The sequence below is a fragment of the Oncorhynchus mykiss genome, chromosome 9 (genome assembly GCF_013265735.2).
Source record: "Oncorhynchus mykiss isolate Arlee chromosome 9, USDA_OmykA_1.1, whole genome shotgun sequence".
Classification (NCBI taxonomy): domain Eukaryota; kingdom Metazoa; phylum Chordata; class Actinopteri; order Salmoniformes; family Salmonidae; genus Oncorhynchus; species Oncorhynchus mykiss.
Genome location: NC_048573.1, coordinates 31,721,947 through 31,794,035, shown reverse-complemented (window position 1 = coordinate 31,794,035; position 72,089 = coordinate 31,721,947). Strand labels below are relative to the sequence as shown.

The 72,089-nt window shown below is 40.6% G+C and overlaps 2 protein-coding genes across 2 annotated transcripts; one reads left to right on the top strand and one right to left on the bottom strand.

Moving 5' to 3' along the window:
- The first annotated feature begins 13,823 nt into the window (after positions 1-13,823).
- LOC110531916 (zinc finger protein 664) lies at positions 13,824-21,069 on the top strand. The gene is made up of 2 exons (XM_021615393.2): positions 13,824-14,492; positions 18,616-21,069. Exons 1-2 carry the CDS (start codon positions 14,090-14,092, stop codon positions 19,407-19,409), a joined length of 1,197 nt encoding a protein of 398 aa, XP_021471068.2. The 5' UTR covers positions 13,824-14,089; the 3' UTR covers positions 19,410-21,069.
- Positions 21,070-36,533: 15,464 nt separating this feature from the next.
- On the bottom strand, positions 36,534-40,854 carry LOC110531915 (zinc finger protein OZF-like). The gene is made up of 2 exons (XM_021615392.2): positions 40,269-40,854; positions 36,534-37,883 (listed from the first exon to the last, which is right to left on the bottom strand). The coding sequence occupies exons 1-2, from the start codon at positions 40,624-40,626 to the stop codon at positions 36,649-36,651; spliced, it is 1,593 nt and encodes a 530-aa protein (XP_021471067.1). The 5' UTR covers positions 40,627-40,854; the 3' UTR covers positions 36,534-36,648.
- Between the last annotated feature and the right edge of the window lie 31,235 nt (positions 40,855-72,089).

Sequence of the window (72,089 nt, the reverse complement as noted above, 5' to 3'; positions counted from 1 at the left end):
CCTAATTTGCAGTCCATTCTCTCGACACTGAGTAACATTTTCCTGGCTGATGGTTCCCTCGTGTGGACAAACAGCGGCAGAGCAAACCCTCCTAATAGTACATAAAGTTGCCATCCTCCCATCATTCCCATATTCTCACTCTCAGTGTCTTGAGTGTTAGGTGTCATTACGTTCATTAAATTATATTACATTACAGCTTCTTTCGTTAAATGCACTCATTGTAAGAAGCTCCCGATAGTATAGACTGCTCTGATAAATAACTGTTTAATTCTGACGGCAAACCTGACTGAGAAGTCATGCAGTGCTTGCAATTACTAAATCAATGTCAACTCCCTCCATCTGGGACACACTGCATTACAAATCAAACACTGTTCTTCTGAAAACCCCACCTACCTCAGGGATGGGCAACTTGAGCCCTCAAGGGCCTGTTTGGTGTTACTTTTGCCACAGCCAATGCTAACACACAACTCCAATTTCTATTCAGCCTTTATTTAACCAGGTAGGCCAGTTTAGAACAAGTTCTCATTTACAACTGCGACCTGGCCAAGATAAAGCGAAGCAGTGCGGAAAAAAACAGACTTACTCAAACAAAAGTACAGTCAATAATACAATAGAAAAATCTATATACAGTTTGTGCAAATGGAGTAAGGAGGTAAGGCAATAAATAGGCCATAGTAGCGAAGTAATTACAATTTAGCAAATTAACACTGGAGTCATAGATGTGCAGATGATGATGTGCAAGTAGAAATACTGGTGTGCAAAAGAGCAAAAAAGTAAATAAAAACAATATGGGGGTAAGTTAGGTAGTTGGGTTGGCTGTGTACAGCTGCACGATCGGTAAGCTGCTCAGATAGCTGATGCTTATTAAAGTTATTGAGGGAAATATAAGTCTCCAACTTCAGCGATTTTTGCAATTTGTTCCAGTCATTGGCAGCAGAGAACTGAATGGAAAGGTGGCCAAAGCAGGTGTTGGCTTTGGGGATGACCAGTGAGGACACTTTATCAGTATTTCCAGATACTGATAAAGATGAAAGTCCAAAGAAAACCCCTTTCCCAGTGGATTTATGAAAGATAGACTAAGAGTGTCCTTCTCTTAAAGTTCAGAAAAAAAACACAATCTTTGTAAAGAGGTATGTAGGAGAAGAAAAACCTGAACAAATTGGTAGAGAGAAACACTGTATTCATACAAATAGAACAGTTATTAACAACTTGCAATGTTTTGGGTTGTTCCTTAACTTCTCTGCGCATGGTACCCGCTAGCGGGCTGAAATTCCACAACATAGGGTGATCGCTACATAAATAGTCTTATTAAACATTCATGAAAATACAAGTGTCTCACATGTATCAAAAGCCTAGAATCTTGCTAATACAACTGCGTTGTCAGATTACGATAATACGATGCGATTATCTGAGCATAGGGCCCCATAAAAAATAAAAAAAATTAACCAGCACAGTGCCTTGCGAAAGTATTCGGCCCCCTTGAACTTTGCGACCTTTTGCCACATTTCAGGCATCAAACATAAAGATATAAAACGGTCTTTTTTTTGTGAAGAATCAACAACAAGTGGGACACAATCATGAAGTGGAACGACATTTATTGGATATTTCAAACTTTTTTAACAAATCAAAAACTGAAAAATTGGGCGTGCAAAATTATTCAGCCCCTTTACTTTCAGTGCAGCAAACTCTCTCCAGAAGTTCAGTGAGGATCTCTGAATGATCCAATGTTGACCTAAATGACTAATGATGATAAATACAATCCACCTGTGTGTAATCAAGTCTCCGTATAAATGCACCTGCACTGTGATAGTCTCAGAGGTCCGTTAAAAGCGCAGAGAACATCATGAAGAACAAGGAACACACCAGGCAGGTCCGAGATACTGTTGTGAAGAAGTTTAAAGCCGGATTTGGATACAAAAAGATTTCCCAAGCTTTAAACATCCCAAGGAGCACTGTGCAAGCGATAATATTGAAATGGAAGGCGTATCAGACCACTGCAAATCTACCAAGACCTGGCCGTCCCTCTAAACTTTCAGTTCATACAAGGAGAAAACTGATCAGAGATGCAGCCAAGAGGCCCATGATCACTCTGGATGAACTGCAGAGATCTACAGCTGAGGTGGGAGACTCTGTCCATAGGACAACAATCAGTCGTATATTGCACAAATCTGGCCTTTATGGAAGAGTGGCAAGAAGAAAGACATTTCTTAAAGATATCCATAAAAAGTGTTGTTTAAAGTTTGCCACAAGCCACCTGGGAGACAAGCCACCTGTAATCGCAGCAAAAGGTGGCGCTACAAAGTATTAACTTAAGGGGGCTGAATAATTTTGCACGCCCAATTTTTCAGTTTTTGATTTGTTAAAAAAGTTTGAAATATCCAATAAATGTCGTTCCACTTCATGATTGTGTCCCACTTGTTGTTGATTCTTCACAAAAAAATACAGTTTTATATCTTTATGTTTGAAGCCTGAAATGTGGCAAAAGGTTGCAAAGTTCAAGGGGGCCGAATACTTTCGCAAGGCACTGTAACATAATCACAAACTGCATTAAAATAAATTGTTTACCTTTGACGATCTTCGTCTGTTTGCAATTCCAATGCTCATTGTTACACAATGAATGATCTTTTGTTTGATAGGCTATAAAAACGGATTCTAACACGAAACATTTTGTGAACCGCTTGTGTCGTGAATTCCGTCTCATTCCATTTTCGACGACACATTCCAGGTAAATAACCCACACAGAACGTGACTTTTCCAGTCATGTTTGGTTTCACTGCAATCAACTGGTTTGTTTGTAACACAATCAAACCTGATGGGCCATTTCGCGGGACGTATTGACTGAAAGAAACTGATTTGAAGACAACAAGTCATGACATCATTGTGCACCAATGATTTGCCCGCTGTTTCATTGATTGACTGTATTTTAACCCAATGACCACTGATCGTCTTGAAATCTAGCTGGGTAGATAGCCAATGAGCTGAGGTAAACGACAATAGGTCATGTTTATGTGTTGCAAGACCAACCCATGTAGTAAGCTCCAGCGTAAAGAGAGTAATTCGCTATTGAAGTTTCATACCGGAAGGAGAAACACATATTATGCACTGCATTGTATGGTAAACGCGCAGATTCAGCTGTTATATCCTTCCTGTTTGGCCCTGTCCGGGGGTCTCATCGGATGGGGCCACAGTGTCTCCTGACCCCTCCTGTCTCAGCCTCCAGTATTTATGCTGCAGTAGTTTGTGTCGGGGGGCTAGGGTCAGTTTGTTATATCGGGAGTACTTCTTCTGTCTTATCCTGTGTCCTGTGTGAATTTAAGTATGCTCTCTCTAATTCTCTCTTTCTCTCTCTCGGAGGACCTGAGCCCTAGGACCATGCGCCAGGACTACCTGGCATGATGACTCCTTGCTGTCCCCAGTCCACCTGGCCTTGCTGCTGTTCCAGCTTCAACTGTTCTGCCTGCGGCTATGGAACCCTAAACTGTTCATTTTTACTCTTGAGGTGCTGTCCTGTTGCACCCTCTACAACCACTGATCTCCACCCAGCACAGCCACCCAGCACAGCACAGCCAGACTGGCCACCCCTCATAGCCTGGTTCCTCTCTAGGTTTCTTCATGGGTTTTTGCCTTTCTAGGGAGTTTTTCCTTGCCACCAGGCTTCTACACCTGCATTGCTTGCTGTTTGGGGTTTTAGGCTGGGGCTATATAAATAGATTTGATTCGATAGAGGACTGAGGGTCTTCCAAATATTGAAAGTGTGTAAATAGTTACCCTGTTATGGCTGCGATCCCTGTACAGGGATCAACATCAGGGGAAATTTCAGAGTCACAACTAAAAATACGTCGTAACATTAAACATTCTTGAAAATGCAAGTGTCTTACACCCTTCAAAAGATTGGAATCTTGGTAATCAAACTACGTTTTCCAATTTAAAATAGCCATTACAGAGAACAAATACCATGCTTTTGTTTGAGAAGAGCAATCAACAACAGAAACATTTTCCGCCATGACAGTTTTTACACATTCACATCTGAAGGTAAAATTATGACTTACATTCTGACATCTTTCTCTTATTTCTCTTCCTGAGGGTCCCAGTGATCAAATGAAGTGCCGTTTTCTTTGATAAAATCCATTTGTATGGCTTAAATCGAAACATTTGTAACCTGTTTGTGCCATGAATTCAATCTCTATCAATTTTTTACGGAGCATTCGACATAATTACACACGGTAAACCATAATTTATCTAGTCATGGTTGGTTTCAGTGCATTCCTCTGGATGTTTGCAACACAGCCAAACTTCATTGTTTTTTTTGCGGGGAGTATTGACCGATGTGAACTGATTTGAAGACAATGAGCAATGACTACCTGGTGCACAAATCATTTTAGCGAAGCTTCGTTGATGGACTGTATTTCGGCCCAATGGCCACTGATCTTCTTGAAATCTAACTGGGTAGATAGCCAATGAGCTGAGGTAAACGCCAGTATGTAATGGTTTTGGGTTGGAGCATCATTCCTTGTTTGATATCGCATTCTCGCCTTGACGATCAGAGGAGTTGCTGTGAGGCTTGTTACGCGCAGCTGTATTTTGGAAAGTTGCATTTTCAACAATTTCATTGAAGATATCATGGCGAATAAATCAGGAAGAGCGAAGTCAAAGTCTAAAGTGAAAGTGAAAAAGTGAAAGTGAGACAGATTTCTTGTTTGAGGAATCTTTGAGTGTTATGATTCAAACAGGAACTGAGGAGCTGTTTCTGTTAAGGACAGGACGTACTTCTGGACGGGTAAGTGCTAATGCCGTTTTATGAAATATAAATATATATATATACAGTGGGGCAAAAAAGTATTTAGTTAGCCACCAATTGTGCAAGTTCTCCTACTTAAACCTGTAATTTTCATCATAGGTACACTTCAACTATGACAGACAAAATGAGAAAAAAAATCCAGAAAATCACATTGTAGGATTTTTTATTAATTTATTGCTGGAGTATTGAAAACATGGGTGGCAATAATTCAGACCCCTACCTTTTGAGAATTACATGTTAAACTATATCTCTTTCTCTGCACAATTGTATCAGTATAAAATAATGTAATTTTCCTTTTTTTGTGTAACAATACATCATATAGATGTATATACTGAACAGACTAGGTCTATACTGCTCCTACATGGTGTAACAATACATAATGTAGATGTATATAATGAACAGACTAGGTTCTATACTATTCTACTGTATCTTAGTCTATGCGTTACTCATCTCATATGTACATACTGTATTCTATCCTATTCTACTGTATCTTAGTCTATGCATTACTCATCTCATATGTATATACTGTATTCTATTCTACTGTATCTTAGTCTATGCCGCTCTGACATTGCTCTGCCAAATATTTATATATTCTTAATTCCATTCCTTTCGATTGTGTGTATTGTTAGATGTTACTTGTTAGATATTACTGGACTGTTGGAGCTAGAAACACAAGCATTTTGCTACACCCGCAATAACATCAGTGTATGTGACAAATAAAATGTAATTTCATGAATATAGGTCTGGTGTTGGAGATCATTCCACACTCTGTGTTCTACTACCCAGGTCTGGTGTTGGAGATCATTCCACACTCTGTGTTCTACTACCCAGGTCTGGTGTTGGAGATCATTCTACAATCTGTGTATCTCCTGCATGTATTTTCTGATGTTTAATCAGACCACTTGAATGAGAGTATCTCTTGTCACATTGATCACAGCTATAAGGCTTCTCTCCTGTGTGGCTAAGTTCAAGTTGAGTACTGAGGTACCGTAACCTCTTAGCTGAAAGTCGAAGGCCGGAGTGTAGTAAAACAGTTTTTTTGGGGGGGGTAACGATTCTCAGCCATTTTTGCTTTTCTTTTCAGTTTTTCCTTTTTTGGAAGAGAGCGGGAGAGGAGATTGCCCAAATTTCTTCAAATAGGTCGGTCCCTGGGATCGGGCTGGCGAATATGGTTCGCTTTGCGTGGAAGGACAAGGAGATGGAGCCATTCGGACGTGAAACTTTTGGAAGGACTATCTTAATGTGGATCCTTAAACTGACATGGAAGGTTACCCGTTGGTGGGAACTTATGATGTGGCTTTACACACAGAAGAAAAACACGACGAGATCCTGAAAAAGGTGAGAGAAGTGGGAGGTGAGAGGCAGATGTGTCGCTACGAGGTAACCAGTATGGCAAAAAACAACAAAAACTATTTCAGCATTGTAACTGTGAACATTTATAACCTGTATGTCAAGGACGAGGAGGTGAGGGCCTTTCTGGGGAGATACATGGATGACATCTCCTCAGCAAGGCACCTCAAGGACTCCCTGGGTTTTTGGAACGGGAGGAGAGACTTCCAGGCCCTCCTCAGGGAGGACCCAAAGGGACTGGGCAGCTATCTTCATTCTCCAGCTATGTTCTCCCTGGGGGCTGACAGGGGGACATTGTTTTATGCACGTCAGCCCCCGTTTTTGCAGACGTTGTATGGCCTATGGCCACATCCTAGCCCCGTGCAGCACAAGAAAGTGCAGATATTGTGGATCTGGGGAGCACGAGGCGAAGGACTGTGACGAGCTCAAGGCGTGCCACAGGTGGGGCTCGTCAGCACAACTGTGGCAGGAATGCCCGGCTCGTCAGAGGTCATGTGTGTCTGCGGCTGGGAGGGGGCAGGAGAGGGGATGCGGGAAGAAGAGGAAGGGGAGGAGGTCCAGACCAAGAATCGAGCACAGGCCCAGAGGGGATGGCCTCACGGAAGGAGGAGGAGCAAAGAGCGGCAGCAGGAGGAGAGTGGGACAGAGAAGGCACGGGAGCAGCAGAACTGGGAGGAGAGGAGGGAAAAGAGGCGGAAGGAAGCAAGGGAGTGGAGGAGCCAGAGAGAGCAGCAATGGAGGGAGAGGTGGTGGAGAAGGAGTCGGTGGCAGGACCAGTGGAGGAGGGGAAGAGGGAGTGGGGGGACAGCAGAATGTTGAGCGTCCTCGTGGAAGAGATGGGGGAATGGTGGAGGAGCTTGCGGGGTGGGGGGGTGGTGTCTCCCTGTTACCGCCATCGCCAAAGAAGAGAGGGAAGAGGAAGGGGAAAGTGGAGGAGTTTGGTGGTCAACCCAGGATGCAGGGCATTCAGGAGCCAAACACCATTCCTGCATCCTGGGTTGGTGAGATGGGGAGACGTTGGGAGGAGAGACGGCGTCCCTACCGGTGGAGATGGAGCAAGGGAGCATCGGGTGAGACTCCTGATTTTTTGGGGTGGGGGGGTTTAGTTGCATGATAGTTGCTTTTGATTTGATTTTATAATGTTTTAATGGAGCCTACTATAACTGTTGTTAGTTTAAATGTAAGCCTTTAAAGGATTTTGTTAAGAGGAGAGCGGTTATTAGTTATTTAGAGGGTGTGGGTTTTGACTTTTGTTTTTTAAAGGGGGTTCACCTGAGGGATGGAGAGGATGTTAATAGATTTAGGAGGGAGTGGGACAAGGGGGAGTCGGTTTGGGGTATAGGGGGGTGCACTCATCAGGGGTAGGGATTCTGTGTGGGCACAGGGAGGTAAAGGTTGAGAGTTCATTTGTGGTTATGCAGGGGAGGGTTTTGGGGGTGGATGTCACCTTAAGGGATTGCAGATTAGTGGGGGTGTACGGGCCACAGGTGGTGGCAGACAGGAAGGAGATGGTGGACTGTATGGCGCCCCTGTGCGCCACAAAAAGGCAAGTGGTGATAGGGGGGATTTTAATATAGATTTAGGGGTAGGGGGATAGCAGTGGGCTAATGGCTTGCCATGGTCTGGTTGATGGAGGCCTGCACACTACTCCGACAATGGCTGGTTCCACTTGGCGCAACTCCAGGGGGGTTGCGAGGAGGCTTGACTATATTTTTCTGTCTAGGTCCTTGGGTTAGTTGTCTAGGCAGGTGTTGCCTGTTTTCCTTTTGAATCACGACGGGGTGCTCCTGCAGGTGAGGTCACCAGTCTGCCTCTTTGGATAGGTGGTACTGGAAATTAGATCGGGATGTTCTGGATGAGCAAGCTTTCATTGAAGCATTTACTGGTTTGTTTTGGGGGATTGAAGGCCTCCGGTCCATGTGTGAGGGGGTGGGATTTAGTTAAGGTAAGGATTAAAGTCTTTATTATAGGATATTGTAGGAGGAGAAAAAGGGAGGAAAGGAGGAAAGTGGATCATATCCAAAGGTTGCTCGAACTCAAGTACGAGGCAGACAACCTCGGCTGGTCGGTTGACTGGGAGAGATCCACAGCCCTGAAGGCACAACTCAGGGAGCTGCAGGAGCGGAAGGCTCGAGCTTTCCTGGAGCGTGCGCATAGTGGGTTTTTAGAACACAACAAGACTTGTTGCATTAAGTTGACGCAGTATGCAGATGACATCTCCTTGCTCCTTTGCAAGGACTCGTGCCTGACAAGGTCTCTTGCCATTTTTGGGTACTTCACCCGAGCATTGTGGAGCTGTGCTTAACCACGCTAAGTCTTCTGTGAAGTTTTTGTGAAGATGGCGTGGTAGGACGGATGTGCCCGGGGGGTTCTCTCTCTGTAATGGGGCCCTGAGGATTCTCTGAGTCCATTTTGGGACCTCCAGCTCAGCGACGCTGTTACTGGAACATGGGCATCGAAGTGGTATGGAATAAGCTGGCGATGTGGAGGGCCGTTGTCTTTTATACGTCCTGGTCCTCAAGGTGGATGTATTTCTGTCTCTTTTGTATCTGGCATACGTCTAACCGTTGCCTGCTTGTCTGAGGAGGATTCTAGTTAGGTTGGTGTTCCAGTTCATGTGGGGTGGCAGGTACGAGTGTGTCGCCAGGGAACGCATGCTCTGTTCCATGGGGGAGGAAGGAAGGGGCGTACCACATCTCCCCCTCAAGCTGTACACAATTTTTGTTTCCTTTTTGTTAGCTGAGATTGCTCAGCAGGTAGTACACCCGTCTGGTTACTTCCTGCGGATGTTCTACTCATATCAGACGAGAAGCGTAATGGTGTGGTCTAACACGGGTCCTCGGATGGAGTCCTCAGACAGAACAGCTGCCGTGGCACTTTGTTCATGCGCCAAGTGGCTGTGTGCTCACCCTGAGGTTGAAGTTGCCAGAGTAGGTTTAGACCACAGACACCTGTACAAGAAGGTCAGACAGGGAGGGTGTCCGGCGCCTGTCGTGGGTATCCCGGCAGTGGTCTGGGAGGGAGTGCAGGCGCAGGGTCTGGACAACAGGCTCAAGGACCTGAATTGGTTGAGTCGTCTACAAGTGCTTGCCGGTACGTTCCATCATGTACAGGCATAGCTTGGCGGGATCCCCCACCTGTCCAAGGCCATCTTGTGGCGGGGAGGAGACACCTTTTGGGACTGTGCCTTTGCCAGAGTAGTATGGGCACGGCTGTTGTTAGTTGGGTGAAAGGGTATTTTTGTTTTAACTTGGGCTAGGGTAGAGAGAGTTGTAGGGAGAGTGAGGGGGACGGTCAGGGACAGGTTTCTGCTCTGGCTTCTCATAAGCCTCTTTAAACGGGGGCTGTGGGAAGCCAGGCAGGACATGGTAAAGACAGGAAGAGATTGGGGGCTGGAGGGGATAGTAAGGAGGTTGGAAGGAAATTTGAAGGGGAGGATGAAGATGGGAGGAGAGGAGGTGGGGGCAGCATGCTGCCCGGGAGAGGGGGAAGGGAGATTTAGGGCTGGGGTTAATTTAGATGATTTAAGGGGTAGATTTGGGACGGGAGATAGGGGAAGGTAGGGCTTTAGAGATGTAGTTTGAAGGCATGAAGGGGAGGGAAGATGCTCCCTGAGATTTTTGTTATTGGGTTTTTGTTTAGTTTTGTATTTAAAAATGCCTATATTTGAGTTTGTTTGGATAATTTATGGTTTTGTTTTGTATGAATGGCATTGTACATAATAAAAACGTATATATATATATATATATATATATAAATAAATAAATATTCTTCCACTGTCAATATAGTGCATGGTATGTAAGTTTAGTATCACTTTTCAACCAACCCAGTGCATTTGTTGAAAATGAAGAATGTTGAAATCAACAATACGTCAAAGGATTCAACTACTGAAAACTGAAACAAACGATTGGATCAAACAGACCAATCCCACTGGACATTGGGTTTGATTCAGACCCTGCCAGCATGGCCAGAGATGTATCTTATAACCACAGAACCACCACAGACCTTTCATGCCTGACTAAAAACAACTAAGTATTAGATTTACTGCCATGGTCTAGTATGTCACTGCATCAGACACCATTCACAATGCTGGCTGAGGTATGAGTTAAACATGACATATTATTTCCTAACCATTCACAATGCTGGCTGAGGTACGAGTAAAACATTACATATTTTTTCCTAACCATTCACAATGCTGGCTGAGATACGAATAAAACATTACATATTTTTTCCTAACCATTCACAATGCTGGCTGAGGTACGAATAAAACATGACATATTATTTCCTAACCATTCACAATGCTGGCTAAGGTACGAGTAAAACATGACATATTATTTCCTAACCATTCACAATGCTGGCTGAGGTACGAGTAAAACATGAAATATTATTTCCTAATTGTAAAAAAATCCCCACTCCTTTTTCAACTAGTCTCTCACTGTTTAACCAGAATAACATGAGTTGTGCCCTGCAAACTGTTAGACTGTTAGTCCATAATCAAATAGTCTCTCATTGTTTAACCAGAATAACATGAGTTGTGAGAGGTTGTGTAGAGGGATAATTCCAGTCCAGTACATGTGTAAAGGGTGTAGAGGGATAATTCCAGTCCAGTACATGTGTAAAGGGTGTAGAGGGATAATTCCAGTACAGTACATGTGTAAAGGGTGTAGAGGGATAATTCCATTGCAGTACATGTGTAGAGGGATAATTCCAGTACACTACATGTGTAAAGGGTGTAGAGGGATAATTCCAGTACACTACATGTGTAGAGGGATAATTCCAGTACAGTACATGTGTAAAGGGTGTAGAGGGATAATTCCAGTACAGTACATGTGTAAAGGGTGTAGAGGGATAATTCCATTGCAGTACATGTGTAGAGGGATAATTCCAGTACAGTACATGTGTAAAGGGTGTAGAGGGATAATTCCAGTGCAGTACATGTGTAGAGGGATAATTCAAGTGCAGTACATGTGTAAAGGGTGTCGACACACAAACACCAAATGTGCTCCTGTTATCCAATAAGGACGTCTGAGAATGAGAATATAGCCTACGTAAAGTCTTAGTTACATTGTTATGTTACAGCCTTATTCTAAAATTGATTAAATAAAACATGTTCCTCATTAATCTACACACAATACCCCATAATGACAAAGTGAAAACAGGTTTTTATAAATTTTTGCAAATGTATTCAAAATAAAAAACAGATACCTTATTTATATAATTATTTAGACTCGAAATTGAGCTCAGGTTTATCATGTTTCTGTTGATCATCCTTGAGATGTTTCTACAACTTGATGGAGTCCACATGTTGTAAATTAAATTGATTGGACATGATTTGGAAATGCACACACCTGTCTTTATAAGGTCCCACAGTTGACAGTGCATGTCAGAGCAAAAACCAAGCCATGAGGTCGAAGTAATTGTCTGTAGAGCTTCGAGACAGGATTGTGTCAAAGCACAGATCTGGGGATGGGTACCAAAACATTTCTGTAGCATTGAAAGTCCCCAAGAACCCAGTGCCACAGTGTTTGGAACCACCAAGACTCTACCTAGAGTGATTGGGGGAGAAGGGCCTTGGTAAGGGTCAGATGACTCTGACACTATGACAGAGCTCCAGATGTCCTCTGTGGAGATGGGAGAACCTTCCAGAAGGACAACCATCTCTGCCGCACTCCACCAATCAGGACTTTATGGTAGAGTGGCCAAACGGAAGCAACTCCTCAGTAAAAGGCACATGACAGCCCACTTGGAGTTTGCTTAGAGTTTGCCAAAAGGCACTTAAAGGACTCTCAGTACATGAGAAACAAGATTATCTGGTCTGATGAAACCAGCATTAAACTCTTTGGCCTGCATGCCAAGCGTCACATCTGGAGGAAACGTGGCACCATCCCTATGTAACAGTTTTGCTTTCCTTCCCTCTCCTCGCCCTTATCTGGGCTCGAAACAGGGATCCTCTGCACACATCAACAACTGACACCCACAAAGCATTGTTACCCATCACGCCACAAAAGCCACGGCCCTTGCAGAGCAAGGGGAACAACTACTTCAAGGTCTTAGAGCAAGCGACGTCACCAATTGAAATGCTATTAGCGCGCACCACCGCTAACTAGCTAGCCATTTCACATCGGTTACACCTACGGTGAAGCATGGTGGTGGCAGCATCATGCTGTGGGGATGTATTTCAGTGTCAGGGACTGGGAGACTGGTCGGGATCGAGGGAAAGATGGACAGAGCAAGGTACAGAGAGATCATTGATGAAAACCTGCTCCAGAGTGCTCAGGACCTCAGACTAGGCTGATGGTTCACCTTCCAACAGGACAACAACCCTAAGCACACAGCCAAGACGAGGCAAAGGTGGCTTCGGGACAAGTCTCTGAATGTCGTTGAGTGGCCCAGCCAGAGTCCAGACTTGAACCTGATCGAACAACTTTGAAGAGACATGAAAATTCTGCCAGAAATGTATAAAAACACTTTTTGCTTTGTCATCATGGGGTATTGTGTGTAGATTGATGAGGGAAAAAATATATTTAATCAATTTTAGAATAAGGCTGTAACATAACAAAATGTGTAAAAAGGAAGGGGTCTGAATACTTTCCAAATGCACTGTATATATAGGGACAGTGACATCACTTCCTGAAACAGGAGGTACAAAAATATAACATAAATATCAACATTCAATATTAACACATTTTAAAAACTCAGACAATCTCAAACTGCGGAAAAACTTTTGGAAGTCTTGAACTGTATCAAAGTCTGTGGCCTGTGATGTTGGGACAAATGATAGTTCCTTATTATACAATTCTACAGCAACACCGCAGTCATGTCTTCAGTGTAAAACTAACATTGACTCAATAGTCCATGCCTTCTGGGAATGTTATGATGTCATAAAGTTAATGGCGGAGTTAGAAAGTTGGCTGTCAGAAGAAGTACAATGTCTGTGCATATTTCAAGACATGGAATATGAGGGTGCAGTGAGATAGCCAATGTTTGGACGAAACCTCTCATTAATACCCCAGAGTTGGATGATACTTTTCTCCTCATCATCTTAAATACTAAAAACTGGAAATCAACCAATCCTCCATTGTTAACGCAATGTAATAGCGTCCCTACTGTTATTTTTCAATGTCTTTTAACTGTTGTTTTTATTTCTTTACATATCTATTGTTCACCTAATACAGATTTTTCACTTAAAAAATTGCACTGTTGGTTAGGGCCTGTAAGTAAGCATTTCACTGTAAGGTCTACTACACCTGTTGTATTCGGCGCACCTGACAAATAAACTTTGATTTTAATAATAGACCTGGAGGTGGAATAATACCCATTTTATGCAGGAATTTAACAACGTAATTACACCGTTAAACTGGCATACAAACTCGGTAGCACAGAGCAGATACTTCATACGACTTGAGTAATATTGCATTATGGGTAGTTCAGAAGTTTCCCAAAATAAATTAATGCATATGTAATGACGCAAAAACATAACTGTTTATACTTATAGGTAAACAGATTGTGACTACAACTAGCTTACTAAGTCTTTAACCACACTGTGTTGTTACACTGGTGAGTAAAAACTAATGCTTCCTACACTTTAGCTGTCTGAAGATAACGTTTACATTTTACTCAAATGCGTTACCCACTCCAGTCAGTAGATGACGATGTGCGACTTTAAGGCAAAGCTGTTAGTGTGACGTATAATCTACTGGACGGAACGCTTCTTTCATCAGCAGCAACAGTTAGTCAGACACCTCGGTAGCTTGCTAGACAAAATAGCCGAATCAATAACGCTCTTTAGACGCTTTAGTGTATATTACCCACTGCATTTTAACCCACTTTTTTCGTCTAGTTAGTTATCCGATGTAATTTCATATTTACGGTGTTGTTGTTATTAGTCAGCTAGCGGGCTGGTTTCGTTAGCATTAGCCTAGCTAGCGAACATCTCCGACCATGAGTTCACTAAGCTACTCTCCTGATAAAGAAGAGGCTGTCTGCTGGACGGAGAAAGAAGCTCTGGTGAAAGAGGAGGAGGAAGAGGAGGCTGTTTCAATACAAAAACAAGTAGATGGTGAGGCTGTTTCCGTGAAAGAAGAAGAGCAAAACGTTAGAGTGAAAGAAGAGGAAGACGTGTTCAGAGTGAAAGAGGAGGAGGATGTTACAGTAAAAGAAGAGAAAGAGGATGATGCAGTTTTTGGAGTGAAAGAGGAGGAGGAGATGACTGTCACATCCAAAGAAGAGGAGGAAACTGGACATCTGGGCCCGGTTTCCCAAACGCATCTTAAAGCATCCAATGGTTCTAACGGTGAACTTAGCCGTAAGATGCTTTTGAGAAACCGTTCCCTGATTAACACTAGTAAGTACTGTCTTAAAAACAGAGGCACAAACTCTGCCGTTTAACTGTTATTTGGTGTTAAAGCAGAAATATGCAATTGCTACATCCATTTTTGGACTTTTAAATTATTTATATATAGCCATTGATTCTTGAAGAATATAACACATGCCTCATGAGCTTAGTTCAACTGTTGTACCCCATCACAACCCCAAATAAGCTTTTTTTACTCCAATGTAAATCAACACTGTATAGCCTCAAAACATGGTTAAAACTATGATGATATCATGGATGGTCAGTCCTTGCATCCATAGGTCTGTTTATGAATTTGAAAGTAGTTACATTTCTCCAACCCCATCATCATCTTATTACCAAAACAGATTGGTTGATTGGTGTGTTTTTTTTTTTTAACAGCAACAAAATGGCTGCCCAGAGACTTGGTTTGATAAACAGCTGAGTTTGGTAAACATCTGAGGGATGGGGCTGGAGAAATGTAACCCTCTCAAATTCAAAGAGAAAGCTATTGTAGCAACCATAACCCAACACCTAGCGACCTCGTCAAGAAGTTCAGACATCTTGGTGTAAAAGTTATAAGGTGTTGGCTTGACAGTCAGTGGACCCAGGTTTGAGTTCAGCTCAGGGCTACCCCCTGAATTCACTACACTATGAATACAAGGGCTGGTTATCCATGAGATCATAATGATAGTTTAACCAGGTTTCTAGGCTATATAGTATATTCTAGAATTCATCCATGAGGTCATAATGATAGTTTAACCAGGTTTCTAGGCTATATAGTATATTCTAGAATTCATCCATAATGTCATAATTATAGTTTAACCAGGTTTCTAGGCTATATAGTATATTCTAGAATTCATCCATAATGTCATAATTATAGTTTAACCAGGTTTCTAGGCTATATAGTATATTCTAGAATTAATCTATGATGTCATAATGATAGTTTAACCAGGTTTCTAGGATATATAGTATATTTTAGAATTCATCCATGAGGTCATAATGATAGTTTAACCAGGTTTCTAGGATATATAGTATATTCGAGAATTCATCCATGATGTCATAATGATAGTTTAACCAGGTTTCTAGGATATGCAGTATATTCTAGAATTCACCCGTGATGTCATAATGACACTTTAACCAGGTTTCTAGGCTATATAGTATATTCTAGAATTGCCAGTGATTTCCTGTGGAGGTCAAATTGTTAGAGCTGTTGGTAAGTCATTGTATAATATTCAGCCAATTTATTTTCATGCCATTACATTAAAGGCTAAACATACCGAGATTTAATTACATTCATGAATTGTTTTGAAACCTTTGTTTTAAACTCTTCTCAAACATACATTAAAATACAACACCTGTTTGGCCCCTCCCCTTCCTGGGTTGGTGAACAGCGGTATTAAATTGAATGAATGAATCTGAGCCTCACACTCATCACCTGTGGAAGGCGAGGCTTCCACCGAGGTGTGGATTTAACCTCTAGCGTCGAGCAATCGCGTATCCGGGAGCGTAATCATAGCCTCAAGCTCATTACCATAACGCAACGTTTCCTATTCATGAAAATCGCAAATGAAATAAATATATTGAAACACAAGCTTAGCCTTTTGTTAACAACACTGTCATCTCAGATTTTCAAAATATGCTTTAACCAAAGCTACACAAGCATATGTGTAAGAGTATTGATAGCCTAGCATAGCATTAAGCCTAGCATTCAGCAGGCAACATTTTCACAAAAACAAGAAAAGCATTCAAATAAAATAATTTACCTTTGAAGAACTTCGGATGTTTTCAATGACGAGACTCTCAGTTAGATAGCAAATGTTCATTTTTTCCAAAAAGATTATTTGTGTAAGAGAATAAGCTCCGTTTTGTTCATCACGTTTGGCTAAGAAAAAAAAACGAAAATGCAGTCAACACAACGGCAAACTTTTTTCCAAATTAGCTTCATAATATCGATAGAAACATGGCAAACGTTGTTTAGAATCAATCCTCAAGGTGTTTTTCACAATTCTATTCGATGAAAAATCATTCCTGACAGTTGGTTTCTCATCAAAGGCAAACGGAAAAATACTGCAGCTGGAGATTACGCAATAATTGCGACGGAGGACACCAAGCGACCACCTGGTAGATGTAGTCTCTTATGGTCAATCTTCCAATGATATGCCTACAAATACGTCACAATGCTGCAGACACCTTGGGGAAACCGTGGAAAACGTAAGCTGACTGCTAGCTCCTCCACAGCCATATAAGGAGTCATTGGCATGCAGGGCTTTCAAAAAATGGGGCACTTCCTGGTTGGATTTGTATCTGGGTTTTGCCTGTAACATCAGTTCTGTGGCACTCACAGACAATATCTTTGCAGTTTTGGAAATGTCAGAGTGTTTTCTTTCCAAAGCTGTCAATTATATGCATAGTCAAGCATCTTTTCGTGACAAAATATCTTGTTTAAAACGGGAACGTTTTTCATCCAAAAATTTAAAGAGCGCCCCCTATATCGAAGAAGTTAATGTTACGTTGTACCTAGTTTCCTTCCTTCAGGGAACAGTAGTTATAGTCATAATGTTAAGCTTGTCATATGATGAACTTCAACTTAAATACGGGATCTAGCTGTCGGACAGTTTTTTTGTATTCAGATCTCTGAAATGCACTCTAACTACATCACATTTAGTGTCTCCTTATGTTACACTGGGAAAACAGTTTTCATGGGCACAGCAATTATAAATAATTTCAGAGTTTCCTAAATCCAATGGTTCTAACCGAGAGTCACCTTAACTTTATAGAAACACCCAAATGGATACTGTCATTAACGCGGTTCTTCAATAATTACACATCATTCTTAATACTGTAGCTTTTAAGTTACAGTCACGTGTTCAACTATCCTGAGCTGATCCAGGAAATAATTTTCTGAATTCCAGTCAAATGACAAACATCACGACATGCAACAACAACCAAAGTGCTTCTTCATTCATTCATCTGGTAAAGACAGTTATGCCGTGCTCCACGTTGGATTCAACATCCCTAACAAATTGATGTTTATAATGTTATTGTCTGCTTGATTTACTGTAGGGTCTCGTTAGTCTGTTTGCACACAGAGATACTTTGCTCATAATGTGTAGAGAACTGTTCCTTGATGGATAGTCTATTGTACAACACACAGAGCTATTTTCTTATTCAGGACATTTAGAATGACAACATATTACAGAGTAGCCTAGTGGGATTATTGACAAAATTAACTGGTGATCAGGTTATGAAATGTCATGACAAAATATTTAATTATTATAGTCCTAGGTCTATGTTGTTGTTAGGTGAAGCCATGGGTCCTACAGTAGGTCTATGTTATTGTTAGGTGAAGTTATGGGTCCTACAGTAGGTCTATGTTATTGTTAGGTGAAGTTATGGGCCAATTTGGCAAGCACTTAGTGTACAAACCTTCATTGTCAGGCTGATGGAACAGCTAGCCAAAGAGCATTTTACTGGTTGAAGTGTAATAACACAAACATATTACGCAGGATAATCCAAAAGTAATGTGAAATGCACTCATAAGCAACCTGGAAATGGATGCTATTTTTTCTGTCAGCCTATGAGAACTCCCCTGAGTTTTCTCCCATGGTGGTGAATTAGTGAATAGACACCAGAGCTTAATGTGAGTTTTCTTGAGTAGCACACCTGATCTTGCGCTGTAATATTCAGAATACATTGTGAAAAACTATAATCTTTGCTCACCATTTTTGCTCCAGGCAGATATACTACATCCATAACTAGTGGTTTCCTCATTAGCAGGGAGGAGTTTCTGCAACCAAATTGCGTGTGCTTTGCCCTCATGCCGCAATTTTAGCAAACACAGAAAGGGGCCTATATTGGAGACCAGAAGTCATCTGGCACAGTGCTTGGGTTTTCAACAACTTGAATAACTTATTTCTAGCCTACAATCATCGATGTTACTACTAATGTGAAAACAAGACAAAATGACTATTCTTGGTCACTTGACTGTCTTAATTGTCAAATAATTTAACAGATGTCAATTGTTGTACAACTTCATGGGTAGGCTCTGAGCATCACCTTTTAACTCAAATAAACAGTGGATTTCTGCTGTTGTGGGCCTTTAACCATCTGTCTGACTTTGTTGTTTACACAGGAGAGAGAAGTGATTATTGTGGATCCTCTGGGGAGCCTCAACAACCTCATAATGCTGACGAGGCAGAGAAAAGTATCTTCAGATCAGAACACATCAAGAAACACCAGCAGAGACCCACAGTGAAGAAATCTCACCACTGCTCTGACTGTGGCAAGAGTTACTTAAGATCAAATTCACTGAAAGTACACCTGAGAATACACACTAGAGAGAAACTTCACTGCTGCTCTGACTGCGGGAAGAGATTCACCTCTTCAGTAGACCTTAAAATACATCAGAGAATTCACACTGGAGAGAAACCTTATGGCTGTGATCAATGTGGGAAAAGTTTTACTCAGCCAAGCAACCTGAAATCACACCAAAGAATACACACAGGAGAGAAACCATTTAGCTGTAATCAATGTGGTAAGAGTTTTATTCAGTCAAGCAGCCTGATAGTGCACCAGAGAACACACACAGGAGAGAAATGTTATAGCTGTAATCATTGTGGGAAGAGTTTCACTCAGTCAAGCAGCCTGATAGTGCACCAGAGAACACACACAGGAGAGAAGCCATATGACTGTCCTCAATGTGGGAAAAGTTTTGTTACATCTGGCAGTCTGAAGACACACCAGAGAACACACACGGGAGAGAAACCTTATAGCTGTAATCAATGTGGGAAGAGTTTTACTCAGCCAAACAGCCTGATAGTACATTTGAGAACACACACAGGAAAGAAATCTCATAGCTGTGATCAATGTGACAAGAGATTCTCTGATAAAAGATTTCTGATCAAACATCAGAAAATACATGCATGAAGAAGTTGTTTCATGATATCAATGAAATAATGTCACAATGTGGAATGTTTTTTAAATTGTAGAAGGAGTATTTTAATGAATGTCACAATATAGAACCCTAAGTGTTTGCCCCCTGCTTATTTGATTTTAGCATGATATGAATATTAGCCTCAGGGGAAAAATCCAGGCTCTGAATTGAGAGTACTATTTATGAGATTTAACAAAACGTGTTGTGTAACCCCATGTTTGCCACCCTCTTGAATCAAAATGTTAAACTTCAAAATGTAGCTGACTGTCTTCTTCAGGCTGTCCTCTAACCAGTGAGGTAAAATATATCTCCCATTTCCATGTGTTTTTTAAATTGTGTTAGTTTCAACAGCACATACAACTGATTTCTCTCCTAATCGATATCGGTGATTTATTGCTACTTGTCAAAACAACAGCGTTTCTGGTGCTTGTGCAGTTTTTATGGTGCTTCTATGATTATTGTGGCAGATGTGTTTATTTTTTTATTTAACCTTTATTTAACCAGGTAGGCTAGTTGAGAACAAGTTCTCATTTGCAACTGCGACCTGGCCAAGATAAAGGAAAGCAGTGTGACACAGACAACAACACAGAGTTACACATGGAGTAAACAATAATCAAGTCAATGGCACAGTAGAAAAAATAAAGTCTATATACAGTGTGTGCCAAAGGCATGAGGAGGTAGGAGCGAATAATTACAATTTAGCAGATTAACACTGGAGTGATAAATGAGCAGATGATGATGTGCAAAAGAAAATGTAAATAGCACATTTTATGTTGAGGTTTTCAATATATTACAAACTGTTTCTGCATTTTGGTTATTGATTTGGACACTTTAAAACTGTGTTTTGACATTGGGCTATCCCATCTCGCAAAATGTAATTGAAAAGACGTTGAAAAGAAGACAAGGCCCGACATTCAATATACGTTCGGTTATAGTTGAAAATATGTATTTCCAGGTCGTTTTTTCAATGACTTGAAAACATATTCATTTCAACTTACTTGCAGCCTATACACATGGACGCAGTATAATAACTTGGTCTATAATCAATGTATTAACAATTTTAGAAGAGTTCTAGATGCAAGTGAGTTTAAAAAACAAGATTGTAGAAAAATATATATTTAGAAATACGTGCTTTTAATTGTTGGAAGCCAGTAGACACCATGTTTATATTGTAGAAAGTGAATCATGTGAAATGGAAGTTATTTTCTGTTGGTGGTGAGCAAACTTGTCCAACAAAAATATAGGATATATTTGTTGTCTTGACAGGAGAGGTGTTACAGGCTTTGGTTTTTCCATTTATGTTTTGAGGTTGGAATGTAGCACATAGAGCTCGTTAGCAAGTATTGCTAGTTAGCACGTATAGCCCGTTGATTGGTGTCACCTCGTTAGTCAGTATGTGTTACACCTGTGCTGGCTTGTCCATCTCGTTATGGTTGAATATTGCATCCAATTGTTAATATTTTAATCAATGGATTTTCCTCAGGATGCTCATTAGTCTTTCAGTTGTTATTCTTCTGTTTTGTATCCTCTTATGTTTGTTGTGTAGTAAATAGTTCTGTTTATTTTCTTTGTTTTTTATACATTTTTTCCTCTGAAGTCGTTTTGTTGCATCCATGTCTGAAATGTGCTGTATAAATAAAGCTTGTTTTGATATTGTAAACATATTGTAAAACAAATTAATCCAATGACTGACCAATCAACAGACTCTTGCTAAACCAATGAACAACTATGTGCAAAAGCAACATTTCTTGGTCCATCTTAGTATGAAAAACAGTATCAATTCAGTATATCTTCCACTATGTCAAAATAGTGCATGGTTTTTAAATTTAGTATCACTTTTCAACCAACTCAATGCATTTGTTGAAATCAACAATTTGTCAAAGGATTCAACTACTGGAAACTGAAACAAACAATTGGATCAAACAGATCAATCCCATTGGACATTGGGTTTGATTCAGACCCTGCCAGCATGGCCAGAAATGTAACTTATAACCACAGAACCACCCCAGACCTTTCATGCATGACTAAAAACACCTACAGTGCCTTGCGAAAATATTCGGCCCCCTTGAACTTTGCGACCTTTTGCCACATTTCAGGCTTCAAACATAAAGATATAAAACTGTATTTTTTTGTGAAGAATCAACAACAAGTGGGACATAATCATGAAGTGGAACAACATTTATTGGATATTTCAAACTTTTTTAACAAATCAAAAACTGAAAAATTGGGCGTGCAAAATTATTCAGCCCCCTTAAGTTAATACTTTGTAGAGCCACCTTTTGCTGCGATTACAGCTGTAAGTCGCTTGGGGTATGTCTCTATCAGTTTTGCACATCGAGAGACTGACATTTTTTCCCATTCCTCCTTGCAAAACAGCTCGAGCTCAGTGAGGTTGGATGGAGAGCATTTGTGAACAGCAGTTTTCAGTTCTTTCCACAGATTCTCGATTGGATTCAGGTCTGGACTTTGACTTGGCCATTCACATATGTTTATTTTTGAACCATTCCATTGTAGATTTTGCTTTATGTTTTGGATCATTGTCTTGTTGGAAGACAAATCTCCGTCCCAGTCTCAGGTCTTTTGCAGACTCCATCAGGTTTTCTTCCAGAATGGTCCTGTATTTGGCTCCATCCATCTTCCCATCAATTTTAACCATCTTCCCTGTCCCTGCTGAAGAAAAGCAGGCCCAAACCATGATGCTGCCACCACCATGTTTGACAGTGGGGATGGTGTGTTCAGCTGTGTTGCTTTTACGCCAAACATAACGTTTTGCATTGTTGCCAAAAAGTTCCATTTTGGTTTCATCTGACCAGAGCACCTTCTTCGACATGTCTGTTGTGTCTCCCAGGTGGCTTTAAACGACACTTTTTATGGATATCTTTAAGAAATGGCTTTCTTCTTGCTACTCTTCCATAAAGGCCAGATTTGTGCAATATACGACTGATTGTTGTCCTATGGACAGAGTCTCCCACCTCAGCTGTAGATCTCTGCAGTTCATCCAGAGTGATCATGGGCCTCTTGGCTGCATCTCTGATCAGTCTTCTCCTTGTATGAGCTGAAAGTTTAGAGGGACGGCCAGGTCTTGGTAGATTTGCAGTGGTCTGATACTCCTTCCATTTCAATATTATCGCTTGCATAGTGCTCATTGGGATGTTTAAAGCTTGGGAAATCTTTTTGTATCCAAATCCGGCTTTAAACTCCTTCACAACAGTATCTCGGACCTGCCTGGTGTGTTCCTTGTTCTTCATGATGCTCTCTGCGCTTTTAACGGACCTCTGAGACTATCACAGTGCAGGTGCATTTATACGGAGACTTGATTACACACAGGTGGATTGTATTTATCATCATTAGTAATTTAGGTCAACATTGGATCATTCAGAGATCCTCACTGAACTTCTGGAGAGAGTTTGCTGCACTGAAAGTAAAGTAAATATCCAATAAATGTCGTTCCACTTCATGATTGTGTCCCACTTGTTGTTGATTCTTCACAAAAAAATACAGTTTTATATCTTTATGTTTGAAGCCTGAAATGTGGCAAAAGGTCGCAAAGTTCAAGGGGGCCGAATACTTTCGCAAGGCACTGTAAGTATTAGATTTAGACACCATTCACAATGCTGGCTGAGGTACGAGTAAAACATGACATAATATTTCCTAACCATTCACAATGCTGGCTGAGGTACGAGTAAAACATGACATTATTTCGGTAGGAAGGACAGTTTTACAAGGGTATGTTTGGCAGCATGAGTGGAGGATGCTTTGTTGCGAAATAGGAAGCCAATTCTAGATTTAACTTTGGATTGGAGATGTTTGATGTGAGTCTGGAAGGAGAGTTTACAGTCTAACCAGACACCTAGGTATTTGTAATTGTCCACATATTCTAAGTCAGAACCTTCCAGAGTAGTGATGTTGGACGGGCGGGCAGGTGCAGGCAGCGATCGGTTGAAGAAAATGCATTTTGTTTTACTTGTATTTAGGAGCAATAGGAGGCCACGGAAGGAGAGTTGTATGGCATTGAAGCTCATCTGGAGGGTTGTTAACACAGTGTCCAAAGAAGGGCCAGAAGTATACAGAATGGTGTCGTCTGCATAGTTGTGGATCAGAGACTCACCAGCAGCAAGAGCGACATCATTGATGTATACAGAGAAGAGAGTCGGTCCAATAATTGATCCCCGTGGCACCCCCATAGAGACAGCCAGAGAACCAGACAACAAGCCCTCCGATTTAACACACTGAACTCTATCGGAGAAGTAGTTGGTGAACCAGGCGAGGCAATAATTTGAGATACCAAGGCTATCGAGTCTGCCGATGAGGATGTGGTGATTGTCAATGAATACGGCTGCACAGTATTGTTTCTTATTGATAGCGGTTAAGATATCGTTTAGGACCTTGAGCGTGGCTGAGGTGCACCCATGACCAGCTCTGAAACCAGATTGCATAGTGAAGAAGGTATGGTGGGATTCGAAATGGTCGGTAATCTGTTTGTTGACTTGGCTTTTGAAGACCTTAGAAAGGCAGGGTAGGATAGATATAGGTCTGTAGCGGTTTGGGTCAAGAGTGTCCCCCCCTTTGAAGAGGGGGGTGACCGCAGCTGCTTTCTAATCTTTGGGAATCTCAGATTACACGAAAGAGAGGTTGAACAGGCTAGTAATAGGGGTTGCAACAATTTCGGCAGACCATTTTAGAAAGAAAGGGTCCAGCTTGTCTAGCCCGGCTGATTTGTAGGGGTCCAGATTTTGCAGCTTTTTCAGAACAACAGCTGACTGGATTTGGAGAAGGAGAAATGGTGAAGACTTGGGCGAGTTGCTGTGGGGGGTGCAGTGCTGTTGACCGGGGTAGGGGTAGCCAGGTGAAAAGCATGAGGTCGGCCGTAGAAAAATGCTTATTGAAATGATCAATTATAGTGGATTTATCGGTGGTGACGGTGTTTCCTGTCCTCAGTGCAGTTGGCAGCTGAGAGGAGGTGTTCTTATTCTCCATGGACTTTACAGTGTCCCAGAACTTTTTTGAGTTTGTGTTGCAGGAAGCAAATTTCTGCTTGAAAAAGCTAGCCTTGGCTTTTCTAACTGCCTGTGTATATTGGTTTCTAGCTTCCCTGAAAAGTTGTCACGGGGGCTGTTCGATGCTAATGCAGAACACCATAGGATGTTTTTGTGTTGGTTAAGGGCAGTCAGGTCTGGAGAAAACCAAGGGCTATATCTGTTCCTGGTTTTAAATGTATTGAATGGGGCATGATTATTTAAGATGATGAGGAAGGCATTTAAAAAAATAACCAGGCATCCTCTACTGACGGGATGAGGTCAATATCCTTCCAGGATACCCTGGCCAGGTCGGTTAGAAAGGCCTGCTCGCTGAAGTGTTTCAGGGAGCGTTTGACAGTGATGAGTGGAGGTCTTTTGACCGCTGACCCATTACAGATGCAGGCAATGAGGCAGTGATTGCTGAGATCTTGGTTGAAAACAGCAGAGGTGTATTTAGAGGGCAAGTTGGTTAGGATGATGTCTATGAGGGTGCCCGTGTTTACCGCTTTGGGGTGGTACCTGGTAGGTTCATTGATAACTTGTGTGAGATTGAGGGCATCAAGCTTAGATAGTAGGATGGCTGGGGTGTTAAGCATGTTCCAGTTTAGGTCGCCTAGCAGCACGAGCTCTGAAGATAGATGGGGGGCAATCAGTTTACATATGGTGTCCAGAGCACAGATGGGGGAAGAGGGTGGTCTATAGCAGGCGGCAACGGTGAGAGACTTGTTTTTATCGAGGTGGATTTTTAAAAGTAGAAGTTCAAATTGCTTTGGTACAGACCTGGATAGTAGGATAGCCTGCAGAGTTCTATCTTTGCAGTAGATTGCAACACCGCCCCCTTAGGCCGTTCTATCTTGTCTGAAAATGTTGTAGTTAGGAATGTAGATTTCAGAATTTTTGGTGGTTTCCGGGTTGGCAGTGTGTGTTAAAGCAGTGAATAAAACAAACTTAGGGAGGAGGCTTCTAATGTTAACATGCATGAAACCAAGGCTATTACAGTTACATAAGTCATCAAAAGAGAGCGCCTGGGGAATAGGAGTGGAGCTAGGCACTGCAGGGCCTGGATTCACCTCTACATCACCAGAGGAACAGAGGAGGAGTAGAATAAGGGTACGGCTAAAAGCTATGAGAATTGGTCGTCTAGAACGTCCGGAACAGAGAGTAAAAGGAGGTTTCTGGGGGCGATAAAATAGCTTCAAGGTATAATGTACAGACAAAGGTATGGTAGGATGTGAATACAGTGGAGGTAAACCTAGGTATTGAGTGATGATGAGAGAGATATTGTCTCTAGAAACCTAATTGAAACCAGGTGATGTCATCGCATGTGTGGGTGGTGGAACTGAAAGGTTGGATAAGGTATAGTGAGCAGGGCTAGAGGCTCTACAGTGAAATAAGCCAATAAACACTAACCAGAACAGCAATGGACAAGGCATATTGACATTAAGGAGAGGCATGCTTAGTAGAGGGATCATAATAGTCCAGTGAGTAGTGAGGTTGGTTGGGGTAATGGCGATTCAGACAGTTAGCTGAGCCATCGGTAGCAAGCTAGCATAGGATGGAGGTCTGTTTTTAGCCACCTTGTGCAATTCTGACAGTAGATTAGTGGGGTTCCGTGTGGGAGAGGGGATCAATCCAATTGGAAAAATATATATAGTTATAGTGAGCCAAGAAAAATTGTCCGATAGACCTATTCAGATAGCAGCCGATAAGACAGCTAACTATTAGCGGCCCGCAGATGGGCGTTCAGATAACGTCGCGACGGAGGGGACAGTTGGATAACTCCCTTGGGCAGAAACCATTGGTAGTCTAGTCGTGAAGGCCCGGTGGGGCTCCGCATCGGCTGTAAAACGGGTCCGGATAGGTGATTGTAGCCCAGGAGTGGCTGAAGGAACTCTTCAGCTGGCTAGCTCCGGAATAATTGATGTTTTCTCCGGGATCGACGTAAGCCAATAGTCACACGGATAGCAGCTAGCTAGCTGTGAGATCCAGGTGTAAATGTCTAGAGCTTTCGGTTGAAATCCGGGGATATGGAGAGAAAAAATAGGTCCGGTATGTTCTGGTCTGAGTCGCGTTGTACAAAACTGGCAATAGCTTTTTGAGCTAAAGGATAGCTGATGACCATCAACCGTGGTTTGCTGAATACTAACGTTAGCCAGTAAACTGGCTAGCTTCTGGTTAGCTTCTGCTTAGCTTCTTGCTAGCTTCTATTGTGGATTTCAGATTTGAGGTAAATAATTTTTAATTGGTGAGGCGGGTTGCAGGAGAGTGTTTTGAAGTTGAGTTTTTGGAAAATAAAATATATAAAGATATGCAAAGAAAGATGTAAATATATATATACACACACGGGACACAACAAGGCGAGGACAAAGGACGTCTGACTGCTATGCCATCTCGGAGAGCACTACAATTAGCTATAGTAACGTTATGGAAGCTATTCACAGAAAACCAGAATTATCTTCCTTATTCATTCTTAGTATGTTATATTATTATATAAATTATTTCAAGACATATTCAGAGCCAAAGAGACAGTTTCAAGTTGGATATTCGACGGATATTCGCCTTTAGTTTTTCTTACGTCCACCAACATCAGATTTCAATAGCTCTTTAACCATTACGCCTAAAACTTTCAAAACTGGTTTTAGCTAACCCGATGGCATAGACACAAATTGTACACTTTTTTTTGTCGATTTACATCTCGGACTATTTAAAATTATTTATTTACATTTTTGAATTTCAATAGCTCATTGGTCATGTGACCTAGTGACTTCAAACAAGGTTCAGAATGTCCACTCAGTGGGCTTACACATTGCACACCCTTTGGTCACTCCCAAAACCAATTCCTACTTTGGCCGCCTTTCCTTACAGTTCTCAGCTGCCAATGACTGGAACGAATTGCAAAAATCACTGAAGCTGGAGACTCATATCTCTCTCACTATCTTTAAGCATCAGCTATCAGAGCAGCTTACAGATCATTGCACCTGTACATAGCCCATCTGTAAATAGCCCATCCAACTCTCATCCCCATATTGTTTTTATTTGTTAATATTTTTTTTGCTCCTTTACTACACCCCAGTATCTCTACTTGCACATTCATCTTCTGCACATCTATCACTCCAGTGTTTATTTGCTAAATTGCAATTATTTCGCCACTACGGACTATTTATTGCCTTACCTCCCTAATCTTACCTCATTTTCACACACTGTATGTAGACTTTTCTATTGTGTTATTGACTGTATGTTTGTTTATTCCATGTGTAACTCTGTTGTTGTTTGTGTCACACTGCTTTGCTTTATCTTGGTGAAATAGAAAAATAAAAAAATAATCTATGTGGGAATGTCTTATGTCCGTCCTACATCTAGTGTTGGTACATGGAATATATATCAACTGCATAGATCATAAATTGCTATTGCAAATAGAAGTATTATGTTCAACAACTGACATTTTCAGATATTATTTTGACAAACACACTTTGGTGCTTACAATTCATTCTCTTTTGTCATAGATTTGGTGGGCACTGTCATCTGTGATATGACTTTCTTTAAGCAGGTACTGATGAAACTGTCACTTAATTTTTTTCTTTCTTAAAGCCTACAAATGCTCTACATTTATTCACTATGTGATAGGGTTAGATCCTATATGCTACTTTTATTATTGTCCTGTAAATGGTTCAGTGCCTACAATTTAGTCTGTGTTTAGAATGGGGCATAAAGGAAATTACCTCTACTACTAAATTACTACTAGATTAGAGTGATAAGGAAAACAGCATACAATTTGGCTTGTGTATTCATTTGCCTATAACTATTCAGAATTCCATTATGTTTACATAAAAAGAGAATACTTCAAAATGAGAAGATCCTGCCATGGAAAATACAACTTGGTGGGCAGAAAGTGGAAAGGAGTGGAAATAACTCACACCATGCAGCAGGACACCTTCAGCTGTGGGGTCTTTGAAATGCAGGTTTGATAGTTATATTTTCAATTGTGAATGGTTATGTGACAATATGAATTGTGAATGGTTATGTCACCCCAATATCCTCTGACCATGTTACTATGTAGTAACTATAAGTAGACCATGTTTCTCACCCTAATATCCTCTGACCATGTTACTATGTAGTAACTATTAGTAGACAATATTACTACCGGTATGTAGTAACTATTAGTAGACCGTGTTACTATGTAGTAACTATTAGTAGACCGTGTTACTATGTAGTAACTATTAGTAGACCGTGTTACTATGTAGTAACTATTAGTAGACCGTGTTACTATGTAGTAACTATTAGTAGACCATGTTACTATGTAGTAACTATTAGTAGACCACGTTACTATGTAGTAACTATTAGTAGACCATGTTACTATGTAGTAACTATTAGTAGACCATGTTTCTATGTAGTAACTATTAGTAGACCACGTTACTATGTAGTAACTATTAGTAGACCATATTACTACCGGTATGTAGTAACTATTAGTAGACCATGTTTCTATGTAGTAACTATTAGTAGACCATGTTACTATGTAGTAACTATTAGTAGACCGTGTTACTATGTAGTAACTATTAGTAGACCATGTTACTATGTAGTAACTAATAGTAGACCATGTTTCTATGTAGTAACTATTAGTAGACCACGTTTCTATGTAGTAACTATTAGTAGACCACATTACTATGTAGTAACTATTAGTAGACCATGGTTCTATGTAGTAACTATTATTCGAACATGTTACTATGTAGTAACTATTCGTAGACCATGTTTCTATGTAGTAACTATTAGTAGACCATGTTATTATGTAGTAACTATTAGTAGACCATGTTACTATGTAGTAACTTTTAGTAGACCATGTTACTATGTAGTAACTATTATTAGACCATGTTTCTATGAAGTAACTATTAGTAGAACATGTTTCTCACCCTAATATCCTCTGACCATGTTACTATGTAGTAACTATTAGTAGACCATGTTTCTCACCCTAATATCCTCTGACCATGTTACTATGTAGTAACTATTAGTAGACCATGTTACTATGTAGTAACTATTAGTAGACCATATTACTACCGGTATGTAGTAACTATTAGTAGACCGTGTTACTATGTAGTAACTATTAGTAGACCGTGTTACTATGTAGTAACTATTAGTAGACCGTGTTACTATGTAGTAACTATTAGTAGACCATGTTACTATGTAGTAACTATTAGTAGACCACGTTACTATGTAGTAACTATTAGTAGACCATGTTACTATGTAGTAACTATTAGTAGACCATATTACTACCGGTATGTAGTAACTATTAGTAGACCGTGTTTCTATGTAGTAACTATTAGTAGACCATGTTTCTATGTAGTAACTATTAGTAGACCATGTTACTATGCAGTAACTATTAGTAGACAATATTACTACCGGTATGTAGTAACTATTAGTAGACCGTGTTACTATGTAGTAACTATTAGTAGACCGTGTTACTATGTAGTAACTATTAGTAGACCGTGTTACTATGTAGTAACTATTAGTAGACCGTGTTACTATGTAGTAACTATTAGTAGACCATGTTACTATGTAGTAACTATTAGTAGACAATATTACTACCGGTATGTAGTAACTATTAGTAGACCGTGTTACTATGTAGTAACTATTAGTAGACCGTGTTACTATGTAGTAACTATTAGTAGACCGTGTTACTATGTAGTAACTATTAGTAGACCGTGTTACTATGTAGTAACTATTAGTAGACCATGTTACTATGTAGTAACTATTAGTAGACCACGTTACTATGTAGTAACTATTAGTAGACCATGTTACTATGTAGTAACTATTAGTAGACCATGTTTCTATGTAGTAACTATTAGTAGACCACGTTACTATGTAGTAACTATTAGTAGACCATATTACTACCGGTATGTAGTAACTATTAGTAGACCATGTTTCTATGTAGTAACTATTAGTAGACCATGTTACTATGTAGTAACTATTAGTAGACCATGTTACTATGTAGTAACTAATAGTAGACCATGTTTCTATGTAGTAACTATTAGTAGACCACGTTTCTATGTAGTAACTATTAGTAGACCACATTACTATGTAGTAACTATTAGTAGACCATGGTTCTATGTAGTAACTATTATTCGAACATGTTACTATGTAGTAACTATTCGTAGACCATGTTTCTATGTAGTAACTATTAGTAGACCATGTTATTATGTAGTAACTATTAGTAGACCATGTTACTATGTAGTAACTATTAGTAGACCATGTTACTATGTAGTAACTATTATTAGACCATGTTCCTATGAAGTAACTATTAGTAGACCATGTTTCTCACCCTAATATCCTCTGACCATGTTACTATGTAGTAACTATTAGTAGACCATGTTTCTCACCCTAATATCCTCTGACCATGTTACTATGTAGTAACTATTAGTAGACCATGTTACTATGTAGTAACTATTAGTAGACCATATTACTACCGGTATGTAGTAACTATTAGTAGACCGTGTTACTATGTAGTAACTATTAGTAGACCGTGTTACTATGTAGTAACTATTAGTAGACCGTGTTACTATGTAGTAACTATTAGTAGACCATGTTACTATGTAGTAACTATTAGTAGACCACGTTACTATGTAGTAACTATTAGTAGACCATGTTACTATGTAGTAACTATTAGTAGACCATATTACTACCGGTATGTAGTAACTATTAGTAGACCATGTTTCTATGTAGTAACTATTAGTAGACCATGTTTCTATGTAGTAACTATTAGTAGACCATGTTACTATGCAGTAACTATTAGTAGACCGTGTTACTATGTAGTAACTATTAGTAGACCATGTTACTATGTAGTAACTAATAGTAGACCATGTTTCTATGTAGTAACTATTAGTAGACCACGTTTCTATGTAGTAACTATTAGTAGACCACATTACTATGTAGTAACTATTAGTAGACCATGGTTCTATGTAGTAACTATTATTCGAACATGTTACTATGTAGTAACTATTCGTAGACCATGTTTCTATGTAGTAACTATTAGTAGACCATGTTAGTATGTAGTAACTATTAGTAGACCATGTTATTATGTAGTAACTATTAGTAGACCACATTTCTATGTAGTAACTAATAGTAGACCATGTTACTATGTAGCAACTATTAGTAGACCATGTTACTATGTAGTAACTATTAGTAGACCATGTTTCTATGAAGTAACTATTAGTAGACCATGTTTCTATGAAGTAACTATTAGTAGACCATGTTACTATGTAGTAACTATTAGTAGACCATGTTATTATGTAGAAACTATTAGTAGACCATATTACTATGTAGTAACTATTAGTAGACCATGTTACTATGTAGTAACTATTAGTAGACCATGTTACTATGTAGTAACTATTAGTAGACCATATTACTACTGGTATGTAGTAACTATTAGTAGACCATGTTACTATGTAGTAACTAATTGTAGACCTTGTTACTATGTAGTAACTATTAGTAGACCGTGTTACTATGTAGTAACTATTAGTAGACCGTGTTACTATGTAATAACTATTAGTAGACCGTGTTACTATGTAGTAACTATTAGTAGACCATGTTACTATGTAGTAACTATTAGTAGACCATAGTACTATGTAGTAACTATTAGTAGACCATGTTACCATGTAGTAACTATTAGTAGACCATGTTTCTCACCCTAATATACTCTGGGAAGTGCCCATATTCATGGAATTGTACTTTATAGTTGGCTTGGCCAGCAGCATCAGGAAACTTGACATAAAGACTCCTCAGTTCACAAATGGCCCTGCAGACTTTGTGAACAATTAAACACACAGTTGCTTCACTGACACCACACAAATCACCAGTTTCACGATGAAAGATTCCAGATGCCAAAAACCTCAAAGTGATCAGAACTTGGAGAGAATTGGGTGAAGGCCTTCCTCATTGGGACAGAGAGGGAAGTCGAGGCTCAAGCAGAGATATTATCTCCAATGCATTTTCTTTGTACATACGAAAGCGGTCTCAAAGTAATTTAATGGATTACTCCTATCTATAAGTACTGGTCTGACCTCTGTAGTGCATGTTGGTCTTCATTTAGACATTCCAAATAGACCAGACCACAAACAGCACGAAGCAGAAGTTTCCCTGTAACATGGTGGAGAGGTCAGTGGGGTAGGGAAGTCTGAAGGATCCCGGATAGCACGGACTACAGTGGAGACTATTTCACTTTCAGTTTCGTCCACCAACTTCAAACATCCATAAAAACTACTTGTTTTAATTGAAAATGTATTTCACAACGATTTAGATGGTACAATGATTCCCTACACTATTCAGTACTTGTTTTCTCACATAAACTGAAATTGATTGAAGAGTGTAGATTTCTACATTGACTGCTTGCCCCAGTCTGCCATTGTTGGTTGAGAATGAGATGACCACGGCTTTTAGTGACACCGCTGGCAGAGAGGGAGGGTTTTCCCATCTTGACAACAGAAGACAGTCTGGCTTTTGCTGTCAAACAAAAATGTGAAGGAATATTGTGAAACAATATCATTCCACTATAAATGCAGATATTATGGACATTTTATTTAAAGAATGTAATTAAATTATAATTGTAGCTCCTTTAATTTAGACCCAAAATGTATTTGCTGTAATGTGTGCCATTGCCCGGCTATTAAAAGGGACAGGCGACTATTTGAGACTCAGCCTTTAAATTAAGTTTTATGGAATGTTAACTTTGATTGTCTTCAATGAAAATGACAGACCTTTCAAACATGGAATGCAACGTTGTATGGAACATTATTGTCAAGTGACTTGATGTCTACGGTGCCAAAGAGATTGATAGTTGGAAGTGTTGGGAGTGTCGAGTGTGTTGAAAAAAGGTTATGAGGGGCCTTACTACTCTAGCGACTCCTTGTGGTGCCTGCAGGCTGACCTCGGTAATCAGGTGAACAGTGTTTCCTCCGACAGCTTCCGGGTTAAGCGGGCAGGTGTTAAGAAGCACGGTTTGGCGGGTCATATTTCAGAGGACGCATGACTCGACCTTCGCCTCCTGCACCCGTAGGGGAGTTGCAGCGATGAGACAATATTTTTATTTTACCTTTATTTATACAGGTTTTTCTCATTGAGATAACATCTCTTTTCCAAGAGAGACCTGGTCCAATAGCAGCAGGGGGAACAACGTTTCAGACAAAACAACTTACATACACTAACACAACATTAAACAAAGCTATAAACACACATACAGTACAACAAAAACATTTTACGTTAAAAACACGAAAGTCTTGACTAAAAACAGCTGTCCTAAAAACAATTACACTCTTCTATGAGATATACATCGATGAAGTGTTTAAACTCCACCAACGAAACTAGATCATCACATTTTAAAATGTTCAGGAGAGAATTCCAGGACAACTAGAACTATTTCTACCATGACCTGCTCTAATTTTTAGTACTGTTAGAAGCAAATCAGAATGGGACCGTAATTGATATTTATTTACCGACCTGACTAAAAAAGAACAGAGATAAAATGGCATTTTACCCAATATGGCCTTGTAAATCAGTGTATACCAGTGTTTAAGCCTACGTAAGGTCAATGACGACCAGCCAACAGCGCTGTAGACATCACAATATCGAAAGTGGGGAGAAAAAACGGTGGTAAATTATTTAAAAAATGCTGAAATTGGTTGCATTTACAACAACGTCACTGAGCACCATCACTATCTTTCCTTCGCTGATTAAGTGTTTAAACTCCACCAATGAAACTAGATCAAATTTTAAAATCGAAATTGGGGAGAAAAAACGGGGGTAAAATTATAAAAAATGCAGAAATTGGTTGTTCCACACCATTTGCAACAACGTCACTGAGCACCATCACTATCTTTCCTTCGTGGATCTCCTGCAATGTTTACATATCTGACATTACTTATCTCATATGTATATACTGCATTCTATCCTATTCTACGTATTACTCATCTCATACGTATATACTATATTCTATCCCATTCTACTGTATCTTAGTCTATGCATTACTCATCTCATACGTATATACTGTATTCTATCCCATTCTACTGTATCTTAGTCTATGCATTACTCATCTCATATGTATATACTGTATTCTATCCTATTCTACTGTATCTTTGTCTATGTATAACTCATCTCATATGTATATACTGTATTCTATCCTATTCTACTGTATCTTAGTCTATGCATTACTCATTTCATATCTTAGTCTACGCTGCTCTGACATCGCTCGTCAAAATATTTATATTTTCTTAACTCCATTCCTTTAGATTGTGTGTATTGTTAGAAATGACTTGCTAGATATTACTGGACTGTTGGAGCCAGAAACACAAGCATTTCGCTACACCCGCAATAACATCTGCTAAACATGTGTATGTGACAAATAAAATGTGATTTGAAGTATATACAGTTGAAGTCAGAAGTTTACAGTGCCTTGCGAAAGTATTCGGCCCCCTTGAACTTTGCGACCTTTTGCCACATTTCAGGCTTCAAACATAAAGATATAAAACTGTATTTTTTTGTGAAGAATCAACAACAAGTGGGACACAATCATGAAGTGGAACAACATTTATTGGATATTTCAAACTTTTTTAACAAATCAAAAACTGAAAAATTGGGCATGCAAAATTATTCAGCCCCCTTAAGTTAATACTTTGTAGCCCCACCTTTTGCTGCGATTACAGCTGTAAGTCGCTTGGGGTATGTCTCTATCAGTTTTGCACATCGAGAGACTGACATTTTTTCCCATTCCTCCTTGCAAAACAGCTCGAGCTCAGTGAGGTTGGGTGGAGAGCATTTGTGAACAGCAATTTTCAGTTCTTTCCACAGATTCTCGATTGGATTCAGGTCTGGACTTTGACTTGGCCATTCCAACACCTGGATATGTTTATTTTTGAACCATTCCATTGTAGATTTTGCTTTATGTTTTGGATCATTGTCTTGTTGGAAGACAAATCTCCGTCCCAGTCTCAGGTCTTTTGCAGACTCCATCAGGTTTTCTTCCAGAATGGTCCTGTATTTGGCTCCATCCATCTTCCCATCAATTTTAACCATCTTCCCTGTCCCTGCTGAAGAAAAGCAGGCCCAAACCATGATGCTGCCACCACCATGTTTGACAGTGGGGCTGGTGTGTTCAGCTGTGTTGCTTTTACGCCAAAAATAACGTTTTGCATTGTTGCCAAAAAGTTCAATTTTGGTTTCATCTGACCAGAGCACCTTCTTCCACATGTTTGGTGTGTCTCCCAGGTGGCTTGTGGCAAACTTTAAACGACACTTTTTATGGATATCTTTAAGAAATGGCTTTCTTCTTGCCACTCTTCCATAAAGGCCAGATTTGTGCAATATACAACTGATTGTTGTCCTATGGACAGAGTCTCCCACCTCAGCTGTAGATCTCTGCAGTTCATCCAGAGTGATCATGGGCCTCTTGGCTGCATCTCTGATCAGTCTTCTCCTTGTATGAGCTGAAAGTTTAGAGGGACGGCCAGGTCTTGGTAGATTTGCAGTGGTCTGATACTCCTTCCATTTCAATATTATCGCTTGCACAGTGCTACTTGGGATGTTTAAAGCTTAGGAAATATTTTTGTATCCAAATCCGGCTTTAAACTTCTTCACAACAGTATCTCGGACCTGCCTGGTGTGTTCCTTGTTCTTCATGATGCTCTCTGCGCTTTTAACGGACCTCTGAGACTATCACAGTGCAGGTGCATTTATACGGAGACTTGATTACACACAGGTGGATTGTATTTATCATCATTAGTCATTTAGGTCAACATTGGATCATTCAGAGATCCTCACTGAACTTCTGGAGAGAGTTTGCTGCACTGAAAGTAAAGGGGCTGAATAATTTTGCACGCCCAATTTTTCAGTTTTTGATTTGTTAAAAAAGTTTGAAATATCCAATAAATGTCGTTCCACTTCATGATTGTGTCCCACTTGTTGTTGATTCTTCACAAAAAATACAGTTTTATATCTTTATGTTTGAAGCCTGAAATGTGGCAAAAGGTCGCAAAGTTCAAGGGGGCCGAATACTTTCGCAAGGCACTGTACATACACCTCAGCCAAATACATTTAAACCCAGTTTTTCACAATACCTGACATTTAATCCTAGGTCTGGTGTTGGAGATCATTCTACACTCTGTGTTCTACTACCCAGGTCTGGTGTTGGAGGTCATTCTACACTCTGTGTTCTACTACCCAGGTCTGGTGTTGGAGATCATTCTACACTCTGTGGATCTCCTGCATGTATTTTCTGATGTTTAATCAGACCACTTGAATGAGAGTATCTCTTGCCACACTGATTACAGCTATAAGGCTTTTCTCCTGTGTGTGTTCTCTGGTGCTCTTTAAGGCGTTCTCCCCGAGAAAAGTTTTTCCCACATTGCTCAAAGCTACATGACTGCTCTCCTGTGTGTGTTCTCTGGTGTGATACCAGGTTGCTTGCCTGAGTAAAACTCTTGCCACACTGATCACAGCTATAAGGCTTCTCTCCTGTGTGTGTTCTCTGGTGTGTTTTCAGATTACTTGAATGAGTAAAACTCTTCCCACATTGATTACAGCTATAAGGCTTCTCTCCTGTGTGTGTTCTCTGGTGTCCTTTAAGGTGTCCTATCCGAGAAAAGATTTTCCCACATTGCTCACAGCTATATGACTGCCCTCCTGTGTGTGTTCTCTGGTGTGATAACAGCTTGCTTAACTGAGTAAAACTCTTTCCACAATGATCACAGCTATAAGGCTTCTCTACTGTGTGTGTTCTCTGGTGTCCTTTAAGGTACCCTATTCGAGAAAAGTTTTTCCCACATTGCTCACAGCTATATGGCTTCTCTCCTGTGTGTGTTCTCTGGTGTAGTAGCAGATTTCTTGAATTAGTAAAACTCTTGCCACACTGATCACAGCTATACGGCTGGTCTCCTGTGTGTGTTCTCTGGTGTGACACCAGGTTGGTTGACCGAGTAAAACCCTTGCCACACTGATCACAGCTATATGGCTGCTCTCCTGTGTGTGTTCTCTGGTGTGATACCAGGCTACTTGACTGAGTAAACCTCTTGCCACACTGATCACAGCTATAGGGTTTCTCTCCTGTGTGTGTTCTCTGGTGTGATACCAGGTTGGTTGACTGAGTAAAACTCTTGCCACACTGATCACAGCTGTAAGGTTGCTCTCTTGTGTGTGTTCTCTGGTGTGTTTTCAGATTACTTGAATTAGTAAAACTCTTCCCACATTGATTACAGCTATAAGGTTTCTCTCCTGTGTGTATTCGCTGGTGTATTTTAAGTTTAGATGAAGATTTGCAATGTTTCCCACAGTCAGAGCAGCAGTGAGGTTTCTTTCCTTTGGGTCTCTGCTGGTGTTTCTTGAGGAGTTCTGATCTGGAGAGACTCTTCTCTGCCTCGTCAGCATCATGATGTTGTTGAGGCTTCCCAGAGGATCCAAGATAGTCCCGTCGCTCTCCTGTGTAAATGACAACGTCAGACAGACGGTTACAGGCCCGCAACAGCAGAAATCCACTGTTTTTTTGAGGCAAAAGGTGATGCCCAGAGCATACCCATGAAGTTGTACAACAATTGCCGTCTGTTAAATTATTTGACAATTACGACAGTCAAGTTAGCAACAATCATATTTTGTCTTGTTTTCATATTAGTGGTAACTAGAAATAAGTTATTCAAGTTGTTGAAATCCTAAGCAGCGTGCCAGACGACTTTTGGTCTCCAATATAGGCCCCGTTTCTGTGTTAGCTAGAATTGCAGCACGAGGGCGATGCACACACAATTTAATTGCAGAAACACCTTCCCGCTAATTAGGAAACTGATAGTTATGGATGTAGTATATCTGCCTGGAGCAAAAATGGTAAGCGAACATTTTAGTTTTTCACAATGTATTCTGAATATTACTATCAGTGCTACTCAAGGAAACTCACATTAAGTTCTGTGTCGCTATATAATAATTCACCACCGTGGGGGAAAACTCAGGGGAGTTCTCATAGGCTGACAGCAAAAATAGCATCCATTTCCAGGTTGCTTATGAGTGCATTTCACATTACTTTTGGATTATAAGGCTCGCTTGAATCACCTGCTTAATATGTTTGTGTTATTGTCCCAAATCAACTGCTTTAAACTTAAACACTTCAACTAGAAAAATGCTCTTTGGCTAGCTTTGCCGTCAGCCTGACAATAAGGGTTTGTACACTAAGTGTTTAGCAAATTGGCCCATAACTTCCCCTAACAATAACATAGACCCACCGTTGACCCATAACTTCACCTGACAACATAGACCTACTGTAGGACCCATAACTGCACCTAACAACAACATAGACCTACTGTAGGACCCATAACTTCACCTAACAATAATATAGACCTAGGACTATAAATCATTTCATATTTCAAGTGAAACATGGAAACTAAAATGTCTTTGTCATCACATTTCATAACCAGATAATTTTGTCAATAATCCCACTAGGCTACTCTGTAATGTGTTGTCATTCTAAATTTCCTGAATAAAAGAAAATAGCTCTGTGTGTTGTACAATAGCCTATCCATCAAGGAACAGTTCTCTACACATTATGAGCTAAGTATCTCTGTATCCAAACAGACTTAACGAGACCCCACTATAAATCAAGCAGACAATAACATTATAAACACCAATTTGTTAGGGATGTTGGATCCAACGTGGAGCACAGCATAACTGTCTTTACCAATGTAATGAATGAAGAAGCACGTTGGTTGTTGTTGCATGTCGTGATGTTTGTCATTTGACTGGAATTTGAAAATTATTTCCTGGATCAGCTGATGATAGTTGAACATGTGACTAACTAAACAGCTACAGTATTATGAATGATGAGTAATTATTGAAGAACAGCATTAATGACAGTATCTGTTTGGGTGCTGTCAATAAAGTTAAGGTGACTCTCGATTAGAACCATTGGATTTTGCATACTCTGAAATTATTTAAAATTTCTGTGCCCATGAAAACTGTTTCCCCAGCGTAATACAGGGAAACACTAAATGTTACGTAGGTAGAGTGCATTTCAGAGATCTGAATACAAACAACTGTACTAACAGGACAATAACCTAAACCTGGCCTAGTTACAGTTTGGACTTAAATAGTCTTGAAAGTCATGGCTTTCTAGCAAAGATCAACAACCAACTTGACAGAACAGGAAGGATTTAAAAAATAATAATCAATATTCACATGAAGATCAGTCGTCTATTGGATGACATCACGACTTCCCATCAAGCCAACTCCTTGAATGCCTTACTATGACATCACTCCTGGGGCGTGTGGTTAGAGAGTTGGACTTGTAACCAAAAGGTTGCAAGATTTAATCCCCGAGCTGACAAGGTAAACATCTGTCGTTCTGCCCCTGAACAAGGCAGTTAACCCACTGTTCCTAGGCCGTAATTGAAAATAAGAATTTGTTCTTAACTGACTTGCCTAGTTTAACAAAGGTAAAATAAAAACTCACTCCTTCAAGTTTGCAGTTGTCTAAAAAAAACACTATTTTGCTCAAAACATATATTTGTTTCCCTTTAGTGTGTTTATACTTTACTGTATTTATATATCACCTTTCAACAGGAAAAGTTAAAATCACTAGAGGACATCATGAACAATTCCCGACAGTACAAAAACATATTCAAGTGTAGAGCGCCCTTTTAAATGTCACATTAGTTCAACAACTGCAAAGTTTGTGTCCCTGATTTATAAGATAGTACTCACTGTATGTACTCACTGTATTTACTGGTGTTAATCAGATCAATGTCCCTGTTTTATAAGAGAGTACTCACTGTATTTACTGGTGTTAATCAGATCAATGTCCCCGTTTTATAAGATAGTACTCACTGTATTTACTGGTGTTAATCAGATCTCCAGTCTTCTCTTCTTCATCCTCCTCTAATGTGACAGTAATCTCCCCCTCTTCATCCTTCATTCCAAAAACGTCTTCTTTCACTTCATCCTCCACTTCCAAAACTGTATCTTCCTCCTTTTCTTTCACAGTAACATCCTCCTCGTCTTTCACTCTGAAGGAGTCTTTCTCTGTAACGTCTTTCTCTTCTTCTTTCACTGTAACAGCCTCACCCTCTACTTGTTTTTGTATTGTAACAGCCTCCTCTTCATCCTCGTCTTTGACGAGAGCTTCCTTCTCCATCCAGCAGCCCAGCTCTTCTTTAGCAGGAGGAGAGTAGCTTAGTGAACTCATGGTCGGGGATAATAGCTGGTTAGCATTAGCGACTAGACTAGTGCTAACTTAACCAGCCAGCTAGTTGACTTACAACGTATATATTAAATTAAATGGGGTAGCTAGTTGTTCCCACATAAGTACATGTAAAGCATAGTGGCAAATAAACCACGAAATTGTCTAAAGAACTTGAATGTTCCGACTTTGTTGGCTTGCGAGCTACGGAGGTGGCTGCATTTGTTGAAGTGTTCCGTCCACTAGAATATACGTCACAGTAGAAACATGGCCTGAAAGACACATATCGCCATCTGCTGTCTGGAGGGAGTCAACGCAGTTGAGGGGGGAAAACGTTTTTATTTCTTTATTGAATTATAATATTATAAAGCAGTTTAGGGAAACGTTTTTCTCTCTATTAAATAAGAATATTATATCAACATGTACAAAGAGCAACAAGTGTTGTTTGGTTAGTTCAGATTTTTTACGAGATTTTAAAACAAACTCTACATCTACTCCACATCTGTATTTCTGATTCAGTCAAATAACTAGATATCAAAATATGCACCTAGTTATTGATACCCTTGATAAAGATTAGCAAAATTTACTGTATAAAATAAATAAACTACTCACTACCAGGATATTTTGGCCCAAAACCTGGTTACCTCTCTGCTAGGAGGCTGAAACTTGGCCATAAGTGGATCTTCCAGCAAGACACATCAACATCCACGAAGACATTGTTAATTGGGCACAAAATCAACATTTTCAATGGCCATCTTCAGTCTTCGGACTTGAATTCCATTGAAAACTGTGGTTTGAATTGAACAGGGCAGTCCACAAGCGCAGACAAAATAAATCAAGGACCTGGAGAGATTCTGAATGGCGGAATGGCCTAAGATCCCACCCAATGTGTTCTCTAATCTCATAAAACATTTCAGTGTCATTATCCTCCCAGGGGGAGGGTGCTGGAGTTTTGAAAACATGGGTAGCAATAATTCAGACACCTTCATTTTGAGAATTACATGTTAAACAATACATCATGTATGTATATGTATATAATGTATATAATATAATGTATATAATGAACATGTATATAATGAACAGACTACATCTATACTGCTCCTACATGGTGTAACAATACATCATGTAAATGTATATAATGAACAGACTAGGTCTATACTGCTCCTACATAGTGTAACAATACATAATGTAGATGTATTTAATGAACAGACTAGGTCTATACTGCTCCTACAGTGCATTCAGAAAGTATTCAAACCCCTTCAATTGTTCTACATTTTGTTACGTTACCATGTCAGCCTTATTCTAAAATGGATTAAAAAATACTCATCAAACTACACACAATACCCCATAACACGTTTTTTTTTTTTTTTTTTTTGCTAATTTATTAAAATAAACTGAAAAATCATATTTACATAATTATTCAGACTCTTTACTACATACTTTGTTGAAACACATTTGGCAGCGATTACAGCCTTGAGTCTTCTTGTGTATGACGCTACAAGCTTGGCACACCTGTATTTGGGGAGTTTCTCCCATTCTTCTCTGCAGATCCTCTCAAGCTCTGTCAGGTTGGATGGGGAGCGTCACTGCACAGTTATTTTCAGGTCTCTCTAGAGATGTTAGATCGGGTTCATGTCCGAGCTCTGGATGGACCACTCAAGGTTATTCAGAGACTTGTCCCGAAGCAACTCCACCGTTGTCTTGGCTGTGGGATTAAGGTCGTTGTACTGTTGGTAGGTTAACCGTTGCCCCAGTCTGAGGTCCTGAGTTCTTTGTAGCAGGTTTTCATCAAGGTTCTCTCTGTACTTAGCTCCGTTCATCTTTCCCTCGATTCTGATTAGTCTCCCAGTCCCTGAAAAACATCCCCACAGCATGATGCTGCCACCGCCATGCTTTACGCCAGGCGAGACACTTGGCATTCAGGCCAAAGAGTTCAGTCTTTAGGTGCCTTTTGGCTCCAAGCGGGCTGTCCTGTTCTTATTACTGAAGAGTGGTTTCCGTCTGGCCACTCTACTATAAAGGTCTGATTGGTGGAGTGCTGCAGAGATGGTTGTCCTTCTGGAAGGTTCTCCCATCTCCACAGAGGAACTCTGGAGCTCTGTCAGAGTGACCATCGGGTTCTTGGTCACCTCCCTGACCTAGGCCCTTCTACCCCAATTTCTCAGTTTGGCGGGCGGCCAGCCAGCTCTAGGAAGAGTCTTGGTGGTTCCAAACTTGATGGTGACCACTAGGTTCTTGGGGACCTTCAATGCTGAAGACATTTTTTGGTACCCTTCCCCAGATCTGTGCCTCGACACAATCCTGTCATGGAGCTCTATGGACAATTTCTTCGACCTCATTGCTTGGTGTTTGCTCACCATTGTCAACTGTGGGGCCTTATATAGACAGGTATAATCATAAACAATATGATTTCATGTGGCATAAACAAAAACACAAATTCTCAGTCAAAAATATAAGTCAGAACACAGCACCTTTATTCTCTCATGTGATTTCAGGTTCTGTGATTGGAAAAATGTCCTTCCACACAGAGAGAGAGAGCAGTGGTAGGGCTTTTTTGGTGTGTGTCTTCTTATACTCCTTTAGGCTCCTTAACCAAAACTCTTTCCACACTGGGAGTATTGGAAAGGCTTTTCTCCTGTGTGTGTCCTCTCATGAGCTTTTAGGTCCCCTACGCGGGGAAATCTATTTCTACACTGGGAGCAGTGGTAAGGCTTTTCTCCTGTGTGTATTCTCTCATGCCTTTTCAGGTTAGCTAACGCGGTAAAACACTTTCTAAACTGGGAATAATGGAAAGGTTCTTCTCCCGTGTGTGTCCACTCATGAGCTTTTAGGTCCCCTGATCGGGAAAATCTCTTTTCATATTGGAAGCAGTGGTAAGGCTTTAATCCTGTTTGTGTACTTTCATGAGCTGTTAGGTCCCCTACTCGTGAAAACCTATTTTTACACTGGGAGCAGTGGTAAGGCTTTTCTCCTGTGTGTATTCTCTCATGCTCTTGTAGGTGCCCCCTCTGAGTAAAATGCTTTCCACAATGGGAACATTGGAATGGCATTTCTCTTTTGTGTATTCTCTCATGCCTTTTCAGGTTATTTAACACAGTAAAACTCTTTCCACACTGGGAACAGTGATAAGGCTTTTCTCCTGTGTGTGTCCACTCATGCTCTTCAGGCTTCCTAACTGAATAAAACTCTTTCCACACTGGGAGCATTGGAAAGGCTTTTCTCCTGTGTGTGTCCTCATGAGATTTCAAGTCCCCTAATCCGGAAAATATATTTTCACATTGGAAGCAGTGGTATGGCTTTTCTCTTGTGTGTGTCCTCTCATGGTGTTTTAGGTTCCCTAACCAGCGAAAACTCTTTTCACAGTGGGAGCAGTGGTGTTGTCTCGCTGGTTTGGGCATCTCTGGGCCTGGTTCCCATGAATGACTCTTCCTGCTGACATAGCAAGAGTCTGGTCTCTCTCCTGCCAAAGACAAACAGTATCTAGTTAAACAGAGACCTGAATGAAACCTCCACATGATAAAACTTCCTATGAGGTTTAATCTAGACTAGATCTGTAACGGTTTTCTTCCTGGGAAGGAGAGGCGGACCAAAATGCAGCATGGTTATTTATAAACATCTTTAATGAAAGATGAAAACGTGAACAGACGGGAGACTCTAGCAGCTCTGGACAGACGAGGCGCACTGTAGGCCTGGTGCTTGGTGCCGGCACTGGTGGTACTGGGCCGAGGACACACACATCAGGGCGAGTGTTGGGAGCTGCCACTGGAGGGCTGATGCGTGGATGTGGTACTGGATAGACCGGACCGTTCAGGCGCACCAGAGCTCATGAGCACCGAGCCTGCCCAACCTTACCTGGTTGAATGCTCCTGGTCTCCCTGCCAGTGCGGCGAGGTGGAATAGCCCGCACTGGGCTGTGCAGGTGAACCGGGGACACCATGCGCAAGGCTGGTGCCATGTACGCCGGCCCACGGAGACGCACTGGAGACCAGATGTGTAGATCCGGCTTCATGGCACTTGGCTCGATGCCCACTCTAGCCCGGCCATTACGAGGAGCTGGTATGTACCGCACCGGGCTATTCACCCGCACTGGGGACACCTGCCCGGTCTCTCTCGCCCCCCCGGTAAGCACAGGAAGTTGGCGCAGGTCTCCTACCTGGCTTTGCCACCCTTCCTGTGTGCCTCCTCCCTAATACATTTGTGGGGCTGCCTCCTCATACCAGCGCCTCTCCGCCTTCGCCGCCTCCAGCTCTTCTTTGGGGTGGCGATAGTCTCCTGGCTGTGCCCAGGGTCCTTTCCCCTCTAGGATTTCCTCCCAAGTCCAGGAGTCCTGTGCCTAAATATGGTTCCCAATCAGAGACAACGATAAACACCTGCCTCTGATTGAGAACCACTCCAGGCAACCATAGACTTTCCTAGAACACTCAACTGAACACAACCCCATAGACTACAAAACCCCTAGACAAAACAAGACACATAAATTACCCATGTCACACCATAGCCTAACCAAAATAATAAAGAAAACACAGAATACTAAGGCCAGGGCGTGACAAGATCCCTCAATAAAAGAGCAGAACTGGTCGTCACAGAGTGGCTGTAGTGCTTTGTAGGCTGGGAAAATCCATTTGAGTTCAATACATTTTTGACAGCATCCCTTTTGATTTAAAAAAGCTTTCCTTACATGTTTAGCCATGGAAAAAGTTGTAAGAAAGTGACTTTATGTAAATGAATGTAAAAACATTAATGAGATATACAGTACCAGTCAAAAGTTTGGACACACCTACTCATTCCAGGGTTGGTCTTTATCTTTACAATTTTCTACATTGTAGAATAATAGTGAAGACATGAAAACTATGAAAACACATATGGAATCATGTAGTAACCAAAAAAAGTGGTAAACAAATCAAAATATATTTTAGATTCTTCAAAGTAGCCACCCTTTTCCTTGATGAGAGCTTCGCACACTCTTGGCATTCTCTCAACCAGCTTCACCTGGAATGCTTTTCCAGGTGTAGAAGCACGAATGCTTCAGAATGCTGTGGTAGCCAGACAGGTGTGTGCCTTTCCAAATCATGTCCAATCTATTGAATTTACCACAGGTGGACTCCAATCAAGTTGTAGAAACATCTCAACGATGATGATGGAAACAGTATGCACCTGAGCTCAATTTCGAGTCTCATAATAAACGGTTTGAAAACTTATGTAAATAATAATAATAAATAATAATAATGTTTTTTCTTTTAATAAATGTGACATTTTTTCTAATAACCTATTTTCGCTTTTTCATTACGGGGTATTGTGCCTAGATTGCTGAGGATTTTTATTTATTGTAGAATACGGCTGTAACGTAACAAAATGTGGAAAGACTTTAGTGACATAAATAAGGGATTAAAGACATCCCAAAAAATCTCGCAGATATAGGACAGACACCTCAGAACAAACTTCCTTTAGATGTTTTGGGGAAAACAATGTTACTATGGTTACTGTTGTTCCATGTTGTGAATGTTATCCAATGTGTTACTATGGTTACTAGGGGTTATAGCAGTACGGACAAACATTTTTTGACATAAAATAATGTAATATTTTTTGTTGATACTTCCATTGGTCTTACAATTCTAAATTGAATAGCAAAATGATCCTTGGCATAACCTTAAAACATTTCTCATTCCGTTGTCGTTGGAGTAAAGCCTTCCGGTTAAGGGGGTCTCATTCATATTGGGATATGATTTGTCTGAAGGGAAGGTTGTGCCAAATCCTGTCGTTTGTAAGGAACCCAGAAATGAGGAACCAGATGGGTTATCAGAAAAGTACCCTAAAGTGATCCCAGCATGTGCCGTTGCACGTGCTCTGTCTAAGAAAGTCACCAGGAGCAAGTCTAGTGTTGAGGATGTCAGCGATCCCACCATGGTCGATCTGTCAGACATTTATGGGTGATCCTGATTTCGGTAAAGCTCCTGAGTTGACCTCTCCTTTGAAAACCCCAAAGGTGAGAGTTTGTAGAACCTCAATGAAGAGAGGATCCCTACAGTTGACACTTGGATGTCTAGGAAGCAGCTGATTGATGAACAGAGTAAAGATTGTGTTCTACTGAGGACATGGTGTTCTAACGAGGTCATGGTGTTCTAACGAGGTCATGGTGTTCTAACGAGGTCATGGTGTTCTAACGAGGTCATGGTGTTCTAACGAGGACATGGTGTTCTAACGAGGTCATGGTGTTCTAACGGGGTCATGGTGTTCTAACGAGGACATGGTGTTCTAACGAGGACATGGTGTTCTAACGAGGTCATGGTGTCCTAACGAGGAAATGGTGTTCTAACGAGGACATGGTGTTCTAACGAGGAAATGGTGTTCTAACGAGGACATGGTGTTCTAACGAGGACATGGTGTTCTAACGAGGTCATGGTGTCCTAACGAGGACATGGTGTTCTAACGAGGTCATGGTGTCTTAACGAGGAAATGGTGTTCTAACGAGGACATGGTGTTCTAATGAGGAAATGGTGTTCTAACGAGGGCATGGTGTTCTAATGAGGACATGGTGTTCTAATGAGGAAATGGACTGGGTACTGTCGCCGGAAGCTCTGGACTGGGTACTGTCGCCGGAAGCTCTGGACTAGGTACTGTCGCCGGAAGCTCTGGACTGCCGAGGCGCACTGGAGGCCTGGTGCGTGGTGCCGGCACTGGTGGTACCGGGCTGGTGACACGCACCTCAAGGCGAGTGCGGGGAGGAGGACCCGGACTTACTGGACTCTGGAGACGCACTGGAGGCCTGGTGCATGGTGCCGGCACTGGTGGTACTGGGCTGGTGACACGCACCTCAAGGCGAGTGCGGGAAGCAGGCACAGGATACACTGGGCCGTGAGGACGCATTGGAGATCTGGGACGTAGAGCTGGCTCAATGCGTCCTGGCTGGATGCCCATTCTAGCCAGGCAAATGCGAGGAGCTGGAATAGAGCGCACCGGGCTATGAATGCAAACTGGAGACACCGTGCGCATCTCTGCATAACACGGTGCCTGACCAGTCACACACTCCCCACAGTAAGCACGAGGAGTTGGCGCAGGTCTCCAACCTGACTCAGCCAATATCCTCTCGGGCTTCCGTGCTAGCCGTGTCCCCTCATATCGTCGCCGTTCCTCCTGCGCTGTTTCTACCTGCTTCCATGGCAGAGTCCTGTCCCCTCTGTACTTCTCCTCATAGTATCGCCATTCCGCTTTCGCTGCCTCTATCTCCTCCATAGAAAGGCGATACTCTAGGGCACTGGGTTCGCGCCCAGGCGCTGTCGCAGCCGGCCGTGACCGGGAGGTCCGTGGGGCGACGCACAATTGGCCTAGCGTCGTCCGGGTTAAGCCGGTAGGGATATCCTTGTCTCATCGCGCACCAGCGACTCCTGTGGCGGGCAGGGCTCAGTGCGTGCTAACCAGGTCGCCAGGTGCATGGTGTTTCCTCCGACACATTGGTGCGGCTGGCTTCCGGGTTGGATGCGCGCTGTGTTAAAGAAGCAGTGCGGCTTGTATCGGAGGACGCATGGCTTTCGACCTTCGTCTCTCCCGAGCCCGTACGGGAGTTGTAGCGATGAGACAAGATAGTAACTACTAACAATTGGATACCACGAAATTGGAGAGAAAAGGGGTAAAATAAAAAAAACGTTTAAAAAAGAAAGGCGATACTCCCCGGGCTGGAGGGTCCTGCTCCATCCAGTATTTCCTCCCATGTCCATACTGACTGCTCCTCCTGAACACGCTGCTTGGTCCTTTTATGGTGGGTTCTTCTGTCACGGTCGTTGTATGGAGGAGACAGCATGGTAAGCGTACATTCTTCTTTAATTAAAGAAAGAACAATGAACAAACTGTCAAAACAACAAAACGAACCGTGAAGCTAATATGTGTAGTTCAGACATAGACCAAGAACCCACAAAATACCCAAGGAATATGGCTACCTAAATATGGTCCCCAATCAGAGACAACGATAAACAGCTGTCTCTGATTGGGAACCAATTCAGGCCACCATAGAACTACATAAACCTAGACTTACAAAACCCCCTGGATATATGTATATATATATTTTAAACTAGACAATACAAAAACGAACATACCCACCCTAGTCACACTCTGACCTGACCAAAATAATAAAGAAAACAAAGATAACTAAGGTCAGGGTGTGACACATGGTGTTCTCGCGCCACTTCTGGACAAGACGATTGGCCCAGTTTATCTCAAATTGTTGTTCCAGTTGCTCTTCGACAAGAGATACTGAGGTTGGCTCACGTTGGTAGTATGGCATGTCATTTTGGGGTCAACAAGATGTCTGAAACAGGATGTTGTGGCTCACTGTAAATCCTGTGGCGTTTGCCAGCGGACAGGTAAACCGAACCAAGCCGTACCAGTTGCACCTTTGCAGCCTCTTCCTGCTTTTGACAAACATTTCAGCAGGGTTCTGGTGGACTCTTGGTCCTTTGTCCAAAGTCAAGAGTGGTATTTCAGTTAACTAGTGACAGACTATTTATAATGCAGACATGATATAGTAGTTCATATGTATCTGGTTGAGAGTACTCTTCTGGTTGAGAGACATTTTTGGCTTCCTTGCCGGGGAACATCACAATGGATGTTAAAAAGAACACTTTCCTACATTTCCGCGCAGCAGGCCAAGTAGTTCTATGCTCAGGTGGGCTCTCCCTCAACATTATCAGGACAGAGAAACCAGACACGCGCTCCCTAAACATTATCAGGACAGAGAAACCAGACATGCTCATTGCTCACATGGAGAACTCCAAACAAAAAGACAATGAAAAAATGGACGAATCTTGTAAATGATGGTTCTGAAATAAACCAAAACTGTTTTCTCACAAGTGTAGCAGGTTTTGAACAGACATTTCCACTCCAAAGAATAACAACGGTAAATGATTGTAATTAATACATGCATTAACAGAAATGAATGTAACCAAATGACAGGAAGTAACGGTACATTTACTACTGGTGATATTTGTAATGGGGAATTTATATAATAAACCCAATCTAAGGGCAATCAATTCACTCAATGAAACAACGAAGGAGCAAGAATTGGTGGAAGCCAGCGGAGGACATTCTGAAGAGAGACTCAACTATATTTTCACCACATAACCCTTCCCTTCTAATCGTTTCAACATTTTAAATTATTCTCAAGAGACATTATCTTCACACCTATTTGAGATGCTTTTCATTGACAGCCACAACTCAATAATCAGCGAGGACTATTGCCACACGCACTGCCAAAATAGGCATAAGCCTACAAGCTTGTGATTTGAATTTGATTCATTTCTGTATAGAAGGGAGTAATTATAACATTTGGGACAATTTATGTACCTGTTGGACTCACCACCATTTCTCTCCTGTTCTATTAGACTCACCACTATGTCATTTCTCTCCTGTTCTATTAGATCCACCACGATATCATTTCTCTCCTGTTCTATTAGATCCACCACTATGTAATTTCTCTCCTGTTCTATTAGACCCACCACTATGTAATTTCTCTCCTGTTCTATTAGATCCACCACTATGTCATTTCTCTCCTGTTCTATTAGACCGACCATTATGTCATTTCTCTCCTGTTCTATTAGACCCACCACTATGCTATTTCTCTCCTGTTCTATTAGACCCACCACTATGTCATTTCTCGCTTGTTCTATTTGACCAACCACTGTAATTTTTCTCCTGTTCTATTAGACCAACCACTGTCATTTTTCTCCTGTTCTATTAGACCCACCACTTTGTCATTTCTTTCCTATTCTATTAGATCCACCACTATGTCATTTCTCTCCTGTTCTATTAGATCCACCACTATGTCATTTCTCTCCTGTTCTATTGGACCCACCACTATGGCATTTCTCTCCTGTTCTATTAGACCCACCACTATGTCATTTCTCTCCTGTTCTATTAGATCCACCAAGATGTCATTTCTCTCCTGTTCTATTAGACCGACCATTATGTAATTTCTCTCCTGTTCTATTAGACCCGACACTATGCCATTTCTCTCCTGTTCTATTAGACCCACCACTATGTCATTTCTCTCCTGTTCTCTTAGATCCACCACGATGTAATTTCTCTCCTGTTCTATTAGATCCACCAAGATGTCATTTATCTCCTGTTCTATTAGACCCACCACTATGTAATTTCTCTCCTGTTCTATTAGACCCACCACTATGTCATTTCTCTCCTGTTCTATTGGACCCACCACTATGTAATTTCTCTCCTGTTCTATTAGACCCACCACTATTTCATTTCTCTCCTGTTCTATTAGATCCACCACTATGTAATTTCTATCCTGTTCTATTAGACCCACCACTATGTCATTTCTCTCCTGTTCTATTAGACCCACCACTATTTCATTTCTCTCCTGTTCTATTAGACCCACCACTATGTCATTTCTCTCCTGTTCTATTAGATCCACCACGATATCATTTCTCTCCTGTTCTATTAGACCCACCACTATGTAATTTCTCTCCTGTTCTATTAGACCCACCACTATGTCATTTCTCTCTTGTTCTATTAGACCCACCACTATTTCATTTCTCTCCTGTTCTATTAGACCCAACACTATGTCATTTCTCTCCTGTTCTATTAGATCCACCACTATGTAATTTCTCTCCTGTTCTATTAGACCCACCACTATTTCATTTCTCTCCTGTTCTATTAGATCCACCACTATGTAATTTCTCTCCTGTTCTATTAGACCCACCACTATGTCATTTCTCTCCTGTTCTATTAGATCCACCACAATATAATTTCTCTCCTGTTCTATTAGATCCACCACTATGTAATTTCTCTCCTGTTCTATTAGACCCACCACTATGTAATTTCTCTCCTGTTCTATTAGATCCACCACTATGTCATTTCTCTCCTGTTCTATTAGACCGACCATTATGTAATTTCTCTCCTGTTCTATTAGACCCACCACTATGCTATTTCTCTCCTGTTCTATTAGACCCACCACTATGTCATTTCTCGCTTGTTCTATTTGACCAACCACTGTCATTTTTCTCCTGTTCTATTAGACCAACCACTGTCATTTTTCTCCTGTTCTATTAGACCCACCACTTTGTCATTTCTTTCCTATTCTATTAGATCCACCACTATGTCATTTCTCTCCTGTTCTATTAGATCCACCACTATGTCATTTCTCTCCTGTTCTATTGGACCCACCACTATGGCATTTCTCTCCTGTTCTATTAGACCCACCACTATGTCATTTCTCTCCTGTTCTATTAGATCCACCACTATGTAATTTCTCTCCTGTTCTATTAGACCCACCAATATGTAATTTATCTCCTGTTCTATTAGATCCACCAAGATGTCATTTCTCTCCTGTTCTATTAGACCAACCATTATGTCATTTCTCTCCTGTTCTATTAGACCCACCACTATGCCATTTCTCTCCTGTTCTATTAGACCCACCACTATGTCATCTCTCGCTTGTTCTATTTGACCAACCACTGTCATTTTTCTCCTGTTCTATTAGACCCACCACTATGCTATTTCTCTCCTGTTCTATTAGACCCACCACTATGTCATTTCTCGCTTGTTCTATTTGACCAACCACTGTCATTTTTCTCCTGTTCTATTAGACCAACCACTGTCATTTTTCTCCTGTTCTATTAGACCCACCACTTTGTCATTTCTTTCCTATTCTATTAGATCCACCACTATGTCATTTCTCTCCTGTTCTATTAGATCCACCACTATGTCATTTCTCTCCTGTTCTATTGGACCCACCACTATGGCATTTCTCTCCTGTTCTATTAGACCCACCACTATGTCATTTCTCTCCTGTTCTATTAGATCCACCACTATGTAATTTCTCTCCTGTTCTATTAGACCCACCAATATGTAATTTATCTCCTGTTCTATTAGATCCACCACTATGTAATTTCTCTCCTGTTCTATTAGACCCACCACTATGTCATTTCTCTCCTGTTCTATTAGACCCACCACTATGCAATTTCTCTCCTGTTCTATTAGACCCACCACTATGTCATTTCTCTCCTGTTCTATTAGATCCACCACGATGTAATTTCTCTCCTGTTCTATTAGACCCACCACTATGTAATTTCTCTCCTGTTCTATTAGACCCACCACTATTTCATTTCTCTCCTGTTCTATTAGATCCACCACTATGTAATTTCTATCCTGTTCTATTAGACCCACCACTATGTCATTTCTCTCCTGTTCTATTAGACCCACCACTATTTCATTTCTCTCCTGTTCTATTAGACCCACCACTATGTCATTTCTCTCCTGTTCTATTAGATCCACCACGATATCATTTCTCTCCTGTTCTATTAGACCCACCACTATGTAATTTCTCTCCTGTTCTATTAGACCCACCACTATGTCATTTCTCTCCTGTTCTATTAGACCCACCACTATTTCATTTCTCTCCTGTTCTATTAGACCCAACACTATGTCATTTCTCTCCTGTTCTATTAGATCCACCACTATGTAATTTCTCTCCTGTTCTATTAGACCCACCACTATTTCATTTCTCTCCTGTTCTATTAGATCCACCACTATGTAATTTCTCTCCTGTTCTATTAGACCCACCACTATGTCATTTCTCTCCTGTTCTATTAGATCCACCACAATATAATTTCTCTCCTGTTCTATTAGATCCACCACTATGTAATTTCTCTCCTGTTCTATTAGACCCACCACTATGTAATTTCTCTCCTGTTCTATTAGATCCACCACTATGTCATTTCTCTCCTGTTCTATTAGACCGACCATTATGTAATTTCTCTCCTGTTCTATTAGACCCACCACTATGCTATTTCTCTCCTGTTCTATAGACCCACCACTATGTCATTTCTCGCTTGTTCTATTTGACCAACCACTGTCATTTTTCTCCTGTTCTATTAGACCAACCACTGTCATTTTTCTCCTGTTCTATTAGACCCACCACTTTGTCATTTCTTTCCTATTCTATTAGATCCACCACTATGTCATTTCTCTCCTGTTCTATTAGATCCACCACTATGTCATTTCTCTCCTGTTCTATTGGACCCACCACTATGGCATTTCTCTCCTGTTCTATTAGACCCACCACTATGTCATTTCTCTCCTGTTCTATTAGATCCACCACTATGTAATTTCTCTCCTGTTCTATTAGACCCACCAATATGTAATTTATCTCCTGTTCTATTAGATCCACCAAGATGTCATTTCTCTCCTGTTCTATTAGACCGACCATTATGTCATTTCTCTCCTGTTCTATTAGACCCACCACTATGCCATTTCTCTCCTGTTCTATTAGACCCACCACTATGTCATCTCTCGCTTGTTCTATTTGACCAACCACTGTCATTTTTCTCCTGTTCTATTAGACCCACCACTATGCTATTTCTCTCCTGTTCTATTAGACCCACCACTATGTAATTTCTCGCTTGTTCTATTTGACCAACCACTGTCATTTTTCTCCTGTTCTATTAGACCAACCACTGTCATTTTTCTCCTGTTCTATTAGACCCACCACTTTGTCATTTCTTTCCTATTCTATTAGATCCACCACTATGTAATTTCTCTCCTGTTCTATTAGATCCACCACTATGTCATTTCTCTCCTGTTCTATTGGACCCACCACTATGGCATTTCTCTCCTGTTCTATTAGACCCACCACTATGTCATTTCTCTCCTGTTCTATTAGATCCACCACTATGTAATTTCTCTCCTGTTCTATTAGACCCACCAATATGTAATTTATCTCCTGTTCTATTAGATCCACCACTATGTAATTTCTCTCCTGTTCTATTAGACCCACCACTATGTCATTTCTCTCCTGTTCTATTAGACCCACCACTATGCAATTTCTCTCCTGTTCTATTAGACCCACCACTATTTCATTTCTCTCCTGTTCTATTAGATCCACCACTATGTAATTTCTCTCCTGTTCTATTAGACCCACCACTATGTCATTTCTCTCCTGTTCTATTAGACCCACCACTATGTCATTTCTCTCCTGTTCTATTAGATCCACCACGATGTAATTTCTCTCCTGTTCTATTAGACCCACCACTATGTAATTTCTCTCCTGTTCTATTAGACCCACCACTATGTCATTTCTCTCCTGTTCTATTAGACCCACCACTATTTCATTTCTCTCCTGTTCTATTAGACCCAACACTATGTCATTTCTCTCCTGTTCTATTAGATCCACCACTATGTAATTTCTCTCCTGTTCTATTAGACCCACCACTATTTCATTTCTCTCCTGTTCTATTAGATCCACCACTATGTAATTTCTCTCCTGTTCTATTAGACCCACCACTATGTAATTTCTCTCCTGTTCTATTAGATCCACCACTATGTCATTTCTCTCCTGTTCTATTAGACCGACCATTATGTAATTTCTCTCCTGTTCTATTAGACCCACCACTATGCTATTTCTCTCCTGTTCTATTAGACCCACCACTATGTCATTTCTCGCTTGTTCTATTTGACCAACCACTGTCATTTTTCTCCTGTTCTATTAGACCAACCACTGTCATTTTTCTCCTGTTCTATTAGACCCACCACTTTGTCATTTCTTTCCTATTCTATTAGATCCACCACTATGTCATTTCTCTCCTGTTCTATTAGATCCACCACTATGTCATTTCTCTCCTGTTCTATTGGACCCACCACTATGGCATTTCTCTCCTGTTCTATTAGACCCACCACTATGTCATTTCTCTCCTGTTCTATTAGATCCACCACTATGTAATTTCTCTCCTGTTCTATTAGACCCACCAATATGTAATTTATCTCCTGTTCTATTAGATCCACCAAGATGTCATTTCTCTCCTGTTCTATTAGACCGACCATTATGTAATTTCTCTCCTGTTCTATTAGACCCACCACTATGCCATTTCTCTCCTGTTCTATTAGACCCACCACTATGTCATCTCTCGCTTGTTCTATTTGACCAACCACTGTCATTTTTCTCCTGTTCTATTAGACCCACCACTATGCTATTTCTCTCCTGTTCTATTAGACCCACCACTATGTCATTTCTCGCTTGTTCTATTTGACCAACCACTGTCATTTTTCTCCTGTTCTATTAGACCAACCACTGTCATTTTTCTCCTGTTCTATTAGACCCACCACTTTGTCATTTCTTTCCTATTCTATTAGATCCACCACTATGTCATTTCTCTCCTGTTCTATTAGATCCACCACTATGTCATTTCTCTCCTGTTCTATTGGACCCACCACTATGGCATTTCTCTCCTGTTCTATTAGACCCACCACTATGTCATTTCTCTCCTGTTCTATTAGATCCACCACTATGTAATTTCTCTCCTGTTCTATTAGACCCACCAATATGTAATTTATCTCCTGTTCTATTAGATCCACCACTATGTAATTTCTCTCCTGTTCTATTAGACCCACCACTATGTCATTTCTCTCCTGTTCTATTAGACCCACCACTATGCAATTTCTCTCCTGTTCTATTAGAACCACCACTATTTCATTTCTCTCCTGTTCTATTAGATCCACCACTATGTAATTTCTCTCCTGTTCTATTAGACCCACCACTATGTCATTTCTCTCCTGTTCTATTAGACCCACCACTATGTCATTTCTCTCCTGTTCTATTAGATCCACCACGATGTAATTTCTCTCCTGTTCTATTAGACCCACCACTATGTAATTTCTCTCCTGTTCTATTAGACCCACCACTATGTCATTTCTCTCCTGTTCTATTAGACCCACCACTATTTCATTTCTCTCCTGTTCTATTAGACCCAACACTATGTCATTTCTCTCCTGTTCTATTAGATCCACCACTATGTAATTTCTCTCCTGTTCTATTAGACCCACCACTATTTCATTTCTCTCCTGTTCTATTAGATCCACCACTATGTAATTTCTCTCCTGTTCTATTAGACCCACCACTATGTCATTTCTCTCCTGTTCTATTAGATCCACCACAATATAATTTCTCTCCTGTTCTATTAGATCCACCACTATGTAATTTCTCTCCTGTTCTATTAGACCCACCACTATGTAATTTCTCTCCTGTTCTATTAGATCCACCACTATGTCATTTCTCTCCTGTTCTATTAGACCGACCATTATGTAATTTCTCTCCTGTTCTATTAGACCCACCACTATGCTATTTCTCTCCTGTTCTATTAGACCCACCACTATGTCATTTCTCGCTTGTTCTATTTGACCAACCACTGTCATTTTTCTCCTGTTCTATTAGACCAACCACTGTCATTTTTCTCCTGTTCTATTAGACCCACCACTTTGTCATTTCTTTCCTATTCTATTAGATCCACCACTATGTCATTTCTCTCCTGTTCTATTAGATCCACCACTATGTCATTTCTCTCCTGTTCTATTGGACCCACCAATATGGCATTTCTCTCCTGTTCTATTAGACCCACCACTATGTCATTTCTCTCCTGTTCTATTAGATCCACCACTATGTAATTTCTCTCCTGTTCTATTAGACCCACCAATATGTAATTTATCTCCTGTTCTATTAGATCCACCAAGATGTCATTTCTCTCCTGTTCTATTAGACCGACCATTATGTCATTTCTCTCCTGTTCTATTAGACCCACCACTATGCCATTTCTCTCCTGTTCTATTAGACCCACCACTATGTCATCTCTCGCTTGTTCTATTTGACCAACCACTGTCATTTTTCTCCTGTTCTATTAGACCCACCACTAAGTCATTTCTCTCCTGTTCTATTAGACCCACCACTATGTCATTTATCTCCTGTTCTATTAGACCAACCATGATGTCATTTCTCTCCTGTTCTATTAGACCAACCACTGTCATTTTTCTCCTGTTCTATTAGACCCACCACTATGTCATTTATCTCCTGTTCTATTGGACCCACCACTATGTCATTTCTCTCCTGTGCTATTAGACCCACTTCTATGTCATTTCTCTCCTGTTCTATTAGACCCACCACTATGTCATTTCTCTCCTGTTCTATTACATCCACCACTATGTCATTTCTCTCCTGTTCTATTAGATCCACCACTATGTCATTTCTCTCCTGTTCTATTGGACCCACCACTATGTAATTTCTCTCCTGTTCTATTAGACCCACCACTATGTCATCTCTCCCCTGTTCTATTAGATCCACCACTATGTAATTTCTCTCCTGTTCTATTAGACGCACCACTATGTCGTTTCTCTCCTGTTCTATTAGACCCAACACTATGTCATTTCTCTCCTGTTCTATTAGACCCACCACTGTATCATTTCTCTCCTGTTCTATTAGATCCACCACGATATAATTTCTCTCCTGTTCTATTAGATCCACCACGATGTCATTTCTCTCCTGTTCTATTAGACCCACCACTATGTCATTTCTCTCCTGTTATATTAGACCCACCACTATTTCATTTCTCTCCTGTTCTATTTGACCCACCACTATGTCATTTCTCGCTTGTTCTATTTGACCAACCACTGTCATTTTTCTCCTGTTCTATTAGACCAACCACTGTCATTTTTCTCCTGTTCTATTAGACCCACCACTTTGTCATTTCTTTCCTATTCTATTAGATCCACCACTATGTCATTTCTCTCCTGTTCTATTAGATCCACCACTATGTCATTTCTCTCCTGTTCTATTGGACCCACCACTATGGCATTTCTCTCCTGTTCTATTAGACCCACCACTATGTCATTTCTCTCCTGTTCTATTAGATCCACCACTATGTAATTTCTCTCCTGTTCTATTAGACCCACCAATATGTAATTTATCTCCTGTTCTATTAGATCCACCAAGATGTCATTTCTCTCCTGTTCTATTAGACCGACCATTATGTCATTTCTCTCCTGTTCTATTAGACCCACCACTATGCCATTTCTCTCCTGTTCTATTAGACCCACCACTATGTCATCTCTCGCTTGTTCTATTTGACCAACCACTGTCATTTTTCTCCTGTTCTATTAGACCCACCACTATGCTATTTCTCTCCTGTTCTATTAGACCCACCACTATGTAATTTCTCGCTTGTTCTATTTGACCAACCACTGTCATTTTTCTCCTGTTCTATTAGACCAACCACTGTCATTTTTCTCCTGTTCTATTAGACCCACCACTTTGTCATTTCTTTCCTATTCTATTAGATCCACCACTATGTAATTTCTCTCCTGTTCTATTAGATCCACCACTATGTCATTTCTCTCCTGTTCTATTGGACCCACCACTATGGCATTTCTCTCCTGTTCTATTAGACCCACCACTATGTCATTTCTCTCCTGTTCTATTAGATCCACCACTATGTAATTTCTCTCCTGTTCTATTAGACCCACCAATATGTAATTTATCTCCTGTTCTATTAGATCCACCACTATGTAATTTCTCTCCTGTTCTATTAGACCCACCACTATGTCATTTCTCTCCTGTTCTATTAGATCCACCACTATGTCATTTCTCTCCTGTTCTATTGGACCCACCACTATGGCATTTCTCTCCTGTTCTATTAGAACCACAACTATGTAATTTCTCTCCTGTTCTATTAGACCCACCACTATTTCATTTCTCTCCTGTTCTATTAGATCCACCACTATGTCATTTCTCTCCTGTTCTATTAGACCCACCACTATGTCATCTCTCGCTTGTTCTATTTGACCAACCACTGTCATTTTTCTCCTGTTCTATTAGACCCACCACTAAGTCATTTCTCTCCTGTTCTATTAGACCCACCACTATGTCATTTATCTCCTGTTCTATTAGACCAACCATGATGTCATTTCTCTCCTGTTCTATTAGACCAACCACTGTCATTTTTCTCCTGTTCTATTAGACCCACCACTATGTCATTTATCTCCTGTTCTATTGGACCCACCACTATGTCATTTCTCTCCTGTGCTATTAGACCCACCACTATGTCATTTCTCTCCTGTTCTATTAGACCCACCACTATGTCATTTCTCTCCTGTTCTATTACATCCACCACTATGTCATTTCTCTCCTGTTCTATTAGATCCACCACTATGTCATTTCTCTCCTGTTCTATTGGACCCACCACTATGTAATTTCTCTCCTGTTCTATTAGACCCACCACTATGTCATCTCTCCCCTGTTCTATTAGATCCACCACTATGTAATTTCTCTCCTGTTCTATTAGACGCACCACTATGTCGTTTCTCTCCTGTTCTATTAGACCCAACACTATGTCATTTCTCTCCTGTTCTATTAGACCCACCACTGTATCATTTCTCTCCTGTTCTATTAGATCCACCACGATATAATTTCTCTCCTGTTCTATTAGATCCACCACGATGTCATTTCTCTCCTGTTCTATTAGACCCACCACTATGTCATTTCTCTCCTGTTATATTAGACCCACCACTATTTCATTTCTCTCCTGTTCTATTTGACCCACCACTATGTCATTTCTCGCTTGTTCTATTTGACCAACCACTGTCATTTTTCTCCTGTTCTATTAGACCCACCACTGTCATTTCTCTTCTGTTCTATTAGACTCACCACTATGTCATTTCTCTCCTGTTCTATTAGACCCACCACTACGTCATTTCTCTCCTGTTCTATTAGACCCACCACTATTTCATTTCTCTCCTGTTCTATTAGATCCACCACTATGTCATTTCTCTCCTGTTCTATTAGATCCACCACTATGTCATTTCTCTCCTGTTCTATTGGACCCACCACTATGGCATTTCTCTCCTGTTCTATTAGAACCACAACTATGTAATTTCTCTCCTGTTCTATTAGACCCACCACTATTTCATTTCTCTCCTGTTCTATTAGATCCACCACTATGTCATTTCTCTCCTGTTCTATTAGACCCACCACTATGTCATCTCTCGCTTGTTCTATTTGACCAACCACTGTCATTTTTCTCCTGTTCTATTAGACCCACCACTAAGTCATTTCTCTCCTGTTCTATTAGACCCACCACTATGTCATTTATCTCCTGTTCTATTAGACCAACCATGATGTCATTTCTCTCCTGTTCTATTAGACCAACCACTGTCATTTTTCTCCTGTTCTATTAGACCCACCACTATTTCATTTCTCTCCTGTTCTATTAGATCCACCACTATGTCATTTCTCTCCTGTTCTATTAGATCCACCACTATGTCATTTCTCTCCTGTTCTATTGGACCCACCACTATGGCATTTCTCTCCTGTTCTATTAGAACCACAACTATGTAATTTCTCTCCTGTTCTATTAGACCCACCACTATTTCATTTCTCTCCTGTTCTATTAGATCCACCACTATGTCATTTCTCTCCTGTTCTATTAGACCCACCACTATGTCATCTCTCGCTTGTTCTATTTGACCAACCACTGTCATTTTTCTCCTGTTCTATTAGACCCACCACTAAGTCATTTCTCTCCTGTTCTATTAGACCCACCACTATGTCATTTATCTCCTGTTCTATTAGACCAACCATGATGTCATTTCTCTCCTGTTCTATTAGACCAACCACTGTCATTTTTCTCCTGTTCTATTAGACCCACCACTATGTCATTTATCTCCTGTTCTATTGGACCCACCACTATGTCATTTCTCTCCTGTGCTATTAGACCCACCACTATGTCATTTCTCTCCTGTTCTATTGGACCCACCACTATGTCATTTCTCTCCTGTGCTATTAGACCCACCACTATGTCATTTCTCTCCTGTTCTATTAGACCCACCACTATGTCATTTCTCTCCTGTTCTATTACATCCACCACTATGTCATTTCTCTCCTGTTCTATTAGATCCACCACTATGTCATTTCTCTCCTGTTCTATTGGACCCACCACTATGTAATTTCTCTCCTGTTCTATTAGACCCACCACTATGTCATCTCTCCCCTGTTCTATTAGATCCACCACTATGTAATTTCTCTCCTGTTCTATTAGACGCACCACTATGTCGTTTCTCTCCTGTTCTATTAGACCCAACACTATGTCATTTCTCTCCTGTTCTATTAGACCCACCACTGTATCATTTCTCTCCTGTTCTATTAGATCCACCACGATATAATTTCTCTCCTGTTCTATTAGATCCACCACGATGTCATTTCTCTCCTGTTCTATTAGACCCACCACTATGTCATTTCTCTCCTGTTATATTAGACCCACCACTATTTCATTTCTCTCCTGTTCTATTTGACCCACCACTATGTCATTTCTCGCTTGTTCTATTTGACCAACCACTGTCATTTTTCTCCTGTTCTATTAGACCCACCACTGTCATTTCTCTTCTGTTCTATTAGACTCACCACTATGTCATTTCTCTCCTGTTCTATTAGACCCACCACTACGTCATTTCTCTCCTGTTCTATTAGACCCACCACTATTTCATTTCTCTCCTGTTCTATTAGATCCACCACTATGTCATTTCTCTCCTGTTCTATTAGATCCACCACTATGTCATTTCTCTCCTGTTCTATTGGACCCACCACTATGGCATTTCTCTCCTGTTCTATTAGAACCACAACTATGTAATTTCTCTCCTGTTCTATTAGACCCACCACTATTTCATTTCTCTCCTGTTCTATTAGATCCACCACTATGTCATTTCTCTCCTGTTCTATTAGACCCACCAATATGTAATTTATCTCCTGTTCTATTAGATCCACCAAGATGTCATTTCTCTCCTGTTCTATTAGACCGACCATTATGTCATTTCTCTCCTGTTCTATTAGACCGACCATTATGTAATTTCTCTCCTGTTCTATTAGACCCACCACTATGCTATTTCTCTCCTGTTCTATTAGACCCACCACTATGTCATTTCTCGCTTGTTCTATTTGACCAACCACTGTCATTTTTCTCCTGTTCTATTAGACCAACCACTGTCATTTTTCTCCTGTTCTATTAGACCCACCACTTTGTCATTTCTTTCCTATTCTATTAGATCCACCACTATGTCATTTCTCTCCTGTTCTATTAGATCCACCACTATGTCATTTCTCTCCTGTTCTATTGGACCCACCACTATGGCATTTCTCTCCTGTTCTATTAGACCCACCACTATGTCATTTCTCTCCTGTTCTATTAGATCCACCACTATGTAATTTCTCTCCTGTTCTATTAGACCCACCAATATGTAATTTATCTCCTGTTCTATTAGATCCACCAAGATGTAATTTCTCTCCTGTTCTATTAGACCGACCATTATGTAATTTCTCTCCTGTTCTATTAGACCCACCACTATGCCATTTCTCTCCTGTTCTATTAGACCCACCACTATGTCATCTCTCGCTTGTTCTATTTGACCAACCACTGTCATTTTTCTCCTGTTCTATTAGACCCACCACTATGTCGTTTCTCTCCTGTTCTATTAGACCCAACACTATGTCATTTCTCTCCTGTTCTATTAGACCCACCACTGTATCATTTCTCTCCTGTTCTATTAGACCCACCACTATGCCATTTCTCTCCTGTTCTATTAGACCCACCACTATGTCATCTCTCGCTTGTTCTATTTGACCAACCACTGTCATTTTTCTCCTGTTCTATTAGACCCACCACTATGCTATTTCTCTCCTGTTCTATTAGACCCACCACTATGTCATTTCTCGCTTGTTCTATTAGACCAACCACTGTCATTTTTCTCCTGTTCTATTAGACCCACCACTTTGTCATTTCTTTCCTATTCTATTAGACCCACCACTATGTCATCTCTCGCTTGTTCTATTTGACCAACCACTGTCATTTTTCTCCTGTTCTATTAGACCCACCACTATGCTATTTCTCTCCTGTTCTATTAGACCCACCACTATGTCATTTCTCGCTTGTTCTATTTGACCAACCACTGTCATTTTTCTCCTGTTCTATTAGACCAACCACTGTCATTTCTCTCCTGTTCTATTAGATCCACCACTATGTCATTTCTCTCCTGTTCTATTGGACCCACCACTATGGCATTTCTCTCCTGTTCTATTAGACCCACCACTATGTCATTTCTCTCCTGTTCTATTAGATCCACCACTATGTAATTTCTCTCCTGTTCTATTAGACCCACCAATATGTAATTTATCTCCTGTTCTATTAGATCCACCACTATGTAATTTCTCTCCTGTTCTATTAGACCCACCACTATGTCATTTCTCTCCTGTTCTATTAGACCCACCACTATGCAATTTCTCTCCTGTTCTATTAGAACCACCACTATTTCATTTCTCTCCTGTTCTATTAGATCCACCACTATGTAATTTCTCTCCTGTTCTATTAGACCCACCACTATGTCATTTCACTCCTGTTCTATTAGACCCACCACTATGTCATTTCTCTCCTGTTCTATTAGATCCACCACGATGTAATTTCTCTCCTGTTCTATTAGACCCACCACTATGTCATTTCTCTCCTGTTCTATTAGACCCACCACTATTTCATTTCTCTCCTGTTCTATTAGACCCACCACTATTTCATTTCTCTCCTGTTCTATTAGATCCACCACTATGTAATTTCTCTCCTGTTCTATTAGACCCACCACTATGTCATTTCTCTCCTGTTCTATTAGATCCACCACAATATAATTTCTCTCCTGTTCTATTAGATCCACCACTATGTAATTTCTCTCCTGTTCTATTAGACCCACCACTATGTAATTTCTCTCCTGTTCTATTAGATCCACCACTATGTCATTTCTCTCCTGTTCTATTAGACCGACCATTATGTAATTTCTCTCCTGTTCTATTAGACCCACCACTATGCTATTTCTCTCCTGTTCTATTAGACCCACCACTATGTCATTTCTCGCTTGTTCTATTTGACCAACCACTGTCATTTTTCTCCTGTTCTATTAGACCAACCACTGTCATTTTTCTCCTGTTCTATTAGACCCACCACTTTGTCATTTCTTTCCTATTCTATTAGATCCACCACTATGTCATTTCTCTCCTGTTCTATTAGATCCACCACTATGTCATTTCTCTCCTGTTCTATTGGACCCACCAATATGGCATTTCTCTCCTGTTCTATTAGACCCACCACTATGTCATTTCTCTCCTGTTCTATTAGATCCACCACTATGTAATTTCTCTCCTGTTCTATTAGACCCACCAATATGTAATTTATCTCCTGTTCTATTAGATCCACCAAGATGTCATTTCTCTCCTGTTCTATTAGACCGACCATTATGTCATTTCTCTCCTGTTCTATTAGACCCACCACTATGCCATTTCTCTCCTGTTCTATTAGACCCACCACTATGTCATCTCTCGCTTGTTCTATTTGACCAACCACTGTCATTTTTCTCCTGTTCTATTAGACCCACCACTAAGTCATTTCTCTCCTGTTCTATTAGACCCACCACTATGTCATTTATCTCCTGTTCTATTAGACCAACCATGATGTCATTTCTCTCCTGTTCTATTAGACCAACCACTGTCATTTTTCTCCTGTTCTATTAGACCCACCACTATGTCATTTATCTCCTGTTCTATTGGACCCACCACTATGTCATTTCTCTCCTGTGCTATTAGACCCACCACTATGTCATTTCTCTCCTGTTCTATTAGACCCACCACTATGTCATTTCTCTCCTGTTCTATTACATCCACCACTATGTCATTTCTCTCCTGTTCTATTAGATCCACCACTATGTCATTTCTCTCCTGTTCTATTGGACCCACCACTATGTAATTTCTCTCCTGTTCTATTAGACCCACCACTATGTCATCTCTCCCCTGTTCTATTAGATCCACCACTATGTAATTTCTCTCCTGTTCTATTAGACGCACCACTATGTCGTTTCTCTCCTGTTCTATTAGACCCAACACTATGTCATTTCTCTCCTGTTCTATTAGACTCACCACTGTATCATTTCTCTCCTGTTCTATTAGATCCACCACGATATAATTTCTCTCCTGTTCTATTAGATCCACCACGATGTCATTTCTCTCCTGTTCTATTAGACCCACCACTATGTCATTTCTCTCCTGTTATATTAGACCCACCACTATTTCATTTCTCTCCTGTTCTATTTGACCCACCACTATGTCATTTCTCGCTTGTTCTATTTGACCAACCACTGTCATTTTTCTCCTGTTCTATTAGACCCACCACTGTCATTTCTCTTCTGTTCTATTAGACTCACCACTATGTCATTTCTCTCCTGTTCTATTAGACCCACCACTACGTCATTTCTCTCCTGTTCTATTAGACCCACCACTATTTCATTTCTCTCCTGTTCTATTAGATCCACCACTATGTCATTTCTCTCCTGTTCTATTAGATCCACCACTATGTCATTTCTCTCCTGTTCTATTGGACCCACCACTATGGCATTTCTCTCCTGTTCTATTAGAACCACAACTATGTAATTTCTCTCCTGTTCTATTAGACCCACCACTATTTCATTTCTCTCCTGTTCTATTAGATCCACCACTATGTCATTTCTCTCCTGTTCTATTAGACCCACCAATATGTAATTTATCTCCTGTTCTATTAGATCCACCAAGATGTCATTTCTCTCCTGTTCTATTAGACCGACCATTATGTCATTTCTCTCCTGTTCTATTAGACCCACCACTATGCCATTTCTCTCCTGTTCTATTAGACCCACCACTATGTCATCTCTCGCTTGTTCTATTTGACCAACCACTGTCATTTTTCTCCTGTTCTATTAGACCCACCACTAAGTCATTTCTCTCCTGTTCTATTAGACCCACCACTATGTCATTTATCTCCTGTTCTATTAGACCAACCATGATGTCATTTCTCTCCTGTTCTATTAGACCAACCACTGTCATTTTTCTCCTGTTCTATTAGACCCACCACTATGTCATTTATCTCCTGTTCTATTGGACCCACCACTATGTCATTTCTCTCCTGTGCTATTAGACCCACCACTATGTCATTTCTCTCCTGTTCTATTAGACCCACCACTATGTCATTTCTCTCCTGTTCTATTACATCCACCACTATGTCATTTCTCTCCTGTTCTATTAGATCCACCACTATGTCATTTCTCTCCTGTTCTATTGGACCCACCACTATGTAATTTCTCTCCTGTTCTATTAGACCCACCAATATGTCATCTCTCCCCTGTTCTATTAGATCCACCACTATGTAATTTCTCTCCTGTTCTATTAGACGCACCACTATGTCGTTTCTCTCCTGTTCTATTAGACCCAACACTATGTCATTTCTCTCCTGTTCTATTAGACCCACCACTGTATCATTTCTCTCCTGTTCTATTAGATCCACCACGATATAATTTCTCTCCTGTTCTATTAGATCCACCACGATGTCATTTCTCTCCTGTTCTATTAGACCCACCACTATGTCATTTCTCTCCTGTTATATTAGACCCACCACTATTTCATTTCTCTCCTGTTCTATTTGACCCACCACTATGTCATTTCTCGCTTGTTCTATTTCACCAACCACTGTCATTTTTCTCCTGTTCTATTAGACCCACCACTGTCATTTCTCTTCTGTTCTATTAGACTCACCACTATGTCATTTCTCTCCTGTTCTATTAGACCCACCACTACGTCATTTCTCTCCTGTTCTATTAGACCCACCACTATTTCATTTCTCTCCTGTTCTATTAGATCCACCACTATGTCATTTCTCTCCTGTTCTATTAGATCCACCACTATGTCATTTCTCTCCTGTTCTATTGGACCCACCACTATGTAATTTCTCTCCTGTTCTATTAGACCCACCACTATGTCATCTCTCCCCTGTTCTATTAGATCCACCACTATGTAATTTCTCTCCTGTTCTATTAGACGCACCACTATGTCGTTTCTCTCCTGTTCTATTAGACCCAACACTATGTCATTTCTCTCCTGTTCTATTAGACCCACCACTGTATCATTTCTCTCCTGTTCTATTAGATCCACCACGATATAATTTCTCTCCTGTTCTATTAGATCCACCACGATGTCATTTCTCTCCTGTTCTATTAGACCCACCACTATGTCATTTCTCTCCTGTTATATTAGACCCACCACTATTTCATTTCTCTCCTGTTCTATTTGACCCACCACTATGTCATTTCTCGCTTGTTCTATTTGACCAACCACTGTCATTTTTCTCCTGTTCTATTAGACCCACCACTGTCATTTCTCTTCTGTTCTATTAGACTCACCACTATGTCATTTCTCTCCTGTTCTATTAGACCCACCACTACGTCATTTCTCTCCTGTTCTATTAGACCCACCACTATTTCATTTCTCTCCTGTTCTATTAGATCCACCACTATGTCATTTCTCTCCTGTTCTATTAGATCCACCACTATGTCATTTCTCTCCTGTTCTATTGGACCCACCACTATGGCATTTCTCTCCTGTTCTATTAGAACCACAACTATGTAATTTCTCTCCTGTTCTATTAGACCCACCACTATGTCATTTCTCTCCTGTTCTATTAGATCCACCACGATGTCATTTCTCTCCTGTTCTATTAGATCCACCAAGATGTCATTTCTCTCCTGTTCTATTAGACCCACCACTATGTAATTTCTCTCCTGTTCTATTAGACCCACCACTATGTCATTTATCTCCTGTTCTATTAGACCCACCACTATGTCATTTCTCTCCTGTTCTATTTGATCCACCACGATATCATTTCTCTCCTGTTCTATTAGATCCACCACGATGTCATTTCTCTCCTGTTCTATTAGACCCACCACTATGTAATTTCTCTCCTGTTCTATTAGACCCAACACTATTTCATTTCTTTCCTGTTCTATTAGATCCACCACTATGTAATTTATCTCCTGTTCTATTAGACCCACCACTATGTCATTTCTCTCCTGTTCTATTAGACCCACCACTATTTCATTTCTCTCCTGTTCTATTAGACCCACCACTATGTCATTTCTCTCCTGTTCTATTAGATCCACCACGATATCATTTCTCTCCTGTTCTATTAGACCCACCACTATGTCATTTCTCTCCTGTTCTATTAGACCCACCACTATGTCATTTCTCTCCTGTTCTATTAGACCCACCACTATTTCATTTCTCTCCTGTTCTATTAGACCCACCACTATGTCATTTCTCTCCTGTTCTATTAGATCCACCACTATGTCATTTCTCTCCTGTTCTATTAGACCCACCACTATTTAATTTCTCTCCTGTTCTATTAGATCCACCACTATGTAATTTCTCTCCTGTTCTATTAGACCCACCACTATGTCATTTCTCTCCTGTTCTATTAGATCCACCACGATATAATTTCTCTCCTGTTCTATTAGATCCAACCCTATGTAATTTCTCTCCTGTTCTATTAGACCCACCACTATGTAATTTCTCTCCTGTTCTATTAGATCCACCACTATGTCATTTCTCTCCTGTTCTATTAGACCGACCATTATGTCATTTCTCTCCTGTTCTATTAGACCCACCACTATGCCATTTCTCTCCTGTTCTATTAGACCCACCACTATGTCATTTCTCGCTTGTTCTATTTGACCAACCACTGTCATTTTTCTCCTGTTCTATTAGACCCACCACTAAGTCATTTCTCTCCTGTTCTATTAGACCCACCACTATGTCATTTATCTCCTGTTCTATTAGACTCACCACTATGTAATTTCTCTCCTGTTCTATTAGATCCACCACAATATAATTTCTCTCCTGTTCTATTAGATCCACCACGATGTCATTTCTCTCCTGTTCTATTAGACCCACCACTATGTCATTTCTCTCCTGTTCTATTAGACCCACCACTATTTCATTTCTCTCCTGTTCTATTTGACCCACCACTATGTCATTTCTCTTCTGTTCTATTAGACTCACCACTATGTAATTTCTCTCCTGTTCTATTAGATCCACCACGATATAATTTCTCTCCTGTTCTATTAGATCCACCACGATGTCATTTCTCTCCTGTTCTATTAGACCCACCACTATGTCATTTCTCACCTGTTCTATTAGACCCACCACTATTTCAATTCTCTCCTGTTCTATTTGACCCACAACTATGTCATTTCTCGCTTGTTCTATTTGACCAACCACTGTCATTTTTCTCCTTTTCTATTAGACCCACCACTGTCATTTCTCTTCTGTTCTATTAGACTCACCACTATGTCATTTATCTCCTGTTCTATTAGACCCACCACTACGTCATTTCTCTCCTGTTCTATTAGACCCACCACTATGTCATTTCTCTCCTGTTCTATTAGATCCACCACTATGTCATTTCTCTCCTGTTCTATTAGATCCACCACTATGTCATTTCTCTCCTGTTCTATTGGACCCACCACTATGGCATTTCTCTCCTGTTCTATTAGAACCACAACTATGTAATTTCTCTCCTGTTCTATTAGACCCACCACTATGTCATTTCTCTCCTGTTCTATTAGATCCACCACGATGTCATTTCTCTCCTGTTCTATTAGATCCACCAAGATGTCATTTCTCTCCTGTTCTATTAGACCCACCACTATGTCATTTATCTCCTGTTCTATTAGACCCACCACTATGTCATTTCTCTCCTGTTCTATTTGATCCACCACGATATAATTTCTCTCCTGTTCTATTAGATCCACCACGATGTCATTTCTCTCCTGTTCTATTAGACCCACCACTATGTAATTTCTCTCCTGTTCTATTAGACCCACCACTATGTAATTTCTCTCCTGTTCTATTAGATCCACCACTATGTCATTTCTCTCTTGTTCTATTAGACCGAACATTATGTCATTTCTCTCCTGTTCTATTAGACCCACCACTATGCCATTTCTCTCCTGTTCTATTAGACCCACCACTATGTCATTTCTCGCTTGTTCTATTTGACCAACCACTGTCATTTTTCTCCTGTTCTATTAGACCCACCACTAAGTCATTTCTCTCCTGTTCTATTAGACCCACCACTATGTCATTTATCTCCTGTTCTATTAGACCCACCATTATGTCATTAATCTCCTGTTCTATTAGACCCACCACTATGTCATTTCTCTCCTGCTCTATTGGACCCACCACTATGTCATTTCTCGCTTGTTCTATTTGACCAACCACTGTCATTTTTCTCCTGTTCTATTAGACCCACCACTAAGTCATTTCTCTCCTGTTCTATTAGACCCACCACTATGTCATTTATCTCCTGTTCTATTAGACTCACCACTATGTAATTTCTCTCCTGTTCTATTAGATCCACCACGATATAATTTCTCTCCTGTTCTATTAGATCCACCACGATGTCATTTCTCTCCTGTTCTATTAGACCCACCACTATGTCATTTCTCTCCTGTTCTATTAGACCCACCACTATTTCATTTCTCTCCTGTTCTATTTGACTCACCACTATGTAATTTCTCTCCTGTTCTATTAGATCCACCACAATATAATTTCTCTCCTGTTCTATTAGATCCACCACGATGTCATTTCTCTCCTGTTCTATTAGACCCACCACTATGTCATTTCTCTCCTGTTCTATTAGACCCACCACTATTTCATTTCTCTCCTGTTCTATTTGACCCACCACTATGTCATTTCTCTTCTGTTCTATTAGACTCACCACTATGTAATTTCTCTCCTGTTCTATTAGATCCACCACGATATAATTTCTCTCCTGTTCTATTAGATCCACCACGATGTCATTTCTCTCCTGTTCTATTAGACCCACCACTATGTCATTTCTCACCTGTTCTATTAGACCCACCACTATTTCAATTCTCTCCTGTTCTATTTGACCCACAACTATGTCATTTCTCGCTTGTTCTATTTGACCAACCACTGTCATTTTTCTCCTTTTCTATTAGACCCACCACTGTCATTTCTCTTCTGTTCTATTAGACTCACCACTATGTCATTTATCTCCTGTTCTATTAGACCCACCACTACGTCATTTCTCTCCTGTTCTATTAGACCCACCACTATGTCATTTCTCTCCTGTTCTATTAGATCCACCACTATGTCATTTCTCTCCTGTTCTATTAGATCCACCACTATGTCATTTCTCTCCTGTTCTATTGGACCCACCACTATGGCATTTCTCTCCTGTTCTATTAGAACCACAACTATGTAATTTCTCTCCTGTTCTATTAGACCCACCACTATGTCATTTCTCTCCTGTTCTATTAGATCCACCACGATGTCATTTCTCTCCTGTTCTATTAGATCCACCAAGATGTCATTTCTCTCCTGTTCTATTAGACCCACCACTATGTCATTTATCTCCTGTTCTATTAGACCCACCACTATGTCATTTCTCTCCTGTTCTATTTGATCCACCACGATATAATTTCTCTCCTGTTCTATTAGATCCACCACGATGTCATTTCTCTCCTGTTCTATTAGACCCACCACTATGTAATTTCTCTCCTGTTCTATTAGACCCACCACTATGTAATTTCTCTCCTGTTCTATTAGATCCACCACTATGTCATTTCTCTCTTGTTCTATTAGACCGAACATTATGTCATTTCTCTCCTGTTCTATTAGACCCACCACTATGCCATTTCTCTCCTGTTCTATTAGACCCACCACTATGTCATTTCTCGCTTGTTCTATTTGACCAACCACTGTCATTTTTCTCCTGTTCTATTAGACCCACCACTAAGTC

Coding starts and splice junctions, on each gene's coding strand:
- LOC110531916 (XM_021615393.2), top strand. CDS start 14,090: ATGAGTTCACTAAGCTACTCTCCTGATAAAGAAGAGGCTGTCTGCTGG. Junction 14,493..18,615: donor CCGTTCCCTGATTAACACTA/GTAAGTACTGTC, acceptor TTGTTTACACAG/GAGAGAGAAGTGATTATTGT.
- LOC110531915 (XM_021615392.2), bottom strand. CDS start 40,626: ATGAGTTCACTAAGCTACTCTCCTCCTGCTAAAGAAGAGCTGGGCTGC. Junction 37,884..40,268: donor GATTAACACCAGTAAATACA/GTGAGTACTATC, acceptor TCATTTACACAG/GAGAGCGACGGGACTATCTT.